Raw genomic sequence first — 67,434 nt, 5'->3', positions numbered from 1 at the left:
GTGCCCAGCACTTTCGGCCTTTGCAGGAGAACAGCGAGGCCTGGGGCTCTGATGGTGGTCAGTGCCTGGGGCTGCTGTGCTGGGGGCTGCTGCACAGCCTGGGGGTGCAGGCCTGTGCTTGGGGAGGGGCTGGCAACTTGGCAAACCTCTGAGCTTAATGTTCCAGCCCCATCAAGGTGATCCTCTGTGTCAAGCCACTTGCTAGGTGCCTGGTTCAGCATCATCAGCTGCATCCCTCATCTCTGTGGCTTTGCACACATGGTGGGTTTGCCAGATTGCTGCTGCCCACCCCACCAGCTAATGGGATGAGGCTCAGGTGGGTCTGGGGCAGCATGGAGACCCCCTGTGCTCACACTCCCACAGTACAGATCGGCGCTGTCAGTCCCATCCCTGCTGCAAACTGTAGGCAGAGGTAATTTGCAGATGACAAATATCCCTGACAGTAAATATTTTTCCCACCCTCATCTTTCTACAAGCAGATAAGGTGGCAGCACTGTAGCAATACAGTTGCTGGAGGGAGACAAACTCTTTGGCAGACTTAAAAGTCTATTGTGTCCCCGCAATTATTTATAGATAAAGAGAAGAAAGCCAATAAGCAGAGAATGGGGCTGCACAACTGCATTTGTTATGACGATGATGATGTTATCTCTCCCTCACACCCACACACGCACATCTCCAGTGCATGGAAACTCGCTGCTGGCAACAATCAAATCCCCAACCAGGACAGACTGGAGGCTCTACCCTCTTGTCACTGACTTGTGCCCAGCCTGTTTTCCCACAGTGAACCCACCATACAACTCCTGTGGCTTCTCTGGAATAGCTCTGCAGGGCCAAAGGGTGTCTCTGTGTCTGGCTGCAGGATGTGGAGACCAGGTGATCTTTGTCCCTGTAAACCAGCCCCTGGTGTGCTGGATGCCTTGAGGTGAGGGAGGTCTGGGGTTGCCTGCAGGGAGTGTGGGACTGGGTGGGTCCTTACCAGCCCATGCAGCAGGACTGCAGAATGTGGGTGCTCCCCACTGATGGCAGGGTGCAGGGGGACTCTGGCAGCTTTCCCAGCTCTGCATGGCCAGGACCTCCTCTCCCATCCCACAACACTACCAAGAAGAGAAATGTGGGTGTTTGGAGGGATCTGGGATTAAAAAACAAGGCAGGCAAGAGTGATGGAGGTCACTGCCAGTAAGTGCATTTCAGCAACCAGTGGAGCAGAGACACCCTGAGTGAGAAACATTGACTGCAGCATGGGAAGAGACTGGGAAACATCATGTTCTCCCTTTTCACTGCAGGACCCAGTGGAGGAGACCAGAGACCTGGCAGGGCTGGACCCACAGAAGGGAAGAACAAGGAAGTTGAAGGGTCAAGACCTGGAGTGCCACTGAGCCAGGCACTGGGGTCCCTGGGTGACCTGTCACATGTGTGACACTGGGGCCCTTGAGCAGCCCATGTCTCCCCACGTCCCAGGGTGCTCCATGGCATTGCTTGACTCCTGCTGGGGCAGCAGTCCTGCAGCTCCCCAGAGCACGCACAGCCACTGCTCCTCCCCAGGGCTGGGGGTGCAGGAGAGCTGTGGGCTCCTGCCAAGTGCTCAGCCCTGTCTCAGTGGGATCCCCACCCTGAGAAAGCCCCAGGGAGAGCTCTCCAGCTGGTGAGATATTGCCCAAGAGAATGACTTGGAACCCTTAACTGGACTGGAGAGTGGGATGATTTTTCATTGCTTCCTCATAATAGGAGGACAGGAGTAAGTGACTAGTACAGTCCGTTCACTCGGTAAAGATTTATACAATCACTTCATCCGGTAATTGGTATTCTGGGGAGAGAGAGCGAGCTGCAGCTCCAGCATCCGCCTCTATTTGTTTTATCTCTGTCTTTCTCTCTTTCTCTCCCCTTTTCAGAATGAGTAATTCTGTCCCTCACAATCCCATTTAAACAGAGCATTTGCAGAGTGAATAATTAGTTACATTCAATTAGGCCTCACGCGCTCTCCCTCCTCACTTTGGGGGACAGACACGCTAATGAGATGGTACATGTCTGACACGGGGAGTGGGCACTGAACATGCTGCGTGCCAGCAGGGAAGGGTCAGCCTTGGGGGAAGAGGGGAGGTGGCCCTAGAGAGCTCAGCCTGCCACCTGGGGAGACAGTCCTTTAGAAACCATCTGGGGCCAAAGGCTTCATGTTTGGAGCCAAAGACTTTGCATCTGTGGCCCACATAACACCTTCTCCTCCAGCAGCAGCGGGATCACATCTGTCCCCAGAACTGGGTGTTCTCTGCACTGGTGCCAAGGGAACGCTGCCCAGCCTGAGACCATCCCACCAGCACTGCTGGGAGTGCCAAGCCCTGAGAGGAGGGAAAGCTGCTGCCATGTTTTTATCTCCCTTATTAAACCTAACATTAGGTTTTAAGAGGAGCCTTAAATAATGTGCCACTGCCTGTACAGGCAAAGTTGCTCTATGCTCCAGCTGCTCCTGCTCTGGGATTTATGTCCTTTCTCATGCCGTGCTGCCCGTGCTCAGGCAGTAGTGGGTCACAGGCTGAGGCTGCTCCCAGGACCTAAAGCCTGCAGTGGGCTCAGTGCCACTGCAGCCCCACATAGTGCTTTGGAGCCCGTGGTCACTCTGCTGCTACACTGCAGCACCCACAGTGCTGCCCTGCAGTGCAAAGGACCCCAGTTGTGCATTTTACTGCCAGAGCTGCGTGCCCTGCCTGCATCCTCTGTCTCCTCTGGCGTGGGACACGGGCTGGGCATGGCTGTGCTGGGGCCAGCTCCTGCTGTGGGGGTCACTGAGGGCAGCCACCGGGGAAGCGCTTGCAGGGAAGCGGGGCCAGCCAGGGTGTGCTAGGGAGGGCCTGGGGCCAGGCACGGTGGGGGTCAGCACGGCTGGTGGCAGCTCTTCCCTTCCTCCTCTGGTGGGACTCTCTGCCTTGGGAGCGAGCACCCCTCCATTCCCAAAGCATCCTTCCCGGAACATCAGAGCTGGGAGCGCCGGTCCCGGGGGCTCGGGGCTGCTCACGCACAGGGGGTAGAGAGATAATCACGTTTAATCACACGGTTTCGTTAGCAGTGGGTGGAGGGAGACGGAGCGCGGCCGCTCCCGCACGGACGGGTGGGGGTGCGGGGGAGCCGCGGGAGGGACCCCGCGCTGGGCAACCCGGGGGCCAGAGCCCCCCGTGCCCACCCGGAGCCCACGCGGGACGGGGCGGGGGCGGGCGGTGCCGGTGCCGGTGCCGCCCAGCACAGCCCGCGCCGGTCCCGCAGCACCATCTCCCGGCAGCCGCACGCCGGTGTCTGCGCTCCGGCCCCGCCGCCAGCCCGGCCCTGTGCCAGGCACAGCCGGGACCCGCCGCTCCTGCCTTTGTTCTGCCCACGGAAACCGGCAGTGCTGGGCGGCACGGAGGGGCCGGGGTGCCCTGATCGGATGCCAGCACCCACCGGACCCTGCTCCATCACAGGCAGCGCTTCCACAGCACCCCAGACAGGGGACTGAGCTCTGCCGTGCTGGTCTCACATTAGCAGTCCCCTTTCCCAGCCCTGGCTACTCCAGCACTCAGGGAGCCCGGGCTTTGTGCTGGGGTCCTCCTGTCAGCAGTGACACTCTGCTGTGGCCAGGGGCCAGGCTGGGCTTCATTGCATCACCCGGGCAGGAAGCAGAATGGGGCTCTGTCCTGTGTCCCCATGTGGGCAGCCAAGCCTTGCTCCACCAGGGCAGTCCCGTGCAGGTGACCAGACCAGCAGTTGTAGTGGTATTCCCGTGGGGTGCTTGTGCCATGGTCCATTGCAGCATCACACCATTTGCAGCCAGGCCAGATGCCAGGTTTCCTCCCCAGCTGGAGAGGGGACAGAGGAGATGGTGCTGGTCCCCAGTCTGTGCTCCTGTCGGAGGCAGTGCTCTGCACCTTCACAGCATCTCCTGCTCCGAGATGCGGCTCTCCTTGCCATCCTCCTGGGCCACAGGCTGGCCCCTGAGCAGGGTCTCCTGCACAGGCAAGACATTCTCATCCTGCTCCGTGGGCTGCGGGGTATCTGGGTTCTCTCCGGGCTCCCCAGCCTCTATCTGCACAGGGGCAGGGGTCAGGGGCAGGCAGCTACATTTTCCCATTCTGCACCCATGTCTTTCCACAGGCTCCTGCTACACTCCCATGCAGGCCAGAGTACAGGTCCCTCCCAAATGCTCAGCACTTGCCAGCAGCACCCTCAGGTTGCCCCAGCCCTTGTCCTGCCCCAGCCAGGCAGCCAAGTTCAGCCCCCACCCTTCCTGCATTGCAAAGCCAAAGCCCCTGCTCTGCTGCTGGCACATCCCCAGCTGCGCCCAGGAGGGATCTCAACCCACTGCTGGAGGGGGCTCTAGGCAGACTCACCTCCTTCGGCACCCGTCGCCTGGAATCTGGATGGAAAAAGAGACAGAGAAGGCAATGTTCAGGGGGAAGTGCTCCTGCCCTGCAGGGAGCTTCCCAGGGTCAGAGCCAGGGCTGGTGCTGCAGCACCACAAGTCCTGCAGCTCACGTTATGCCTGCTGCCAGTGCCAGGCTGGGGGTCACAACAGGAGTAGAATGGATTCATGGGGCACCAGTGCTGTCCCCCAAGAGCTGGCCCAGCTCAGGCTGCAGCAGGGCCAACACACCTGCTCCCAAAGACAGAACAGGACTCAGTGAAACCTGCTTCCAAAGACAGAATAGGACTCAGTGAACCCTGTCCTGGTGTTGTCCTCAGAGGAGCTTCCCCACTCTCAGCAGAGAGAGGACTTCCACCATCCTCCCTGGCTCAGCCCCTCAAGCCCTTCATGGCCCCTCTGCCAAGGTTCTTCCTCCCTCGGCCAAGGCAGCAATTCACGTGCTTTAGCCCCTCACCTGTATGGACCAGGCAGTAGATGCAGACACCCACGAGGCACGTGACAACTGCAGCTGTGATGGGGATCAGCACTGACAGTGAGGAGCGCCTGCTCGACTCTGCAGGAGGACACAGGGTCAGTGAGGCACCCACGGGACACCCAGCACGACACAGAGTGCTCTGCTCCAGCCCTAGCCCCACAGGGATGCCTCATGGAGACAGAGAGGCAGGAAGGCATCATGCATGCACTCAGACCTTCCTCTCCCAAAAATACCACGCATGAGGCCAGCTCTTCAGAGTGCTGCAGGAGCTGAAGCCCTGGGGGGGGCTCTCTGCTTTACACCCCGTCAGCCCTGGAGACCAGGCACTTACCGCAGATCACATCCGAGGAGTTCGTCCCTTTCACCTTCACCACCAGCCCCTTTTCCTCACAACTGCAGGGAAGAACAAGACCGTGTAACCACAGCAGTAACCCAAGCTCAGGGAATAGTTGGGGCTGGCTAGGCACCCAAGCTGTCCCAAAACAGATCCTGCTCTGAGCCTGCCAAGCTCCAGCAGGGTGAGCTAGGGGACCCCCACTGACACAGCGTGATGGGGACAGCAGGTACACAGCAGGGTACCAACCCAGGGGCTTGGCCTGGAGCTGCTGAAACTGCTGAGGATGGGAACAAGTTTAGGGACAAGGCATAGGAAGGAGCAGACCTGCATGGTCAGGGAAGTCCCCAGGGCTTGCGCACTGTTAGCTGAGAGAAAAGCTCAGACAGGCTACAAGTGGCTCTGTGGGGAAGTAATTTCTGGGCACAGATAAAAGCATAGTGAAATCCAGTGGCTGGCAGCTGAAGCAAGACTAATTCAGCTTGGAAATACGGCTCATGTTTCTACCAGGAACTGCAATTAACCCTCAAGCAGCTTTCTAAAGACAGGGATGACCTGCCAGTTCATGGCATCCTCAAAGCCAAACTCCCCATGGAGAGGACTTGTGCTTTGGCTGATGACTACAGCCACACAAAGAACTGGGAGGGAGAACCTGAAGAGGGCATGGGGCATTCCCACAGATCCTGATCCATTGCTTGCAGCATAGATGACAGTATGGACACCCCTGAAGGGACAAGCAGTCTGTTCACATACTGAGGGATAGGCACAAGTGCCTGAATGCCTGCCTTGACCTCGGTCAATACTGTCCTGGACCGCACCGTGCTCCTAGCCCTGCTCCTCTCATCCCGGCCCTACACCAGCCAGATGCTGTGTCCCTCAGAAACCAGTCCAGCTGCCCAGTCCCCATGGTCACCAAGAAAACTGGCAGCAGAGAATGTGCTCACTGGGACTGATGGAAGGACATGGTCTGTACTCAAGACAATACCTTGTCCAGGGGTAACATGGCTCGGTTTTAGAAGAGACGTTGGAGAAAGTGCCTTCTGTGCAGGGTTCACAGGGGGACGACATCCGCTCCATGGCCTTGGCTGAAGAGGAGCAGAGATGGCAGGAAGGTCAGTAGGGGCTATGGGGGTGAGGGTCTGAGGGGGCAAGGGGCTGCAGAGGCCAGGTGTGCCACACTCCCTGTGGCAACAGCACAGCTCTCCCAAAGCCCTGCCATGCTGGGGGAGCCCCCATTCCCTGAGGGCAGTGCTGACAGGACATCAGTCCTGTTGAGTGGGAACAGCTTGTCAGATTTACCTGCCACAAAGCCAGAGCCAAGCTGGCATGGCTGGTTCTCCACACAGGTCTGGCAGCTGATGTCAGAGCAGTGCGTGCCAGCCCGGCACTGGCACACTGTGTTGTGTGTTGTATTGCCTTGCATCTTCACAACGAGGCCAGCATCTGGGCACAGGGAACACAGACAAGATCAGACACCAAGCAGGGGAGCCAGTCCCCCCAATCCCCCCAGGCTGGGGTCAGTGGTCACAGGGAGCACTTACTGCCTTCACAGATATCATGAGGAGCACAGTGCTTCTCCTTGGTCCAGCTTGACTGATACTGCCCTTTCTCACAGGGGGCACAGACAGAGTCTTTTGTTTCATTGCACTCAGAGACCAGCTTTTCCCCTGCAATAAAGGCTGGTAAGGAAGGGGCAAGGGGGCTTTCCCACTCTCCAGACAGCACCTCTGCCAGCAGGATAGGGAATGCTGGCAGCTGTGGATGCCAGGACTGCTGCAGCATTCTACATGGAATCCAGGGCTGAAGGAGCCAGCTTGTCTGACGACCACAAACACTGCAGGGGCCAGGTGGGGAGGGAGGGCTGCGGGGCCACTCCAGCATTCCAGGGACTGGGAGATGACCTGACAGTGACAGCAGGAGGTGGGAAACACCCTCACAATTTGCTAGTGCCAGTGGCAGCACTCTCCCCACAAAGCTGCCATTGCCATGGGGTCCTGTAGCTGCAAGAGCATAAATAGTCCCAAGAGAGATGTGGCACATTTGGTGAGGTCCAAGGAGTCTCCTAGAGCACCCACAAGGTCCCAGTTGCTCTGTCACTGAGACGACACATTGACAGCATTGCAGGCAATGAGATGGAGGGACTCCAGCACACCAAGCAAAGCTTGCCCTGCTGTGGCCAGGCAGTAGATCCTGGCACAGCCCAGTTGTGAGGTACCTAGGAAAAGGTTTTCATACCTGGCTGACACCGGCTGCAGCATCTGCCCTTGTACATATACTGCTTATCAAAGCATTTTAAGGCATCACCAGGCTCCCAGCACTGGAAGAAACAAGACCTGTGAATTTATATCCAATGCTCCCACATCACCGCGCTCCCACAGACACTTGTGCGCTAATCTGCACCCTGAGGTGAGGGCTTCCTCACGCTGCTCTTCCCACACCTCAACTAACCACAGACCACAGCAGCTGCTCGTGCTGTCTGATGCCATCAGTGCTGTCTTTGAAGTGGGGTGGCAGTGATTGCGGTAGAGTTGCTCCACATTTCCCCAGATTTCCTACCATAAGGTGATTGCACATACCCTGTGCCCCTGCCAACAGTACTGCAGTCCCTCACAGAGGGAGCACAGCGATCACCAAGCTTTCACACCCTGAGAACTGCCAGCCCCTTCAAGGCTGACACATCGTCCCTGAGGGAGAGGAAAGCCCCAGTCAAGTGCCTTGCCCATGCAAACTTTGCCAGAGCCTGCCTTTGCTCCTCCTGATAGGAGACTCCCTGCACAGGGAAGGGTGAAAAGGAGAGAGGGAATGAGCTCTCAGGCAAGACAGAGTGCAAAAGGACACTCAGAGCACCGTTCCTCTCACAGAACCAGCCCCTCGCTGCCCATCCCCAGCAGCCCGGCAAATCCGCCTGGCCATGCTGGGGAGCGGGACGGGGGCTCCGGCAGAGAGCGATGGAGAGAGGCCGGGCGGGCACCCAGCACCCAGCACGGCCAGGCGCTGCCCACCCCCGTGGGCAAATCGAGCAGCCCCGCTCGGGGACAGCGACGAGGCCCCGGGGCCCGTCACACCCGCCCACATGGAGCCGAGAAGCGAAAAAGGCGCCGGCAGCCGGTTCCAGCGCCCCGCCCGGCTGCGGGTCCCGGCCGAGGGTCCCGGCTCGCTGCTGCCCGTCCCTGGCAGTGGGGACCCCCCGGGCCAGCGCAGGGCGGGGCTGGGCTGCCGGGCCCGCGCCATCGGAGGAAAGCGAAAGCGCGTGGGTAGAAAATCCAGAGGGGATGGATCCTAGGGAGTTCAGACAGCTCTGGCTGGGTCCCAGGAGACTGGACCGACGGACCGGACGCGGCAGCGCCGCCGAGTCCCGCTCACGCCGCCCGCGCACAGCCCCGGGGCTCCCCGGAGGGGGCGAGTGCGCCGAGGGGACGGGCCGGAGCGGCCGGACCGTGCCCCCTTCCCGGAAAGCCCGGCGGGACACAGACACAGGGATGGAAGAATCCCCTCCGCCTCTGCCCCTGTTCCGCTGCCGGTCCATGCCTTCCCCCCATCCCGGCCCCACTCACGCCCAGCAGCGCTGCACACAGCAGTCCCAAAAGCCCCAGCCGGTCCATGGCGCTGCGCCCCGGCCGCCGCCGCCGCCCTCCTAAGAACGCCTCGGTCCGTTCCCGCCCAGGAAGGGGCGTTGGGCCGCCTGCCCCGGGGCTTCCCCGCCGGCCCCGGCTGGGGACAGCTCCCCGCCGGCCCCCCCGAGCCCCGCGCTGCCCGCCCGGCCTGCGGGCAGGCGCTGCCACAGCCGGGAACCCCCGGCCCGGAGTCACGGCCACGGGCAGGAGCAGGGGCAGGGTTCGGCCGCGGTCCGCGGGAAGGGGAGCGGAGCGCCTGTGCAGCCCCCCGGCAGGAGCTCCAAGTTTCACTTCTTCTTTCCAACAGCAGCTCAGAGAGTAGGTTTAGTTTTGGATTTTTTTTATTAAGCCTTTAAGAGCCCCTGAGCTGTCCCCCTGGAAGGGCCCCACGGTGTCGTGAGGGAGAGCCCCTCTGCCTGCACCACTGGAGAGCCCCCGCAGCTGCCAGGAGCCCCGGCCTCTGCGGAGTGTCCCCCAAACACGTCAGTCCTGAAAGGGGATGGGGCAACAGTGCTGTGACCTGGCTGTACCTCCGTCTCAGTTCCCCAGAGGGGTTCCCAGCAACCCTCAGGGTATTTCCATGATCCCTGCGCTCTCCAGACACGTTCCTGGACTCCCCTTGGATTGCGGTGGCTGGGCATCGCACGGTGGCTCCTCAGCGCCCCTCGGTGCCCCAGTCACTTATGGCACTGCCAACCCGTCCCCCACACTGCCCACACTGCCGCGATGCCTCACAGGACACACCGCAGCCGCCTCCCCGGCCACGGTCACCGCCTCGGCCCTAGCCGGAGCCTGGCAGCCACAAGCGGCCCTCGCCAGGTCACAGCTGCTCCCGGGGAGAAGAGCAGCGTACAGCCCGTGGGCAGCGAGAAATGGGAACCAAGTGCTCTGGATTCCCCGGCCCAATGTCACTTCCCAGAACTGACTCACTCGGGAGCACGAAGGGTCCCTGGGGAATCTCGAGGGGAAAGGGGGCGGCTGCGGCGAGAGGGGGATTTCTGGGCCCGGCTCCCATGAGCCTGGCCTGGGAAATCCCCGCCGCCCCGGGCGTTGCCTGAGCAGGGTCTCCTGTGGTCACGGGCTGTGAGCGTCCGGTGCTCCCGGTCCCAGGCGGCAGCTGGGCCCCGGTGCCCCCGGTAGGTCGGAGCTGCTCAGGCGGAGCCCCCACGAGAGTCCCCGGTCCCCGCACAGCGGGGCAGGGTAGAGGGGCAGCTGCTGCTCGGGGCGGTGCCGGGGCTGGGGGCACAGCACGGGGACACCGCGACCTTGAACGGGGCAGGGACACTCCGGTCCTGGCCCTGGGCCCGGGTCCGGTACGATCCCGACCCCGGTCCTGGTCCCAGTCTGATCCCGACTCCAGTCCTAGTCTCGGTCTGATCCCGATCGTGGCCCCAGTCTGAGTCCCTGTCTTGGTCTGATCTCCACCCGGTCCCGATACTGACACCGGTCCCGGTCCCGTCTCAAAGCGTAGTCCGGTCCCTGTCTGATCCCGAACTCTACTCCTGTCCCAACAGCAGTCTGACCCCGATCCTGGTCCCTGTCACAATCTGACCCCGGTCCTCGGCACAGTCTGACCCCAGTTCCGGTCCCTGTCACAATCTGATCCCGGTCTCTGTCACAACCTGATCCCGGTCCCGGTCTCTGTCACAATCTGATCCCGATCCCGGTCCCTATCACAACCTGATCCCGATCCCGGTCCCTGTCACAATCTGATCCCGATCCCGGTCACAATCGATCCCAGTTCCGCCGCCTCCCCCGCGCGAAGTCCGATAGCGCCACCCAGCGGCCGCCTGTCCTCCTCGGCACTACAACTCCCGGCCTGCCTTTCAGCGCCGTACCGCAGGGTACTGCCGGGAGCCGGGGCAAGCGGCCTTCGCCTCGGCAGGCATGGCGGCAGGCTGCCGCGCCGTAAAATGCAGTACGTCGCCATAGCGACCGCACTCCCCCCACCCCACCTTTGCGACGGCGCCGTGCGGTAGCGGCGGGTGGCGCCTTTGTCCTGGCGGCAGCGGCCTGACGGGGCACCGGGTCCGGGCCGGAACCGGCGGTGAGTCTGCGGGTCCGCGGCCCCGGTACGCGGAGCGCCCGAGCGACAGGCTCACGGCAGCGAGCCTCGCCAAGGGCCCGGTCCCTCCCGGCCCTCGGCTGAGGCGAGACCGCGCCGGGCCGGGCGTGCCTCGCGGCCTGCAGGCGGGCCGCGCCTCCGCCTCGCGTCCGGGCAGCGCGGGATCTCTGCCATTCGATGGGGCTCGGTGAGGCTGCTCCGCACCTCCAGAGCAGCCGGTGCGCGAGATGAGCGGCGCTGGCAGCGCCCAGGCCCGGGCGGAGGTAGGGGAAGCACGGGCGGGAGCGGCGGCAGCGGTGGAGCTCCCGCTGGGGGTCCGTCCCCGCTGCCCCGGGAGCTGCGGTGGGCCCGGGGCGAGCGGGAGCCCGGGGCAAGGGCGGCGCGGGCGCGGTCTGACGGTGCGAGGGAGGCGGAGGCGCTCTCCGGGTTACGCGTGGGTGGCACCGCGTCTGCCCAGGTGCAGGGGACGGGACGGGCCGGGCGGTGCCAGCGCTGCCCCAGGAGGGCCCTCCTGGCTGCGGGAGGGTGAGGGTCTGATCCGAGGGAAGCTCCTTGCTCCTCCGCACCTCTGCCTTCCGTGCCCGCTGTTTCTGCTTTGCCCCCGAACTTCTCGGAGACTTGTGTCGTGTTTCGCCCGTGGCAAATTAGTTTTAATATCCCACTCCAGCAGAGTCTTGCTTGCTGAAGCTGTAGCGCTATTAATAAACAACTCTGAGTTTGAATATAAAATTTTTAGAGATGTGGCTTTAATTGATTTGCATAGGATTTGTTGGCTCATGAGGTGCCGTGGGCTGTCCTGTCGTAGCACCCACAGTTACTGCGCGGGGAATTGGCACCTTTAAACTATCCCGGTGCCTCTCTGGTTGCATTCATGCAAGACTTAATGTGGGAGTTAGGTGCAGCCTGCCCAGAGGTGGGACAGAATTCATTTATTCTGGTCTTATGATCGCTAAATGGCCCTTAACTATGTAATCTGTCGAGTGGAAAGCGGTAATTATCTTAGATGAGAGTTCTGGGGTAACTCATCTGATTTACTGATTGTTTTGAAGGGGGAAAATAGATCTCTGTTTTTCTTAGAAAGTTCTTGCAGCCTCTTCCTCAGACACCCCTTGCCATCCCCACCCCTAAGGAACACAAAAGTGAATTTCTTACAGCTTTTTATGCTGAAAGTGAGATGTCCTGCCAGCAGTTACAGGCGTGTCTGACACCTTTTAGCTGTGTGTGCCGGTGCAGTGCATCCTGCTCTGAATGGGAACTTGGGCTAGATGGTGCCTTCCATGTTTTATTGCCACTTATTCATTTTGAGGGAATTTTGAAATTTTCTCTACCCTTGACTGATGAGAACTTGAGTTGCAGTAGTGGAATAGAAGTCCAGTGCTTCCATGTAAAAAAATGGGATTTGGTACTTCTCATGGGAAGGATAGAATTCTGTGTATGTGTGTGGACAAATTTATAGGGGGATTGGGGAAAATATTATAGAGGAGATTAATTTTGTTGGATTTTGGTTTGGGTGTTGGGATTTTTCCTCACCTCAGTTCTGGCAGTTAATTTTAAAATGCTTATTAGAAGGGAAGTGTTTTCTGCCTCCATCTCTGCAGGGTCTCCTAAAAAGGGAGGAGACTGATACAAATGTGAAATTGATTGATCTTTAAAGGATAAATAAATACATTTTATGTCTCAAATCTGGAGTAGATGTATTTTTCATGCCAGTTAAGTGTTGCAAAAGTATTCGTGCAGAGCCGTCTTATATATTTTGACATTTGATTCATTTATTTAGAGATTTTTAAATTGTATTTACTCTAGGGTCCTGTTAGGGAGTATCTTGGTTGTAGGCATTGCATGATTAAAAAGAGAAGTTTCTGTTGATAAATTTCATCATTCTTTTTCCAGGCTTCTTGCATGTTGCAAACAGAAAATTCCATCCTGCATTCCTGTAGGTGAATGTTTAGGAAGTAGAACAACTTTATTAAATAATTTTCAAACTTTGAAGTTCACCTCAAAAGTTTCAGTGTTATTAATTTCTTTAAGCTTTATCTAATGGTGAATTTTAAACCAGAAAGTCTGAATCCTAGGGATGGTGTTTTTTGTTAGCCTTGGCAGTGTTTGTTACTTTGTTTTGGGGCTTTTTTTGCTGGGGTGGTTTTTTTATTTGTTTGGGTGAGTTTGTGCAGTGAATGTTGCTGACTGCTCCAGCTGTGTGCAGGGGTGTGGGCTGAGGGAATGTGCTTTTGCTGCATGGGGGAGGTGAGGAAGGATGCAGCATTTACCTGGGGGGGTTGAATTCCCACTGTGGACCCGCCTGCTGTGGGAGCTGACATCTCCATGGTGGCACGGGTGTGCTGTCTAATAGAGATGCAGATGAGAACCTCTCTGGGATTGGCAAGTTCAGATTTCACACCTAGTGAAATGACCCAGGTGTGGTCACTTTGGAGTATTTCCTGATGCCTCATTCCAAGCCCTACTGAAATATTTGAGTGCTGTTATGCAGTGTTGCAATGAGTGTTTCCTTTCCACTTATTAAAATGTTGCATACATTTCAATAATTCTTATCAGTGGATTGAAGAACTAGATGTGACAACAATGGGTGTGTTGAAAAGCTTAAAGTTAAGGCGTTTTAGTGGAGAATTAGTTTTATTTATATCTTAGTTTGGAGTTAAACCATTAAAACCTATCTGCAAAATAATTAGGTTTGCTACCTTTCAGTATGACAGAAAAGCTCGACCAGAATGCTGCAGTGAGTGCTTTTGCCTGACCTCTGTGTCCCTCGTATTAAGATTTCTCTGGAGTGAAGTTTGCGTCAAGCAGACCCAGTTGGCTTCTAGTCTGCAAAGCTGTTAAGTTTAATCTTGTTCCAGTTTAATTTTAATGTCATGGATTGAAATTATATGCATGGCCATTTTTTTTTTTTTGCGAAGAGTTGGATTTGGAACGAAAGCAAAATGGCTCGAGGACGCAAGAGCAATAGCATCAAACAGAGCGACTTCACTAACAGCACCAATCCTCAGGATTTAGAAAGAAGACTTTTTGTCGGCAATTTGCCCACAGACCACATGACTCGTGAAGAAATGGAAGAGATATTTTCAAAATATGGCAAAATCAGGGGTTAGTATATTATCTTATGCCTTTTTGTGGCAGGGATTTCAGTGAGAAATATTGCTTCATGCTTGTCAAATGCTATTTGATGATGATGAGAGGAGTGACCAAGGTTGTTCCTAAACAGTGACCATTTAATAATTTCCTCTGGAAAAGTGATTGCTTCAGTACAGCTCAAACATAATGCAAATACATCAGCTGTGTTTTAACTTTTAGGGTCGCAGTGTGATGTCACAATACTCTTTTAGCCTCTTAATCAAATCTTGGTCACTTCATGAGCTCTATTTTGGTCACTGCCTTGTCAGAAGGAACTTGATCAGAGTCTTTGAGCTCTGCACTTTGATCCTGGTGGATTTGATTTTCCCAGGAAGCTTGCATAGTGGTTTGTGGGTAGAGTGCAGCTGGTGGGGTTAGCGATGGCCGGGTGTGGGTCAGCACTGTCCGTGGTTGTAACCGGTCTTGCCCTGCTGTTAACTCTTGCAGCCCTCAGCATGTACCATGGCTATGGGTTCGTGCAGTATGACCGTCTAGAAGATGTCCAGGCCGCTCTGGACGGTGAGAAGGGTCGCCTTTATAAAGGGTATAGATTAGGTAAGGAAAACTGCTCCTCGCTCTCCTGACCCCAGCATGCGTTCGGGAGAAAGAGTGCTGTTGTTTTAAAGCCCTCTGGAAAGGTCACAGTGTGGCACTTGTCTGGCCTTAGACTCAATCAACTCAGAATGTGTTTGCCTCCTGTTCCTGCTGTGGGGTTCACCTTGCTGCCTGGGTCTTACCCTGAATTTTTATGTGTTAGTATTTGGAAAGCTCTGTTGGCTTGTGTAAGAAAATGTGCAACAAGTAAGCCCTGGAAGGGGATCATTGAAACCTCCAGCACAGAGTTTAATAACATTTGTAAACCAAAACTGAGCTTCATCTTGACATGCTCAAAGGAATTTGCCACAGCACTTAGAGGCTGGTTGGCTAAGTAAACTTAGCTGGGATTTTTGCACAAGTGGAGCCAGCCTTTAAGCAGTGCTATAAATACTAGGTGCTTAAGAAAGGATATTTTCATAAAGATGAAGATAATTCTGCTAAATGTGCTCGGAGCAGACTTAAAAGGAAATGAATGGTTAGAAATCCACAAATAATCTCTTAAATGCAAGGAAAAAATTACTTTCAAAGTAAGGCTATGATAATTTGAAGAAAAACAGTTTGACTTAAAAAAGAATGACAGGAGAAATAAATAGTAACTTGTGGGAAGGTGTATGTACAGTAACAAATAGGAGCCTACTGATGGAAATGAAGGCAAATAGACAAGAAGGGTAGAAAGATATGAGAAGAAATTATGTCCAGCATTATTGAAGTGTAGAGGTTTAAACAGGAACAACTTTGGCTGTTTTAGAAGCTGAGGGTAACTGGCAATGATAAAATTTCTAACAGAGAAGACCAATTATTGTTTCTGCTGTCTGTTTTTGAAGAGGCTGGAGGTGTGTTTAATGTAATTTTCATTTCAGTAGCAAAACCAAAAAGGTAAAACTGCAGCTACCAAAGCTAGAGCTCTCATAAGAATTAACGTCAGTGAGGCTCAGTGAACTACTGACCTGCCTGGTCTGTTACTGGTGTTTTTCCACAAATCTTGGAAAACTAGGGAGTTTCCAGGGAGCTGGTAGAGTGCTGCAGGTGACCCAGTAAGGCAGGGTAAATGGGATGAGCCTGGCATCAGCACCTGGGAATAAAGGGATTCTTTCATCTGACACTGATGAGAAGGCAATTGATTAATGTCCATCAAAATAAATCTTGTCTTAGTTACTCTTAAGGTACTGCAGGCTCTAGGGCTAGAAGTAGCAGTGTTAATGTACAGATTGCTGTGAGGTGTTCGACTTGATAAGAAACAAGAACAGTTAAAAACGCCAGAGTTAAGTGGATTTCAAGTGAATCTAGAATGGAATAGATGTAACAGATGGAATTTCTCAGTGCTTTGAGTGGTGGTCTGGAAAAACTGAGTCCTGGCCATACAGGGCTTTTGTAAGTGACTTGAAGAGAAAAACATGTTTTTTAAAAAAAGATGAAATAAAGACGATTGAGTCACTGATGGTGAAAGGACCTGGACTTCCTATCCTGGATGCAGACAGACCTGAGCTTTAAGTGAAGCTGTCAGGGAAGGTCTGCACCCAGCCAGAGTACTTTGGTCATCCTTGGCTGTGCAAAACACAGGTGTGCAAGTAGGAATGTTTTGGTAACTGTGGGATTTTGCTACTGGAAGAGCGCTCAGTTTTGGTATGCCTGGTTCAAAAAGGATAATGCTGAATTGGAAAAACCTTGGAAAAAACTGACAGAGGTTTAGAATTCAAGAACGAGCCCAAGCAAAAACCTCAAGAGAAAGGAGTGATGTGATCTCTGTGTTACAGACAGACCTGGGGATCAGGGAGTTTTAGTGTAGTAGGCATAGGTGTGACAATGCCTTAAATGTGAATAAAAACTTTTATCTAACAGCAGAGTAATTGGCTTCTGGAGTAATTTATTGGATCTGTGGTGGTTTCTGTGCTCTGAAGACTTTTAAATTGGAATTGGATGTTTTGCTAAAAGATAAGCGCTAGTCCAGTGCCACTGCTGCACTTGAGATAGATGGATTCCTGTCATCTGTGTTTGTTCAGAAGGTTACACTGTGTGATCACAGTGGCCCTGTCATCTCAAAATCCTACAGGACAGAAGACTTTTTATTTGGGCTTTTTTTTCCCTGAAGTTTTGTCAGTGTTCAAATACTTAACTTGTAAATGCTGTTGGCATTAAATAAAATGTTACTAAATGTGTGTTTTGCACAAGAGAAGGATCCCTGTCAAAGTTTTTTTTTCTTCTAGTAAAGTATTTTTGTGGAGATTTAAATACTTTTATTTGAAAGCAATGTATGGTACTGAGTGTAAAAATCATAATAGGTTTCTTCAATGGCATCTTAAAACAGAAAATAAAAATAATCTTAAACCAAAGAAAGCAGCTAGTGTCTTGCTTAAAGATAACACTTGACTTTAAAGGGGAAAAATTATCAACTAAAAATAAATGCAAGGAAAACAGTTATTTCAGTTATGCAGCCTGAGTATTAAGTATCATTAATAACACAATAAGGTTTAAAGTTTTGGGAGAGTTTAAGTCCAGTGTAGCACTATACAAGTATTTCCACAAATGCACGGAAGTGTTTTCATATCTTTAGTAGTAAAACTATTTAGAGAATAAATGTCCATCAAATGCAGTTTGTAACAATAGACCCTGCAGCTGTGTTTGATCCTGGAGATGTGCTCTGAGGTCCTGTGAGTGGTGTTATGCTGCAGTTGTAGTTAATGTTCAGATTGCACTTGCTTCTCTGCCCCATCAGAGAGGCAACACGCTGTTTGATTGACATCAAGAACAAAAATTAGACTTGATCTCTTAATTACAATTTAATCTTGAAAATAATAAAGGATACTTTGGGATGTTACAGAGGATATTAAGACTGAGTCTGCCTAAAGACATCACGGCATGTTTATATTCTCATGCAAGAGCATTGAAAGTGGTTAATGCAAATAAACTCATCAGAAATGTTAATTGTTGCTAGATTCTGGGGGAGCAGATAGATTTGGGTTCTTTTCCTTAAAAGGTTCTTGGCAAAATGTCCAAAGTCACTTTGCTGTTTGCTCTTGCCCCCCTCCAGTGCATTATTTCATCTCCAGTCAGCTGTCATGGGAGGCTTTGAGAACAGTGTGGGTCCCTGCCAGTTCTGGGCAAGCTTCACTTTTGCGGGTTGAGGACAAGATTCTCTTTCTTCAGCTCTCTTACTTCTTTGTGTTTCCCTTCATGGTGTTTTTCATGGAGATGCTCAGAAGCCAACCAGTTTTTAAATTTCTGATCTGTTGCCTCAGTTTGCATCACATCAACAATGGTGTTTTGAGTGCACCATGTTGACTTCCTGAGAAGCCTGTGTTCCAGGCGCCCGGATCCGTTTCTCAGTGGTGGGGGCTGTGCACTTTAACACTGCAGCAGTCCCTTGGAAGGCAGTTGCACGTGCCCCTTTGAGAACCCTTGGATTATTTCCAGCAAGGGTATCGGCATGCTCCGTTGAACAGGACTGGCTGTGAACTTAAGACTGTGCTGGCCATCATTCCTTTCTCGGAGGTTTTCAGACTCTGCTTTTTCTCCTAGAGTCCATGAGTCGCTTTCTGCTTGCTCATAGACTGCAGAAGAAAGAGGTTTTCTTATGGAAGGAAGAGTCTGGCTGTAGGCCTGAACATGCAGGGTTAAAACTTCACCCAAGCTGTGCACCCTATTTTGAAGTGAGAGAAATCCATACAATTTTCATTATGTTGTACTATCTAAACTTAATAAAAAATTGTCAAAGTGACAATGTCTCTCTGCTGAATGGATTTCCTTGCACCATCTGGATGTTGTTGAGCTTAAGTTGCTTTCATTTGAATTGTGCTGATGATCTTTTTTTTGTTTCATAGCATTGAACAGATGGGTTGATTATTCTTTACAGATATTAATAAAGCAGTGGAAAGAAGAAATATGAATAAGGCTTCATCAAGGTCCAGTCCGACACGAAGGTAAAGTACCTGGAAGCAGTGAGTTGTACTAGGAATTCAGGCCTTCAGGGCATGAGCCCAGCGGCCTGTGCTAAATGTCTGTGTCTCTTCCCTACTGCTACCTCCCCAGTCAAAAAGTGATGCTCCAGCAGGAAAGTGTCTACTCCAGCTCTGAGAGCCCTTTTGGCTCTGGCACCTTGGGAGGCATGAGGGAAACCTTGTGGCTGCTGCTGTTACTGCAGCCCAGCATTCAGGTTTGCAGCACAGGCTGTAAGAGACTTGGGAGGAAGAATGCACTTGATGTTTGCTCCTGCCTCCAAGGATCACAGAAGCTGAGACATATCTAGAGAATGCCAAGAGGCTGCAGCATTTCCAGAGCTCTGCTGCAGAGGATCTTGGGGTCTTGCTTCTTCTGATGTTGAAAGCTTCCAATGCTGCAGTGAGACTGGAGAAGAGAGCTTGAGCAAAACAAAAGACGGAGCAAATATCTCTTGCACGGTCCTGTCTGTCCGTGTGGTTGTGTTATCAGTGCCTGGAGCCAGCTCCCTGTGCAGTCACTGATGTATTTCCAGCTTCTCCTGGCTTCCCACCCCTCAGTGGGCACAGCACATTCACCTCCTTCAACTCCCTTGTGGGGGCAACCACAGGCAAGAGGAAAAGATATGTATTGGCCTGTTGCAGGAAGATGACTTCAGTTTCCACAGCATCACTAGGAACCACACAAACACATACGAGCTCCAGTGTTGTTTGGTACAAGGTATCCACCCTGTGTGCCCTCTGCTGTAAAGTTTTCCATGAAACAGCCTGGTGCTTGTTGAACTTGAAGGTAATCAAGGTCCTGTGTCTAGTGTGCTTTACTAACTTGACCTGTTAAGTTACCAAAAAAGAGGAAAAAGTGCAACTAGCAAAACAGCTACACCAAAAAACAAAGCACAAAGAATAAGTAGTTGCAGTTCTTGGCACCATCTAGGATTTTCATGCACTGCACTTAACCCTGCACAGGGCAAAATGTGCTTGCAGAGACCAGCGTGTGGGCATCAGGCCCTAGAAGTGCTGGAATTCTGTGGCAGATGCAGCAAGTCTTGGGCCTGGGTTGTGCTTGGTGCTGGTGGGAGGACCCTGGGAGTCTGAGCAGCAGGCACTGCATGGCACGTCTTTGGCCTCAGTGCCACCAGTGCTGCAGCACTGCAGGGGTGAAGGGCAGGCATCTGCACCACGAGCATTGGTCCTTGGACTGCGCTGCAGAGGGACAAGCACAGGCACTGGTGCCATGGGCATTGCAACCTCTGCCATTCTGCATGGTGCAAGAGCAGGTGCCAGTGCCACAATCCTAAGGAGCACTGGATGTGCATGAGCTGTGGTTCTGTGGGCACCAGGTTGCGGACTGGACAGCACCTGAAGGCTTTGGTGCCGCTGTGACAGGCACCACATTTGGATTTGCACTGCATACACTGTGGCCATGCCATGTGGTTAGCACCAGGTCCCAAGCAGCACTCTGGGCACAGGTGGTGGTGGGGTCACAGTTATTAAGTCCTGGGCATGGTGGGGATCAATGGACTCTGGACCACGCTGTGGCCTGGGAGCAGCAGCTACCAGTGCTGCAGAGCCCCACACTGTGCCACACACAGCAGTGCTGGCCCCGCAGGGCCGAGCCCCGAGCAGATGCAGGAGAAGGTGCTGAAGCTGCAGGAACCAGACCATGGTGACTCAGGTGTGCAAGCAGAAGGTGGAAGCTGTACCTTTGTCCTGCCCTCTCCTTTGAGCAGGGCAACCATGTAGGCTCAAGAGCCAAGGTTGCCTGCGCTACGTCTACACTTTTGTCGCAGTTGTGCGTTGTTCATTCCAGATCTGTCTCTGCGGAGAATGAATGTGACCTGTTCTGGCCACCCCACTTCAGCTGGAATAAATGTCATATGCCAAACAATTCTTCTGCATCTGGTTGTTTTGCTAAATGGTCTCACAGCTATGGAAAGATCCAATATCCACTAGAGCAAGTCAGAAGTTTCCCCTGAGCTTCTGCCATCATTCATTGTAGGTTTTGGGGGAAGTGGGCTATGATGTGTCTCACAGGATGTGATTTCTATGCAGATCACAAACAAAAACTGGATTTATATACCAAAGAGACTGAAGGAGTTTACACCTGGCTGTCTGCAAATTCAGTATGTCACTTAAAGGAGGAGACTATGTGTGCTCTTGGTGGCATCTCTAATTTGTCCCAAAATCTGCTTTGTATCTGACATGCAAACAGAGAATGCCAGCACTCTTATGTGTTCCCAGTGTGACTGGGTGTCTGACACCAAAATCCATGCACAGATTCTGCTCTTCCATCTCATTCCTGCCACTCTTCCTGGCACCAAACTTGGGCTCATCTGACTCGTTCTCTCCAGGTGATCTCTCTGTGACTGCACTGCAGTGGATGCAGACTTAGGTTCTGCTTATATTTCTATATAAACTAGATTAGGGTGTTGGAAGACTGTAAAAGTCATGTCAAGTATGGCAAATAAAGAGATTCAAAAATCTGGGGTTTTTTTTCTGATGGTTGTCAGTATTTTGGGGAAAAAACAGTCCAAACACATGAAGCTCCGTAATTTCTCTGCAAGACTTTTTTTTAATGTTTTGTTTTGACTGCAGTGAAGTTATGGTCTTTGGAAAACAGTACAACCTGGAAAAAACCCTACTGCTTCGAGAAAAGATGAAGACTGGAACATTATTCTTCCTTGCCTCTGAAGACTGCAATACAAAGTCTGAATGAGATGGATCATTCAGATCCAACAGAGAAGCCTTTTGCGGCTGCTGAGGATGCAGTGCTGGTTGGGTTTATACTGTCTTAACCAAGGCGTTATAAGCATAAGGCTGGCTTTCTACAGAAACTATCCCTTAAATCCAGGACAAGGCCATAGCTGTCTTTGCTTTCTGTCAGCAGCACAAACCCAGCCACAACATGGAACCTGCAATATCTTTGCTCAGAACTGCTCCTTTTTTAATCATATGCCAATGTTACTTCAGGTGTTCTGCTTTCATTGATGAAATGGATGAATTTAATGGATCCCTTGAACACTCCTGGCTCTTGCATTTTTGTGGCTATTAACCTACATCACCTTAAAGTCTCTCAAAGAACTTGCCAGATATGATTGATAGATCATCTATGGCTGATGTTGGAGGTCAGAAGCCTTAAAATGGTGTTTTCTGAAGTGCCTGTTCACTTCATCCACAGGTGCTCTACACTTAGTGCTCCATTAAGGAGCTTTCTGGGTCTTGTTTGGCTGAGTACTAGAATTAAGAACCTTCTCCAGACTGCTTCAAAAATATAACTTTTGGTCAATTGTTGTTGTGGGATAAGAGGGAGGATTCAGCTGCTGTGAAAGGTCACTTTGGCACCTCAGGTAAGAAATATAGGGGTAACTGTACTTGTGTTGTTAGCAGGCTAATGGAATTTCCCTGGTGTTTTCCTCAGAGACCAATACACCTACGGGGATGGCCGAGATGCCAGGCGCGACCGCTCCCCTCTGCGGGGGAGCCCACGGAGAGACCCCAGAGATGGCAGGGATGGCAGGAACGGGCGAGATGCTAGAGACGCTCGAGACATTCGAGGCAGAGACATGCGTGATGCCAGAGACCACAGGGACCCACGGGACCTGCGAGACCCACGGGATCTCAGAGATCCAAGGGACCTGAGGGATCCACGGGATGTTCGAGATCTCCGCGACCCACGGGAGCCCCTGTATGATCGATACAGAGATCCACGGGATATGAGAAATGCACGAGATGTGAGGGACCCACGGGATATGAGAGACCCTCGGGACCCTTTGTACAGGTAAACTCTGCAGGATCCTCTTTGCCAAAATAATGTTTTTATGGCATTTCTGCCGCAATTGTTTGAGTGGTGTCAGGTGTTCAAGGAAATCACCCTTGGCTGGGGACAGTTGGGTGCTGCTCTGAGTCTTGTGTGGAGCAGATGGGTACCTCAGAAATTAAACTTGAGGGAGGTCTGGGTGATGCATTGGCCAAAGTCGCTGCCTGAGGTGGTGCTGGAGGAAACGTATTTCTGCTTCTGAATGTTGCAGGCGAGATGAATCTTACGACCGTTACCTGCGCCTCGAGGACTACTATCGGCGCAAGGACGACTCCTACTATGACCGCTACAAGGAGCCAGAGGGTGAGTACCTGTACCACATTTGTGGTGCTCTGTGCCCCTCTGAGCAGCTCTGAAGGGTGTCACTCGTTCTGTCCCTGTGGCTCATTTCAGACCGCCTGAAGCGCGAGGAGCGGCGCCGGGAGGAGCTGTACCGTCAGTACTACGAGGAAATCAAGAGACGTTTTGATGCAGAGAGACCCGTGGATTGTTCTGTGATAGTGGTGAATAAACAGACAAAGTAAGAGAATAGTTATAATTAGTTTTATTATTGCATGGTAGAAGGGAATGGATTTAAACTTAGTCCTGTCTTGAGGCTGTTTGTCTTATAGGTTGCTCTTGAGGAGTGTGGCTTTAGAGTCCCCAGAAAGCTACAGCTCCCATTTTTCTTCTGGGAATATGCCTTGATGAGATGAGGAAATGTATCCTGTGCTATAGACCTGTTGAAAGATGACTCCTGAATGCCTTAGATACAGTCATTTTACTGTGAAGTTCTTAAAAAGATGGTTGAAGGGGGGACAGTTTTAGTCACCATTACAGACTTTACTTCCAAAGACAATAAAATCACCCTCTTTCTTGAGGTGTGGGTGCACGCAGACTGAGTTTGTCAGACTCTTTGTGCAGTCAGTATTGCAGGTTTGGTTCTAAGTATAGTAGGCTTAAAAAAGAACCCTTGGCAGTTTAAGCTCAGCCTTGTGAGCTGTTTTGTGCTTGGATGGGGAAGTCTATAGGACAGGGTGTACAGGAGCAGTGGATCCAGAGATGCTGTGTTGGAGTGGGTTTAGAGCAGAAAGCAGCTAGTAGAGAAGAGCAGGCCAGTGAGGAATGAGGCACATGTTAGCAGTTGAGATACTGAAAAAAGCAGGAGTAAATGAGTTCTGAAGGTTGGATCCTCTGCTCTGTACCCCTTAGACCTCTGCTGGTGTTGATTTCTTCCCCTAATGAATTCAGTTGAAGCACATTCATGTGTAAACAAATTTGTAATAGTGTAAATCCCTTTGCAAACACTCTCTTTCTCAGCTAAGCTAAGGCTTGATTTGTAATTTATTTTGGTTGAACTGAAATGAGTGATTCAAATCAGAATAAAAGCTTTTATGTTGCTATAATGGGATTGCTTTAGTACAGTACTGGTAAACGTCATGAAGCTGGGCGAGTAATCAGAAGAGCAAATCTGAGATGGTGGAGAGGGTGCAGTGCCAAGGTTTCTGTTCCAGTGTGTGTGATGATTTGTTAAGCTGCTGCCTTTGCTTTGTGTAGGGAGTACGCGGAGTCCGTGGGGCGGAAGGTGCGGGACCTGGGCATGGTGGTGGACCTGATCTTCCTCAACACAGAGATGTCACTGACACAAGCCCTGGACGATGTGAGCAGAGGAGGGTCTCCTTTTGCCATTGTCATCACCCAGCAGCATCAAGTTCACCGTTCTTGCACTGTTAACATCATGTTTGGCACCCCACAAGGTACTGAGGTCTCAGTAGGCTGGGAACTGTGTGGTCACTCTGAACCTTTCTTTTAGGCAGAGCCATATAGGACAAAGTTCATCCTTCCTGTCACATAAGTAGTTATAAATTACTTGACACCATGTCATAAATGTGAATATCAGTATTTAAAAACTTCCATAATACTCTGCTCCTTGTCAAAAGGAATGTCTGATTCCTACCAAGCGGAATCTCATCTGTGCTCTTGGTTCCTAACACTGCCAGCCTTTGCATCTCAGGGCAAGTCATGGATCCCAGAGCTGCAATGCCCTGGGAGATCTCTGAGTAATACCAGCCCAACCTCACTTGTTGCTCTCAGAAAGAGCCTGTTGGGAATGTAGCAAACTAAAGGACAGATTTTTTAATCAAATGTGATTTACTAAGGACTTGGTAAAGGTAGAGATTTGATAATGAAACTGGGAAGAGTTATGAAAAGATAGAACTACAAAGCGTTATGAAAAGGTAGATCTACAAAGTGTTTGGGTATACAGGCTCCACCTTCTTAGCACCTTTACACTTGTCACATCACTTTCCATGGCAGGGTGTGACTTGGCTGTTGCATGAGAGTGGGTGTAGGTACTAAAAACACCTTGTCAGAATGTGACTGGGGAAAGCAGCTATTGCTCTAATCATAGGCCTGTTCATGTTATATGTCAGCACAGGTGACTGGTTTGCTTTCAAAGGTTATTTCTCCCTTACTGTGTTCCCAGGTAATGTTCTGTGAGTTTGTCTGGGAGAGGAAACCTCTGAGTGCACAGTCAGTGCTTGGTGTGTGCTCACTGACTGGAGTAGCCCGGTTTCTTTAAACATCAGATGCAGATGTGATAGGAGAGCTCCCTCATTTCCTACAGACACACAGCTCACACACACTGTCACTGGGCTTCTCACTGTCCTTGGTTTTAATTCTTAACTTCTTTGGTTTAACACCTGTTAAACCTTTGGCAGGAAGCCAAAGCTTCTTTTCTTCACTGGATCTGCCATTATCAGGTATCAGACCTGATGAAACCCCAGTCATTAGCTCATCCACAGCTCATTCCAGAGATTAAATATGCTCACTTAACTGCTTCTGGCCACCTTTGCCTGCATGTTTGTTTCAGGGAACTCTTTCACAACTCGTGCAAAGCCTGGCATTAAAATGAACCCAGGTTGCCTGTTAGGAGGAAAAGGCTTGCAGGATTTGATGTTCTGCAGGTATAAAAAGGACCCTGTCCAGAGCTTTAGGCAGTTTTGGCAAGGTAAAGGCTCTTTTGATCTCCCAGTTTGGATCTGTACTTGGGTGACTGTTCATGCGTATGCGTTGGGAGGTGGAAATAATGACTTCAAAAGCCACCATTGGAATTGCCCACTACTCATTTTATCACAAAGGAATTTGATTGCTTCTTGTTGCCTCAAGAGTGGTGAATGTGAGCAGCCATGTAACACTGAGTCAGTGCTGCTCCCTCCCCAGCTGCATGTGCAGATGAAATGTTATCACACTGGCAGCACAGAAACAAACATATTCCCATGGCTGTCCTCTGGGAAGCATACAGCCTTCAGAGGGCAAGTTTTGGATCTGTCCAAGGGTTTAGCAGTAAAATAACTGGGACCATCTTGTCTCAGAGAACCAAGGATTTATGTGAGAGATAGAGGGAGCTGCTTTCCTTTTAACTGGTGAGAGACAAGAAAGACATTTCTGGGCTGAGCCCTCAGCTGTGGAAAGAAAGGCTGGCCTTGCTGGCTGATAGCCGTGGGCCTTCTGTTGGCTTTGGAAATAAAACTATTCCCGTGTGCCTGGGAGGTTCCCAAGCCTGCAGTCACACTCTCTGAGCAGTGCGTGCTACTGACTGGGCTGTGCTGGCAGGTGGGAGGAGCAGCACCTCCATCAGGGTCACTTTGGGTCACTCAGCCTTTCTTCCTTTGTGCAGAGCACCGCAACATGCCCCAGGCTGATGCCATGGTGCTGGTGGCAAGGAATTACGAGCGCTACAAGACAGAGTCCCGGGAGAAGGAGCGGGATGAGATCGCCCGGCAGGCTGCCAAGATGGCAGATGAAGCTATTCTGCAGGAGAGGGAGCGCCCACCCCCCATGGAGGAGGGTGTCAGAGGAGGTCACCCTCCCGGGATCCAAACTCTCTTGAACCTGCTGGCAGACAATCGCTATGTGACTGCTGAAGAGATGGATAAAGTCATTAATTACCTGAGAGACCGGAAGGAACGGTTGCTGCGAGGCAGCACTGAATCTCTGCAGGGTAAGTCCCACAGCCCCAGACAGAGTTTATTGTGTGGCTTCTGGTCCTCAGGGCTGGGACAGGAAAAGAGTCTTTGGACTACAGAGAAGTTTGGGAGCATAATATCCTCATGCAGCACCTCATTTTACTGAGATGGACATGTCGTTGCATGCCGTGATACAATTCAGAGTTTTCATGTGGAAGACCTTTTATACTGGATTCTCTTAGGGCAACAGGAGGACTGCTATAACTGGTGGGGCTGCTACACTCAGCTCTGTAGAGTGGCTTGGGTTCCCAGAGCTATGCAGCTGTGATCTGAGGCTGGATGTTCACTGATGCCATATCTTTGGTAGCTGTTTCATTAGTTTTCCTTAGATGTCCCTTCAAGAGCATTTGCAGAACTCTAACCATCTTTCCTTTCTTTCCCAGCACCCATGTCAAGACAGCCTTTGGGGGCACCTTCAGGATCATCACTGGGTAGTCAGTCCAACCTTCCAAGTTCTCAGGCTCATCAAGGTTCACAGCCTCTGGTCTCTACTCCTTCTGTTCCAGTGTCCTCTTCTACTCCTCAACAGGAGCTCCAAGCAAAAATTCTCAGTCTCTTCAACAGCGGGGCTGCGGCGGCAGCAGCTGCTGTGGCAAACAGCGGTCCTGCGGCCCCCGCGGGCTCTTCAGGCACCACTCCCAACCAGAACTTTGCTAACCTGGCTGGTGGGCAGCCTCGGCCAGCACAGATGAATGCTGGAAATTTAAACCAGCCTCAGCAGAGATTGCAGACTCCAAACACGCAGCTTCCTACTCTCCCGGGCCCTTCGAGAAACGCAGGTCCGAGACCTGGAGCTCCTCCACAACCTCAGCCGCTCTATGGTCAGCATCAAGCCCGCCTCCCTGCACCTGGCAACGTGCCTGCCCAAAGGCCTGTGTCTTCTGGTATCAACTTTGACAACCCCAGTGTACAGAAAGCCTTGGACACCCTTATCCAGAGTGGTCCTGCGCTCTCCCACCTTGTGAGCCAAACCGTGGCCCAGGGGCGAGCGGGGTCCTCAGCCCAGCAACCGATGGGTGCCTACCAGCGACACTATTAGAGCTGAGCTGTTGGGCCCATTCCCCCCTTTCCCTTTGCCATTCCATACTTATAGCTGTTTAAGGAGTCTCCCATCCTTGACCCGGGACAGATGCCCTGGACATGCATGTCCTCTCCACTCTGACAAGAGCATACCCCCTGCAGCATTGCTGCCAACGGTTGCTGGTGCTGCCCTCCCTCTCCTTGGTCTGGTTAGCTATGTTTGGAGCAGAATGCTCAGTTTTCTCCACAGCACGATGTGCTGAACTGTGTTAGATCATTGGTTGTCTTTGTCCCATCCCAGAAGCTGCCGCAGTACCAGTCCTGCTGCATTTTCCTTACTCCCAGCACCTGGTGTACCTTCCCACTGAGGTGCAGTCTGGGCTCACTGCTTGCTCTTGGTGTAGTTTTGGATTGCTGGGGACTGAACAGAGCAGCAAACTGAGGGGCCTTGGACACTCACCACTGTGGAATGAGCACTGTTTTTCTTTGGATTTCTTACTTTGGTTTGTTTTGTTGGGTTTTTTTTACCCTTTTAATAGCATATAAGCCATTTGGAAAGTCCAGTGATAGTGCTGGCAGCCAAAATCATGAAGCACATGCCTGACCACTGCTCAGTAACCAGGACTGTGCAGTCCATCCGGTGTTTCTCACGTCAGCCCACTCACAGAGACTGGCAGCTGTGGGCTGAGCATACATCTGCAACACAAGGACTTCAGCCAAGGCAGAGATTTCAAATGGTCTGTCAGTTTTCCTACTGTGAGTAATCAGTGTTAAGATCAACCTGGTAAATTTGGTGTGTAGATTTCCTTTTCTTACAATGTTTGGCACGGTTGTTACTGTAGCTTAGCTGCAGCCATGCTGATGTGCTGCTGGCTCTCCCTGGGAATACCTGTCACCAGGTATTGGGGGCAGTGCTGCTCTATCAGACCTCTTCTTGCTGTTGATGGATGTTCGGTTCATCTGAGGAGGATAGGCAGTGCCAAGATGTGATATCATAATGTTAAACATTTTTTCAACACTTTGGTAGCTGCAGCAGACAGTGGAGTGGTAAATCAGGCAGTGATTCCTCACCTTGTTTTTACTGGGAACATACTTTGATACCAGAACACAAAACATCACTTAACTGTGTGGTCCTCCCCATGATGGCCTTCTTGGGGTCTGGGCTTCCTGCAGGGAACCGAGAGATACTAAGAAAGCAGTGGATTGAAGCAGAGGATTTTCTTTGTCCCAGGTGGTTTGTGTTGTAGCATTTCTTTTATCTCTGTGCTGTTAACAAGAGGACATTACTTTCTAATAAAAGACCAGAAAAACTACTTGTTGCATTTTTTGACATTTGAGTACTCAGAATACATTACTCCACGTGTTTGCTGTTACTCCTCTCCTCTAGATAAGCTGTGCTGGAAGCTCCACACGGGATGCTGAGCAGAATGTGTGTGAGCCTCACAGGTCCTGACTTGCACAGCACTGGGGTGGCCTCAGGCCAGGAGATGTGGTGTGGCACGGCTGATGTGAGGGCTCCAAAACCTCTTTGGTGACAAAGTGATGGGAGGGGCAGGTCTGGGTTGGTGCCACAAGCCAGCGTGAGGTCAGGGCTGCAAGTCCCTGTGCCTCCAGCACTGGTGTCCCATGGCTTCATGCTAGCATCACCCCACAGGCTGAGTCTGGACAGCAGTGTGTCTGTCTGCTGTCTCTCCTCCTGTCAGATCCCTTTCTCCACCTCTACAACCCTGCAGCCAAGTAGAGCACTTTTGCTGGGGTGACCAGAAATCTTTGTGAGGTGAATTGTGGGAACTGCATCCCTTTGGAGAGGCTGTTCCTCTCCCTGTGCTTCGCTTCCTCTGCAATCTCACTCTGTCAGGGCTTGCTCCATGTTATGGAAATGGTGCAAAAATAGCTGTGGAGACCTGGAAGCAAGTGAAAAGTCCCCATGCAAGTAGTGAAGGGTGTAATAAAATCATTTATTGCATTTTGTGCAGACAGGAGTCTAGAAAAATGAATACAGGTAAAGCAGTAAAGCAGTAACAGGGAGCATTCAACAGCTGAGGAGCCACTCCTCCATGAACACCTGCACAGAGAACACAGGGTTTGCACCGAGGTGGCCTAATGCACAACACTGAAATACACACAGAAATTAAATGCAAGCTAATAGGGTCTTTTTTTTTGGTTTGCAACCTGTTTTATTTACAAGGTTTTAAACTTAATTGCATTGCTCTGCACACAGATTCTCTAAAACACAAAGCATTCTAGGTCACTACATGTCTATTGAAATATTGCACTCGAATAAAAGTCACTTGAATGGACAGAGAACATCTAGCTACAGTGATTAAAAGAGTATTGAATGAACCGACTTTGTGATAACATTCATAACAAATATATTGCACATGTAGCACAGAAAGTGTTGTAACCAGCAGATCTCAGACCTTTTGGTCTTTCTGCCAGTTTTTAGTCCTGCTACACAGAGGAGGGTCTTGACTCTTCTAGTGCAACTCTTGCCCTTGTGCATTCTCTTGTCCTTCCTCTCATCCAGCCATGGACCAGCACGTGCCCAGGCTGGATGCTGCCCGTGCCTCCTGTCCCTGCTGCCCTGTGGCTTGCTGCCTGTGTTGCATGGTGGCCACAGCGACCTGAGCTGCCCTCCACAGTGACCTGAGCTGCCCAGTGCCATTCCCAGGGGCCAGGGCTGCTTGGCTCTCTTGCAGCAGGGACTGGAGCACGTGCCACCAGCGCTGTGTGCTGGCCGAACACTCCCTGCCAGCTGTGGCCACACTCCAGCCCACCCTCCCGTGGGTTGTGCTGCTCAGTGCTGCTCCATCAGCAGCCTGCCTGTAAAACAAACTGGGGGGTCAAGACCTTCCTGTCTGGAACAAAAACCGGACCGTGTCTGCGCATGTGCCAAGGAGGAACTTGCATGTCTACCAGAGGAGGACACTGTCTTCACCACGGTGGAGCGGCAGAAGGGTGCTCCATGGGGAAACTGAACACTCACAGAGGCCAAACGTGCAGGGCTGGGTTTGTAAACTAACATGCAGTGCTGTCTGCTAAAATTGGCCCTCTCCAGCCGACGGCGAGGGGACACGCTGTGGAAACCAGCTCCTGTCTTGCCACAGCCAAACTGCCTGGCAGGGGTGTGGGAGCAGCCCTGACTCTGTCCAGAGCTGTGCCCCTGCTCTTGCTGAAGGATGGGGAAGGGGAACGCCTTTTGTCAGCAGTAGTGATGGAAAGGAATGGCCTTCCTACTCCCTGGGGGAGCTGGGACCACGCCTTTGCTGTCAGAGTGGAAGTGATGCTGAGGGGAATGGGATCCACTGGTGATGCTGGGGGGATGAAGCAAACCTGTCAGAAGTGTGCCCTGGCTGCTCTCACCACTGCTCTGCAAACGTCATTCCTGGCTGCCCTGTACCTGCAGCCAACAGAGGAGCCTCTCACCTGATGCTGTGAGGGTGGGGCTGTCTGCAGACTCAACAGAGGCTGTGCATAACCTGTCCCTGCCCTCTGCCCTGTGCCATGTGCCAGGGCAGGAGGGGACCATGCTCGCTGCCTCAGGCCCAGCAGCACAGGGGGCAGCAGCCAAGCTGCAATTAGAGGGCAACTGCAGGGAGTGAGTGGCATCTTGTGAAGAGGCAGAGCAGCTGGCAACTGCTCGAGGCCCAACAACATGGTGCTAACACATGAGCTGTGTGGGTAGGCTGCTGTGCCTCCCCCGCTGTTGCTGAAGTGCCTCAAATAATTTTGGGAGGCTGGAAACAGCCCGTGAGCTTGTGTGTGGTGGTATAGGGCCAGCTCCAAGGGGCAGAGCAGCTAGATACTGGCAAATGCTGGTTCTCATGTGCTGCCCTTCCCAAAACTAAAGGAACTTTTCACTTACAGACCCCTACCTGCTCTTCTCACAGCTCCCGGGCTGCTGAGGCAGCAGCAGGACCAGGAAATGCTACCCTATGTGCATCCACACCATTTGTCAGCCCTGAGCTCCTGTGCTGAAGCCAGGTCTCAGCTCAGCCTAACAGGCCCCCTGTAAATGCTGAGTCCCCCATGCTCAGGGACTTCCTCAGCAGCTTCCACAGCAGCATCTGTGACACAGACCTGCAGCCACACAGGCAGCCGAGCTACCCTGGCAGAAAGTCTGGCTGTGACTGGGACTGCTCCTGGAGAGAAGGGAGGCACTTTGGGAGTGATGGAAATGTAGGAGCAAGGTATGAGCAGGCACAGATGTGCAGCTGGGGCTTGGTTTTGGTCTAGGAGTGTGTCCAAGTAGTATCTTATAGCAAAAAAATTCCAACATCAAAAAACCCACTGCTTTTTATCCAAGCATCCCCAAATAGCTTTGGCCTGGACCTGGAGTAGAGGAGCTCTGAAAGGGAGCAGGGGCTGGAGTGGCCAGTGCAGGTGGGGGTTTCCTGTTCTCAGGGAGGCAGGAGCCAAGGCTGGCAGGGAATCGGGTGGGCAGGGAGCTGGGACCAGTCAGAGCTGCCTCTGCCAGGCAGGAGGCAGTTGCTGCCTGGATGGACACCCAAGGGGATGCTGTAGCAGCACCCGCTCCCCCTGCACCTGCTGCAGTGCACAGCAGCACTGGGGAGCATCTGGGGGGGCTGAGGAGGCGAGTGCTTCAGCACAGGGGCTCAGCTCTGGCCAGGGACAAAGTGCTGCCCCAGGGCCCAGGCTGGCACAAAGCCGCCAGTGCTGCCGGGAGAGGGCAACTCTTAGCAGGCTGCACTTTGAGTGGAAGCTCAAATCTGCTGTGAAACAAGTTCAGAAAAGTCTGTGACTTCTTTTCCCTGAAAACTCTTAAGAAGCTAAATTGAGAAGAGAATAAACCTGCGACCTGGCCCTTTCCCAGGGGCTGCTGGTGGCCGGGGAAGGCTGCAGCCTCCACCACCACTCTGGAGCACTTGGTGCAACGGATGGGCTCCTGGTTTGTGCAGGAGCAGCCCGGCTCAGCTCCCCGTCCCTGCGGCCTGGTGCTAGCAGAGCCCTGCATCTCTCAGAATAGATATAGATCTCTATATATAGACTTCATCTGGTTCTATTAACATAAATATGATCACTTTAAAAATACACGTACTGTATTATGTACACTATGTACATGGGGCTGGGGCGGACGCCAGCAGCACCCTGCTGCCCTCGCACCGCTTCCTGCGTGGTTCCTGGAACCGTTCACATTTGTTAAAAGCGCCTCAGTTTCTCTTCTGTGAGAGATGCTGGGGGGGTGCGGGTGGGGGTGACGGGGGTGACCCTGCAGCTGCTGCCAAAGATAAGAGGTGTTTGATCTGCCCTAGAGGGCTCTGCTGCCCTTGTGGGGGCTGAGGCTGTGGTGTGGTTGGTGCCGGGGCTGCCCTGGCCAGCCGGGTGAGGGAGTGTCATGATGCCGGGGGGCGGTGGGACCCCTACAGCCCCCACCTCTCACTGTGACGTCTTGCTGGTCAGATCAGCAAACAGCTTTTGCATATGTTAAAAATACACACAGATCCAGAGTGTCCTACAGCCCCCGGCAGCATCTGCGACTGCCTGGGGCGTGCAGCCAGGGCTGGGTTAGCAGCGAAGCCCGGGAATGCAGCGGGGCACGGGGGGACCCAGACACATGTGCGGGTGCTGGGGCCAGCCGGACTGGCTGGTGCTGGGCCCTGAGAGCCCCCAGTTTAGTGCAGCGGGGGAGCAGGGTGGGGGTCCGGGACACCCCTGTGCCACGCCAGAGCAGGTACTCGAGGGTCCCCAGCACCCATGTGGCTCCAGCCGCCGGAGAGAAACCCCGGCTCACGCTGCACATGGCAGGGCCCCCGAGCGGCTCCCGACACCGCAGCTTCACATCGCGACTCCTGCGCAAGCACCTGGAGAGCGTCAGGGGAGAGAGAGCCTGGAGTCAGGCAGGGGGCACAGGGAACACCCCCAACCACCCTAGGTCAGGGCTCCTGCTCTCACTGCCTTGCTGTGCTCCAGCACCTGACCCCACAGAGCCGCCCCCCACCCTCTGCCTCCTCCAAACCATCGTGCTGCATCTCCACAAGCTCAGCCCGCGGTCTGTCGGACGGTGCCGAGGCAGCGGCGAGGCGGGGCTGTCCGGGCCGTGGCGGTGACGGGCAACGGGGTGCAGCGCCGTGGGAAGAGCTCCGGGCGCTGCTGGAGCTGGGGACAGGAGCCAGGGGAGCGGAGTGAGCTCTCTCTTCTGCCAGCCCCTCGCAGGGAGCACGGCGCAGGCGGCGGGACAGGGCACGGGCGCGTCCAGCCGAATCTGTGCAGGAGTAGCAGCACGGTGGGGCCAAGGTCCGTCTCGGCACAGCCGCCCTCCTGCCCGGCCAGGGGCTGCAGCGGCAGTGCTGGGGCTGGCGGCGGGGCTGGCCCTGCCAGGGCGGGCGGTGGCGGCAGCGCCGAGCTCTGGTGCTCAGTCCGCGGTTCACTGTATATATTTATATATAAACAAGGACAGCAGTGCTGTGGTGTTGCAATGAGGAACAGCTGCTCTGGTGCTGGATGCTCCCGGAAGATCTGGTGCTGCAGTTCGAATGGAGAGATCAGGGGCACGGCCAAAGCCAGGAGAAGGTTCTGCGCACCGGCTGCCATCCGGCCTTCCCTCCTCCCCTCCGGGAGCGCGGTGCAAAGGGGTGGCGGGGCTCTCGGTGTGCAGACAAACCTCTCTCGCGCCGTCTTTCAGGAGTAGATGGTGATGACCTCCCGGCCCCCACCACGCACCAGGAGCACTCTGTCCAAACGCTCCGTCAGCACCTCCAGGAACTCCATGTCTGCACAGCTGTCAAGGAAGACAAACTTCATACTGGAACGTGGGGACGGGCCTGTGCCATTCCTGCCATCTCCAGCCCCAGCTGAACCTGCAGCATTAACACCTCCACACCAGAGCCAGCCAGGAGCTGGTGGGGTCAGTCCCAAGCTAAGGGGCCAGGGAAGCCCACCCATGCTGGTGCTGTGTCATGGGCATGGTGACTGAGCCAGCAGATGGCTGAGCCCCACAGACCTCTGTCTGAGCCCATCATGTGCCATTGCACTCATGGATGTAGGTGCAATGTCATGCGGTCCCACCACCCACCAGTGCCAAAGGGGCAGGCTGGTGCCAATGACAGCTGCTGGACACAGCCAGCAACAGGAGGTGTGGGGGGGAATCCAAGCTCAGAGACCTGTGCCTCTTGGAACCTGCCTAAGAGACCCACCAGTTTTGGGGAAGACATGGACCCTGGTCCCCCTGCCACAGAGGGGTTTTGATGACTGGCCCCACAGGAAGGATACAGTTCTCATCCCCTTTCCGGTTACGGGGAGGCCCTGGCATGTTCAGCAGGACCAGCTTGGCGCTCTGGGACTTCTTCACAATCACCTCATTGAGCTTCACAGCCGTGTGCATCCTCCTCACATTGGACTGGTTCCTGTGGGTGACAGCACGTGTGGGCACGGGGCAGGCACAGTCAGCCCCCAGCCCGACACCAGGCCCACAGGGCACACTGGCCTCCTGCCCTAGAGCAGTCCAGGCTGGGCTGCAGCACAAGCGCAGGGCACAGCAAGCTTTGCCAGGCACTGCACTGCTGACTCTGAGCCTGCACCGGTGGCCGTGAGTCACAGGGCCATGCACGGTGCTCATGGGCAGTGACAACCACGGCTGCTCAGGGCCAGCCCACGTGGGAGTGAGCAGGAGCAGACGGTGTGAGTGTCACCGTGGGTGCCTGAGCCCAGGCTCGCAGGGAGCTGCTGGCAGCATAACAGGGCAGACAAGGAGCGTGTAGAGCGGGCAGTGCACGGTGCACGGGGCTGGCAGCCAGAGTGAACTGTCTGGCACTGCAGCTGTCACGGCTCACTGAGCCTCCCTCCTGCACAGGGGCAACCCCAATGGCTCCCATCATACTGCCCCACGAGCACAACCCGGCTCCCTCCACCCCAGCCCCGGCACTCAGCCAAACCCAGACTTACAGGTTCTCCCACTCCCTGCCAGGAGCATGATGAGGTCGGAGAGAGAGAGAGAGAGAGAGAGAAGGAGAGAGAGAGAGAGATGTGGTGAACACCAGGTGTGGACCCCCACTCCCTGCAGCACACCCAGTATGGGCATCTTGCCAGCACGGTTCTACACAGGAATCCCCTCCCCACTTGCCCCCAGCCCCTCTGCAAGGGCACACTCAGAGCACCCAGACTGCCTGACCACTCCTCAGGGCAAGGATCAAGCTGGTGCTGCCGAGGCCCTGCCTGCACCCGTGTGGCTGGGGCAGGCAGGGAGAGCCGGGATCACAAGGCATGGGTGGGACAAGGTGGCAGCATGGGGGGCCGTACGGCTTCATGTTGAAGAAGTCCTTGATGCCCTCAGGGCTGACAGGGCTCTTGCTCTTGTTCTTCTCAGCAACTGACTTCTCCTTGGTCCAGGTGAGATGCACCTTCTCAGGGGCTGCCTCCACCTCATCACCAGGGGACTGAGAGCTGCTGGAGAAGGTGGTGGCGTTCTTGTCATGGATTAGTTGGACCTGCAGGGGGAAGAGGAGAATGGTGGGCAGGGCCTGGGGCCAGCTACCTGCCTGACTGTGCCTTGGTACAACCCCTCACCTCCTCCTCTGGCTTCTCCTCGCCGTCAGCAGCCTGCTCCTCGGGGACGTTCAGGCGCAGGCGTGTGTTGGCCGGGTTCTTGCGCCGGATGGAGCCACGGGACTCATCCGTGATGCTCTGGATCTGTTTGGGAAGGGTCAGCCAAGGGAGTGAGACACAAGAGGGCTTGGCTGAGTAGAGCCCAGCCTGAAGCCCAGTTCTCCATCAGGATGAGCACACAGAGCTGCAGGGAGCTCGTTTCACATCAGAGCCACCACAGGGGTCAGAGCCCAGAGCCCACCCCGCCTGCAGCCTCACCTCCCGCTCCCGCTCATTCTTGGTGAGGTGCATTTGTTTGAGGATCTGGGAACGCTGTTCCATCACCAGCGTCTTCTCATAGGTGTAGGCAGAGATGTCACTCTCGTGCTGTGGGGGGAACAGGAGAAATGTGAGGCAGGGTAGTCTGTACCAACTGCTCCCAGCATGGCCCAGCATGTCCCCGTGGTGCTGTGTCCCCCCATGGTGTTGTGTGCCCCGTGTCAGGCTCTGTCTGGCTCTCCCATGCACAGCATCCCTGACTGCAGCACATGCCCTGTCCCAGTACTCACCATCTCCACCACCTCCACCTCTGCAGTGATGCGCAGGTGGTACAGGAACGTGGTCAGGTCCTTCTTCATCTGGATGCTGTTGTCATCCATCTGTGCCACCGTGAAGATGCGCATCTTGCACTTACGCCACACCTGCAGGGGATGGGGGAGGCTTGGGCACAGCTCGACAGGGACAGCTGCAGCCCAAGCCCCAGCCCAGCACTGCAGGGCCCAGCACTGCAGGGCCCAGCCTACCTTGTGCTGCCGCAGGAGGAAGGGCAGCAGCATCAGCATCCCCCCATCATGGACAATCCACCAGACATCAATGTGGCCCTCCGAGAACCGCTCCTGGTTGCCCGGAAACATGGCAACATTCTTGGCCACCAGCAAGGCCAGGTGCCCAGCTGTGGTCTCTCGCACCAGCTCTGGGAGGGGAAGGGCCACGTCAGCCAGGGCAGCTTGCAGCCCCCCAAGCCCGGCAGCGCTCTCCCTCCACGGTGCCTACCAATGAAGTTCCTCCAGGTCTGGTGGTCCTCCTTCTGGCGCCAGCTGCGGGGCCAGCCCACCAGCACCGTGTTGTGCTGCAGCCCCCCCAGCCCGCTGGACTGGATGAGGTGGGACATGCCATCCCGCAGGTTAGAGGAGATCACCACCTGACAAAAGCCCTTCACCTTCTCCGCTTCCATCAGGCGCCGGATGGACTGCAAGGGAGAAGGAAGTCAGAGATCCCAGGGCATTGGAGACAGCCATGGATCATGGGCACAGCAGCTGCCAGGCCCAGCTCAGGCCAGATGAGGTACAGGGTGTGAGGTGTGGGGTAAAGGGTGGAGACTGTGGGGTAAAGGGTACAGAATGGGGGGTACAGAGTGTGGGGGACAGAGCTGTGAGGTGCAGGCTGTGGGGTGCAGGTCTTTGCAGGGTGCCTGGGTCTCTGTGCCCCACAGCAGGCTGGTGGCTCTGGGCCAGAGGGGTGATACCCAGTGGTGCACAGAGCTGGCACACAGCTCTGCACCGTGCAGAGTGGAGGGTGTCCTTGTGCCAGGGCTCTGACAGGTGGCAGAGCAGCAATTAGAGTTATTTACTCAGATAAATTATAACATGTCTGCATGGGAGAGAAACTGTTTGCTTCCGAGGGCTTAATCTCATTAATGTGCCACCCCGTGGGTGCAGGGGGCGGGGAATGCTCTCACCCTGGCAGAGAAAGGCTCGTCTCCCACCCTGCCTGGCACCAGGGCCACAGAGAGTGTGGTGAGGGCTCAGGCTGTGGAGTCTGCTCAGCCCAGCAGCACAGCAGCACCTGGCTGGGCGCTGTGCTGTGCTGTGATGCACCATGCTGTGCCAAGTCCTGCAGCAACTGGCCAAGACGGGACCAGTGCTTGGCCAGTGCCAGCATCTCTGGTGTCTTGGAGGAGAAGAGGGGTCCAGAGATCCCTGCGGTGCTGTGAGCACCAGTGAAGCATGGAGTCCTCAGGCTCTGCCTGATGCCACTCCAAAGCTCTCTGGATCATCCATCCCAGGGCCACCAGCCCTGGCCATGGGGCAGAAATAACCCTGGGTACCCAGGACCACAAGCACCTACTGCTGGCACAGCCTGTCCCAGTACGGGCAGCTCTCACCTCCTCAGCCCTCTGTGCCTGAGGGTGGTTGTCCAGGAAGGTCCCTTCCAACACAGAGGCCACGATAGTGAGGCCCTTCCCAGCCTTGAGCTGCGATGTGAAGGACAGGAGCTGCGGGTGCACCACATTCTGCTCCTGATCCCCACGGACCAGCACCAGCAGCTGCGGCCTGGAAGGAGGGTCCTGCAGTCAGTGCCCACAGCCAGCTTGTTCCCTGCCCCAGAAGCCTCCAATCCCCATCTCCCTGCCCAGCCTTACCTCCAGTTTTTGGTGTGCGGGGGCCCCTCCTCCAATCGCAGCAGGGCGTAGCGGGCTGCACTCAGGGACAGGCCCCGGATCCCATCACCCCACTCCTTCTCCGCCCTGCAGGAACCAGCAGCACATAAGGGATGCCCATGGCTCTGGCCACAGAGCACCACACTGGCACCCTGGAGCATCCTGGGACAAGCATCCAGGAGAACTGAGCAGCCACATTGAGAAACCATGGGGGGCTGGCCAGGACCTGCGGCACCACGGCCTCCCTTACCCGCGGTACTCGATGTATTTGTAGATGAGGCCAGCAATCAGCATGGCCACCAGCGCGTAGTACCAGGAGCAGATGAACATCAGTGCCAGGCAGAGGCTCATGCCCAGGAAGGACAGGGTCCTGCAGAGAGCACAGAGGTGTCAGTGTGCCCTGGGGTCCCCACACCGGGGTGTCCCTGTCCCGCCCCATCCTGCCCAGCTCACCAGTGGTAGTAGCGGAAGCGGGGCCGCCAGTTGGGCGTTCGCAGCAGCGTTTGCACTGCACACGCCAGGTTGACAAACATGTAGCACATGAGGAAGAACCTGCAGGAGAGAGTAGGGGGCTGAGTGGGTGCACTGTGTGACACTGAAGTCTCCACACCTCCTGGCCACGGGGCGGCCAGTGCTGGAGCAGACCCCGCTGACGGACAGAGAAGCAGTGCCGTGGAGAAACCAACCCTCAGTGCTGGCCAAATGGGGTCCCTGCAGGGCCCCCCTCTTCCCAGGGGCCAGGGCAGCAGGGGTGTTCCCCCCACCACAAGAAGCAGAGACCCACACACGCCACCCGCTGCTTGTGAAGGGGCGGGTCGACAGCACGCTGCCTACATGGAGAGGATGGGAGCCACCTCGTCCAGGGAGGCGATCAGGATCCCGATCTCGCAGATGCAGGCTGTGAGCAGCAGGGCCCATGTCGGCTCCCCGTTGGCTTTGCCATGGCCAAAGACCTGGAGGAGTGGGGAGAGGGGTGCATCAGGCTCTGCAGTGCTCTGTAGCCCTGAGCAAAGGTACTCAGTGCAGCCTGATGAGACTGGACCCTCCCGTACACCCAGCCCTGGCAGGAGCAGGGACCGGGAACACTGGGTGCCATGAGCTGGCACATGTCCCGTGGGAACCTGCCAGGGCAGCAGTCCCAGGGCTGGCTCCTGCTGACAGTACAGTCCCGTTCCCGGCAGATCCCGAGGCTCTCCCCACACCCAGCGCAGCAGCCCCTGTACCCCAGCAGGGACGAGCCCCAGCTCACAGCCTGGCCACAGCCAGCACAGAGCCGGGCACCCTGCGCTTGGGACGGACAGGCAGCCGGGGGAGAGCGGCCCCTCCTGCGGCTGCGGGGGGACCGGGAGGGGGCCGGGGGCGCGTGTCCGGACGCATTAGATGGTGCGGGCGGAGCGAGCGAGAGCTCGGGCTGGGGCTGGCAAGGAGAAGGAGGGAGGATAAAATTAGCCCGCTCTTCCCTGGGGGGAGCTGTCGGGTTGGATTTGGAGAGATGAGGTTGTGGGAACGCGTCTTCAGAGAGCAGATAAAATATGAAGCGGCACGGCAGCGGGGGGGAGGGAATTCTGACCTTTCCCGACACTCTCCTCCCACCCATACCGCAGCCAGAGCCACCACGGCCGCCCACCGCCGTGCCGGTGCCGGCGGGATGAGGGCAGGGAAGTGGGGCTGCTCCGGGGGGAGGCAGGGTGGGGTTCCCACCGATCTCTCGTGCTGGTGGGATCTGCAGCCACAGTGGGCTCTCAGGCTGGGGAAGCACCGGACTCGGGGTCACCTACCCTGAGGAAGGGTACGATCCCATCCCTGGAGATGGCCTGCAGGAGGCGGGGGGCTCCGGTGAGACTCTGCAACCCAGCCCCACAGGTGGAGAAGAACGAGCCAATGACAATGACCCACGGGGACGGCCACGCCAGGGTGCCAACCACCAGGTTCCCATTGACGGCCTCACCAAACCTGCGGGGCATCAGCATCACCTGCAGTTCCGCCCCATGACCCAGCCCCGAAAGCACCAGCACCACAACTCAGCCCCCAACAATGACACCACTTTGGGGGGATGTGACACAACTGGGAAAGGGTCCACCCCCTCAAGGAGCGAGCAATGGAGCAGGGTAAGAGGTTGACAGGGGTCTGTCCTCATCCCTGTACCCGTAAGCGTGGCCAAGGACAAGGGCAGGTGTGGGACAGGACTCCTTGTCCCTGTGCCAGGGGGGCAATGATGATGCATGCAGTTGGATCCTGTTTGTGTTGGTGCTGCCGACCCAGAAGTGTCACCTGCCACGTGCGGTGAGCAGGGCTGCCCCAGATAAGCAGGAGCACAGGCAGCCTTGCCTGTTGACAAACAAGTGGCTGCCTGCCCGGAGCGGGAGGAATGCAGCAAAACATGGATGGTTGGGGTGCACACAAGCCCCCAGTGCCAGTTACAGTCTCCAGCCCCCCTGCATGGTGACACCCACAAGCCCCGCAATGCCCCCCATATCTGCCCAGTGTGTCCTGGTTGCAGCCTCCCCCACCCCTCTGCCTGCTCCTGGGGCTGCCCCTGCCTCAGCCTGTCTTGGAGAGCTGCCAGACTGTCTCCATGCCCCCCATGGCCTTGGGACACTCACTTGTCACGCAGGACGACCCCCTCGATGCACGCTCCGAAGAGAACAACAGAGCTGATATCTGCCAGGTAGTCAAGGAGAGCCAGGGGGATGCAGAGTCCTGCCTATGAGTGCTGGGACCCTGTCACAGCCCAGTGAAGCACCTGAGCCGATCTGCACTGCAGAGCCCGCCCACCCTCAGCCCCACAGCCCAGACTCAGGCAAGCCCTGAAGGATACAGACTGCAGAGGTGGTGGCAATAGCCAGGATGGTGCCTGTGGGGATGGACTTCTGGGCATCCCGCAGGTCTCCAGAGCGGTTGGAGCCAGCCATGATGCCTGGGGAAAGAGGGGATGGTGTCAGGGGGAGCAGAGCTACAGCCCATACCCGCCCTGCATACCCTCATGCCAGGCACCGAGAGAGCCCCGGGCACTGCCGAGCTCGGCTCGGCGTGCACCAGGATGGGAAGCAGACATGATGGGCAGAGGAGAAAGCGCTGCTGCGGCTGGGGGTACGAAGCCTGCTCTTCTCATTCCCCCCAGCATGCCCCCCTACCCCAAACCGCAGTCTGAGTCCACTCAAGGATTAGGCTCAGAAGCTCTCAAGTGCCTTGTCTCATTAGCCCTTAATTAGCTCAAGCAGGGACGGTGGCTGCCGCAGGGGCAGGGACAGGGCCCAGCCCCGACGCTGCTCTGGGAGGGCAGGAGGTCACGCAGGGACACGGCTGCACAGGCGGGTTCAACACAGCCCGAGGGATGACCCGAGGGATGACCCGAGGGATGACCCGTGCTCTGGCCGCAGCAGCAGCCGGGGCCGGACCCCACAGCCCGCGGCACCGGGGCGCACGGTCCTGCAGAAAGCGGGACCTGCTGGTCAATGGGCAGCGGGAGGAGGGCAGCGGAGGCTGAGGGGATCCCGCAGCGCCGGCCCCGTCAGCGCTCGCCATGCCCGGGCCAGCCCGGGGGCTCCCACCGGCCCTGGCCCCGGCGGAGCTGCAGGAGAGCCCCGGAGGCTGCGCCCGCTCGGCTCCGCGGCGGGACTGGGGCGGGGGGGCTCCTCTGCCCCCGGAGAGCTAAAAATACCGAAGCGGCGGGACGTCAGCGCGCACCGGGCGGCACCGACAGATCTGGAGCGCGGGCGGCTGCGTGGGAGGCGATGGCGACCAGCCGCCCCCGCGACGCCGCTGTCACCGCCGCGCCCACGGCGGGGTTGGCACACGTGGGGCTCCCGGCCGCACGTGCCCGCTGTGCCCGCGGCACGGAGCGGGGCCGGCGGCGACTCCCACCTGTCACCGAGGGGAAGTAGATGCCGACGAGCAGGGTGAAGTAGGACGTCATGTCGCTGAAGACGTAGGGCTGGTCCATGTCCACTGGGGTGTCGGGGGAGCTCACTGAGGGCAGCCCCCGCTTCTCCACGATCACGCCCTTGGTCAGGTATGAGCTCCAGAGGTTCTCTGTGAAGAGGGAGGAAGCCGATCTGTGACGCTGGCATGAGATGCCCACGAGACACCCAGCACAGCATCCCCACCCCACAGGGATGGAGCTAGGGGGTTTCTGGTTCTCCCACCCCTTCTGGCCTCACTGAGCAGCTGGCTCAGCAGGGCTGTGTGCACCCAGAGGGTGAGGATGGCAGCACAGGTGGGCAACCAGAGCAGGTTCATACTGCTGCTGGCAGCGTCCCCACAAGATACTGGAGCAGCTGACATGGGATTGCAGTAGCAAATAATTAAGAGGGTAATATAATTAATGCTGATCAACACAGGTTTAAGGGAAGTGGATCGTGTCAAAGTATCTTGATAACGTTTTTGATGGGATTATGAGCGCAGGGCTGATGTAACAGGCTTAGTGTCCCTCCGTGTGCTGCTTTGGCCGCAGATCGCGGGGAGAAACTGGAGCAGTGGAGAGCAGCCAGCAGCGGGCAGGGTGGGCAGAGGCAACTGCCCATGGCATGTCACTGCTGGGGGCTGCAGAGGGGAGCAAAGGGACCTGCAGAGACCAGCCCTCAGCCCCCTCACTGAGTCCACTTCATGGCTGCTCACAGGTGACAGATAGCGCTGGCAACCCCTGTTGGTCTCGCTTGTCTCATCCTCCCAGAACTGTGGAGGGAGACCCCTCTCTAAAGGAAAACCCCTCACCTGGGGCACAGCAAGCCCCATTCATCTCTGCCAGGGCCAAAATGTGCCACTCGTCTCAAGATGCTGCTGGCCTGGTCACTGTTGCCACCAGCCATGCCAGAGTGGGGTCCTGGCTCTGTCCTGATGCCCCCAGTGCAGGAGTGTTTGCTGCCTGTTGTTCTGAGAGAGACCAGCTGGGTGGGCGGGGGTCTGCACCCCCTCCCCAGCAGCACCATTGCCAACAGGAGCGGGTTCCACCCAGCAGCCAGGAACTCCTTATCTGACCCAAGTGACCTCAGTGGGACACCCTCAGGAGGCTCCCAACACCCTGTGACTGCACTCCACTCACCACGGTCACAGCTCCAGCCCTGAGCACCACGCACTTAGCCAAGTCTGAGCTCCCATGCCTGTGTCCACACAGACACCAGGGCAGCATGGCTGGGGCAGCCCTGTAGCCATCAGGAAGGACTGATCCTGCTCATGGCTCTGCTGCTTTCCTGAGTCCCAACAGTCACTCCAGCATGGGGGTCTGCAGACTCCCTCTGAATGTGGCACAGAGCATCAGCCTCTGCCACCCACTGCTGAGCGTGAGCACCTGTCAGATCTACCAGCATTTCCACAAAAACAGGTCATAAGTGGCTCCTCCCACAAATTCACGGATCTTTCTGTGGTCCTGGCCATTCTCCCAGCAGGGCTGTAGCCACAGCAGCTAAGTGGCCCCAAGGGGTGATTGCTTCTCTCAAAACCTCAAATCAATACTAGCCTTTCCAAAGGCCAAGAGGAACCAGAGGGAGGATTTATTCCTCCCCAGCCTTTGAGCATCATTCTGAGCCACCCCGCTGGCTGACACAGACTGCATGCAGGTGGCTGCAGCTCCCTGCTCTGTCACCCAGTGCAGGAGTCTGTCCCACTGCCCAGCTCAGCATGAGCACAGCTCACTGTGCCTCAGGAGCAGAGCAGCCCCCAGCAGGGATCACCCACATGCTCTCTCACCTGGACCCAACACTGTTTGCCCCCACAACACCTGGCATGTGGCCTCCCACAGCACATCTCCACCAGCCCTGCCCAGCAGGCACAGCCCCTGCACCACCACAGCTCCCTTGTACTTCCTTCTCCATGCTTCCATTCCCATGCTTTCATGCCCATGTTCCCATGCCTCTATCTGCATGTGCTCACCTTGGATGAGGCCGCTGGCAGCGCCAGGGATGCCCTCAATCTCTGTGACATTGTTCATGGTGAAGTATTCATCACAGGTCGCGTTGAGGAAGCGGGAGGTGCAGAAAAGCTCCCAGAGCTTGGAGCCAACCGTCTCATTCCCCTCCACCACCATCTTGGTGCAGAGGTCAAAGCCGTGGCGTGAAAGGGTCCTGTTGCCCAGGAGGCAGATCCTGGGGGGACACGGGCACTCAGCACTCAGCATTTGCATGCTCCAGCCCTGCTGCACCCCTGCAGGACCCCATACTCACGGGAAGCTTGGTGGGTCAAAGGCTGATTTGATGACACCAGCATAGATGGCAAGGATGGAGAGGATGACACAGCCCAAGAAGACCAGGGCAAATTTGTTGACATACTTGACACCCACGAACACGACGGTGGCCATGCAGGTGAGCACACAGGTGCCGTACACACGCATGTTGTTGAGCATGGCGGCCGCCTCCCCACTGGCATCCTCTGCCTTGAAGATGGCCATGGCCGGGAAGATGTAGGCCTGGGAAAGAGTCATGGCATCACCACCTGGCTAACAGCCTGCAGAGGGGACCCCAGGGAAGGGTCCCTGCCCTGCCAGGAGCTGAGCCCATGGCACTGCACAAGGCAAGGACCAGGTACCTACCAGCAGGATTTCAATGGTGCCCAGGATGTACATGGCACCGGCAAAGGTGGTACCCAGGTAGAAGCAGAGCCCCACAGCCCCACCAAACTCAGGTCCCAGGGAGCGTGAGATCATGTAGTAGGAGCCACCGGCTGTCAGAGAGAGCAAAAGTGGTTCCCAGCCAGACCCCAGTGACACCCTCAGCCCTGCCAGGTATCCCAGAGGGCAGACCAGAACCAGGATAAAATAGGCCCTGCTCAAGCACTGACTAAGATGCAGAGCAGCAGGAGTGACCACACAGGCAGAGTCATTCCCGAAGAGTCCAGCAGCCAGGTGCAAGGGCCAGTGGCACAGGTGTTCCCTGGACACCAGACAGGAGCTGGAGCCCTAGGGACCTGGGCCATACTCTGCTCCATCCTCCCAGAGGAGCCCTTAGAGCTGGGCTGCCAGGATCGATGGTCCCACTGCGGCAGCAGGATGATAAATAGCTTTAATTACGCCCCGTGTAGGGCTGTCAGCGCTGTGCCCAGCCTGGCGCAGCTTACGGCTCCCCAGGGCTCTGCAGGGCTGGCATGTTCTGGGGGAGGCAGCCAGGGCACCCACCAGCCACAGCCCACGGTGCCTCCCGTGGGGCAGAGCCCACACACAGCAGCGTGCGGTGCTCCGGTGGGAGAGCCCATGCCATCACCCAGCCCGTGGCACCCAGCACGCCCTGCTCCCATCCTCCTGCCGTGCGCCTCCCGGCTCCCCGCGGCCTCGCCAGTCTGGCGGAGGGAGGAGCCGCGGCTGGCGGCTCTCGCTGCCATCTGCACCTCGCGGCTTTGGGGACGGGTGGCGGCTCCAGCACCGCGCTCCCCCGGGCCCTGGGGATCCCGCGCGGGCTGGTGGCAGAAGGCTGGGGAGCGGCTGGCAGCCCCGGGGGATGCTCTCTGGGAAAAGCCCCTGCAGGAACCCCACCCGGCAGGGAGCAGCTGCCCGCACACGTGGCACAACGCAGGGCTTGGCTCTACCTGGCACCACGCCGTTGGTGGCGATCGCACTCATGGAAATGGCCGTCAGCATCGTCTGCAGGAAGAAACACAGTGTGGGCACCCGGCAGTGCTGGGCAGAGGGACAGGGGGGTGGAAGGGAGAGCTGAGGCCATGCTGGGACATGGGGCTCCCTGGGGCTGACATGTGCCACAGGGCAGGGATGCCCAGGGGGAATGAATGGATAGATGTATGTGTGGGTGGGCAGGCAGGGCTGTTGGCTGGCAGCACAGCTGAGAGAGCTGAGCCCTTGGAGGGGCTGGCAGGGCTGGGGGCGCTCAGGCTGCCAAGGACACTGGACAAGGCCTTCCCAGCCTCTGCCCTGGAGTGACTGTCCTGGTGGGGTGGCTCTCTGCATGCTACCAGAGAAGGGGATCCCTGGCACATCCCCCTACATGGCAGCTATGATCTGGGTCACCATTTGAGCACCATTCTACTGCTGATTCCTCTGGGAAGTTGAAGGCTTCTCCTTGCTCTTCCTTGCTCTAAGTGGGGCAGGAGCTAGGGCAGGGGCAGAAGCATGGAGGGCTGGCAGCTAGTGCACCCCACCATAGTCCAGCCAGCCAGACTGGTGACCCCCAGGCAACAGGCAAAGCCAGTGGAGGCTTATCTGGCTCCAAAACTCACACAGGAGCAGCAGAGGAAGACCATGCAGAATGACTCCATGATGCCAGCGATCCCCACTACCCAGGTGAGACGCAGGAAGAGAATGACTCCAAAGATGTTCTGGAGGCAGGGCAGGTAGACACCCATGAAGGTGCCCATCCGTGGGGCCTGTTGAGGGAACAGCAGTTATCAGGGCTCAGGGGCTTGGTTGGCAGAAGAGCAAGAGGTCCCATTCCTCCCACAAAGCAGCCAGGAACCCAGGGTAGAACTGCCCCTGGTTGAGGCCAAGGGGTCCCCGGTTCCCAGGGCAGTGGCTTGTCACTACACAGGCAGGGGCTGGAGAGGGAGGGAAGGTAATCTCCCTCCTAAGTCCTCACCTGCACCGGCTTCTTCTTGCCTCCATCATTGTTCTCAGCTTCCTCGTGCTCCCGGCTGCCCTGTGGCAGGTTGGTGTAATTGGCCAGTCCACTCAACAGGGACGAGACCATAGGGCTTGTGTCCATCTCCTCCTGTGGAGAGTAGATCGCCAGCCATGAGGACAGTTCCTTGGGACCCCAGCCAACCCCAGGAGACTTCACCAGATGCTACCCCACTGCCTGCCTCTCCAGGAATGGCTTTGGCAGTGTGGCAACCCTGGCCTGGGGCTCTGGCATGTCCCACAGCCCAGGCTGCAGGTTGGGACAGTGCTTAGCTCAGCTCCCTCCCCCTGTCCCACTGCCTGCATGCCTTACCTCGAAGAGGGCCATGTTCTTGCCATCGTACTCTTTGCCCTTCTCCAGGTCCGTGCTGTTAATGAAGGGGCTGCTCTCCTTGGGATTGCCATCGCCTGCGGAGACACCACTGAGTCAGTCAGTCACTGCCCCACCACACCTGGAGAACATCCACCCCACAGGGTCACCTGTGAGGGGTCACAGCTGCCTGAGCTCCTGCAGGAGAGCTGCCAGGGCTGTGTGCACCGTGCTCACACCCAGTCCCAGCACAGGCAATGGCAGGCCAGAATCCCAGCCACCAGCATCACCTCCCACACCGCACACGGGCAGGGGCTGCCATCCCCAGGAGCCACACACTGCCCTGCCTGGCCATGCTGACACGTGGACCCGCTGGAGCGCATCCACGCAGTGAGACAAGCAGAGTGGATCCGGGGGGAGCCCTCCAGCGGGATGCACAGCAGCAATAACTCACGGCACGGGTGAGCCGTGAGCGCTCTGGGACTGCCCTCAGCCCTGCGTCTGCAGGGGCAGGATCTGGACGGCTGCTCAGCATCAGTGCAGAGGGGATGGTCCCGGCACAGTGCCTGCGAGTGGGGCGACCGGCCAGGTGTCTGGTCCTTCTCCCCGACATGCACCACAGGAATGGGGGCGACTGGGCAGGAAGGCACCCGGGGGTGATATCACTGAGGGCAGATGGTGCCTGGGGTAGTGGAGCCACCCACAGCAGAGCCAGGCACATAGAACTACCACGATAGGGGCCACAGCCACTCTCTGCATTAATGACCTAGTGCAGAAAACCTGGAGTTGGCTTAATAGCGATGAAAACAGCTGAGCTGCAGAGCAGCAGAAATAAATCAAGCTGGAAATGGAGCAGCAGTAAGGATGGTGCTGCCGGAGCAGCACAGCTCCAAGAGAAGGCCCTGAGCAGAGAAGGACCAGGGCATGGGCGCCAGGAGTCAAAGGATACAGTCCTGGGCAGAGCAGCTGAGGAGACACCCATGGCACAGGGAAACCTGGCAGTCCCCAGACTAGTTCCCAGCCCTCAGTGGGGGGAGAGAGACTCCCTGCCACACACCCATCCCATCATCACAGCCCTGCAGCCAGAGCAGTCATACTGCTATTGGTCACCGCACTGCTGGGCAGGCTGCCCACCTGGGGAGGGTCACAGAGCAGCTCCACACTTTGGGACCAGGGAGAGAACTGCCCCCTCCACCATCCTTCTGCATGGAGCCTAGGAGTGCCCTGGGGCAGAGGGATGGGCCCATAACAGTGTAGTCACCCACTCATGGTGGTAGCCACAAGACAGACCCTGTGACCATTTGGAGCATCCTGGTCCTCTGAAGACCGCCATTCTCCTGCCAGTTGACTCATATTTGGGATCCTGGAAGCCCGCGTGCAGTGGTGATTCACCATCTGCAATTCCCTGGCAGACAGGGTACTCCTGGCTGACCAGGAGGTGAAGCCTCAAGTGCTACAGGTGACAGTGACCTGCAGGCTGGCCCCCAACTCCCACCATCCCTGGGGCTCCTCCAGCATGGGGCAGCAGGGCAGCAGTGTCCCTAAGGGCACAGCCAAACACCAAGGCAGAGCCCACGGGCCCCTGCTGTGCAGGAATGGCCATTACAGTGGCACTGGGACACCCTGGCCACAGGCTGCACTCCAGAGTCCCCTTAGACATACACCCAGCACCGCAGGTTGCACCACTGCCATGTGCCTGCCCTTTATCTCCCACAATGGGTCTCATCACAAACCTCATACTCTCCTTGCTCTGTGTTTGGTCTAAAGCCCCACTGAGCCATGCTGTCATTAGGTACAGCAATGGAGTGGGCTGGCAGCCACCCACTCACCACAGCTCTTGCCCATCTGCACTCTGGGGACCACACTGATGGGAAATGTCCATCATGCTGACAAGACACCCTCCAGGCTGATGCTGTGGCCATCCGCAGTGTGCTGTACCGAGGGTACAGGAGCAGGGCTGGCTGGAGCTCACCTCCCCCTTGAGGCTGGGTGGCACCGGGGGACACGGGCAGCTTGGTAGGGAGATGTGCTCGAAACGTGGCAAGGCTCTGGGACCCCTCCGGGAGAACGGAGCCCGCGGGGGCCTCGCCTCACCGCCTGGTACCCAGCCGACGACATCACCGTGCAGGTTTCCATGGCAACGGCGAGCCACGGCCGCCTCGGCTCCCGCTCTTATGTAACGGCGCAGGCAGCCGGACGCTGGCCCCACATGGCACCCGCGCCCCGGCCCACCGGAGCCCGATGGATGCTGCGGCCGGACCCCCGGCCCCAGCCCACCCCGACCCCACGGGACTGGCCCTGCTCGGCTCCACCCGACAGGCGCCAGCAGCACCCTGGGGTGCCCATGCTCCATCCCACAGCGCCACAACAGCACCCATAGCTTGCAGTCCCTCCACCCCCACCTCTGGCCAGCGCTCCTCAGGCCGGGGCCACGGCCCGTGCTGACATCACCCAGGCTGCTGGAGCTGGCCCGTGGCGCAGGAGCCCCTCGCCTGGTGATGGTGCTGCGAGGACCAGCACTGGGAGAGGCCCCGGGCTGGTGAGCATGAGGATGCAGCACGGCTCGGGGAGACTCTCAGCCTCCCACGTCGCTCCAGCCCCACAGACTGGAAGGAGTTAAGCACCAGGGCGCAGGGTCCCAGGTGACAAAGCGCTCCCGCTTCTGCTCCTGCTCCTGACGGAGACCATTTTGCCGCAGCGGGGCTGGTGCAGCCTCTCCCCGGTAGCTGCCTCAGACCCGTGGTGTGAAGTAAGGGGCAGGCAGGGCAGGCAGGAGCAGGTAGGGCCGGCAGGAGCAGGCAGGGCCGGCAGGAGCAGGCAGAGCAGACAGGACCAACGCACCCGTCCCTCACCTGCCACTGCCACGGCCAGCCCTGCCCGGCGGCACGAATGGGGTGCTGCCTCCCGGCCCTGGGACACGTGGGACACTGCCAGTCCTACCAGCGCCTACAGGGCTGCCCCTGCTTTGCTTCCCCAGCGCAGCCAGGACGGAGCAGCGCCGGGCCGGAGCGCTGGACAGGGCTAGCAGCCCCAAGGCCAGCAGCCGAGCCGGGAGAGACAGTGTGAGCAGAGCAGAGCCGAGCCGTGCCAGGCTTCGATCCCAGCGCTCAGCCGCCCCCCTCCCCAGGGATCACTCAACAGGAATCGGCCTTTTAATTTGCTGCGGCGGCTGGAAGGGCTGGCGGCGGGATCGCTGGCAGGAACCCGCAGCCCCGCCGTGCGCACCGCGCAGCCCCGCTCTCGGCAGGGCTTCCACCAACCTGCCTGCCCGGGGCAGCCCAGAGCAATCGCGGCAGCGCCAGAGGATCGTCACAGCACCCTCGGAGCCCCCCAAGGCAGCGCCCAAGCACAAGTACCAGCCACAATTTGATCTTCTAATGGCTTTTCACTTAGCCCTAAATTGGGTTGGGAAGCGTCATGCCCCTTATCCCAAATCCTCCCTAATCGCTTTACACGGCGCAGGGCACGGAATACTGGCTGGGGTAGCCCCAACAACCACCCCCCACGGGCTAATTAACCAGAGCCGCTGCCAAGCTTGCTGCCCGACCACGGCCGGCCCGTCCCCTCCGCAGCATCCAGAGCACCGTGAGCCCCAGCCAGGCACATCGGCCACTGGGGCTGCGGCACTGCCCGGGAAGTGCAGTGGGTGAGGGGATAGCCCCGACCTCACAGCCCTCCGAACCTCCGTCTGTGCTCCTGCACAGGGCTGGTGACAGCTCCGGGATCCCCTGTGCCACCGCCACGCCGGTCCCCTCAGCCCCAGGGGCAGCAGCGGTGCAATGGCCGCTCATGGCACTAGGGATGCCCTGGGGCTCCCCTGGAGGTACATAGGACACCTTGACTTTTATCACAGGACACCTGGACTCCCGGGGCTCTGCCTGCAGCAAGGGGCACCCCAGGGTCACCCCAGCAGGCCAGCGAGCACATGGGCAAGCACGTGGCCCTGGCTGATGTCCCCAGCTGCTGCTGTTTTGCAGGAGCTGCTGGCCAGGGAGGCCACGCTGCTGTTCTGTCACCTCTGGCTATGAAGGGGACTTGGCTGTACACACACTGCCTGGCCCTGGGCTGTCGGCCTGCGGCGCCTAAAGCAGATGGAGAGGGCCAAGGTATTCTTACGGCAGCAGCATCTCTGCACCCACCCTGCTTCCTTCTACCCTGCACAGGAGTGTCTGACAGCTGCCCTGGGGAGGGCGACCCTTGGAGAGGCCACACAGCCCTTGCAGCCCCACTGAGACAGAGACCACTGATGATCAGAGCAGTGCTGGCTCGTGTTGGCAGTGTCACAGCAGTGCCAGCTCCAGCTGCAGCGTGGCAGGGGAGCTGGGGTGGGGGTCAGGGCTGGGGTGGTGGAGTAGGATGCTTCCCCCATCCCAGGGCTGTGCTTTCCCCCTCCAGCCAGCAAGCGCACCCAGTGGCCTTTTGGGCTGGATTCCTTCACTGCCTGACCCAAATTGGACCAACTGCTACTTCAGACCTATCCTCTTCCTTCCTAAACCCAGGATTATCCTCCCTTTGATCAGCCGGCCCTGCAGCGCAGGATTTCCAGCACAGGCGTTTTGGCTGGCTGCATTTAAACAGCTTCCCAGACTCTCCGACAGTCCAAGCCCTGCCTTGGAAATGGCCGTGGACACAAGTCCCAGCAAAGCTCCTGGTCCTGGATCTGGGCTCCCCAGGCATCCCAGTGCCCTCGGGCTGGGTGTAAGCACTGCACCCTGCAGTGGGGCTGTGGCTGACATCCCAACACCCCAACCAGAGCAGTGCAAGGTGCCAGCCCGGACACTGCAGGCAGCAGCCCTACCGGCTCCCCACTCCCACCATCTCCCCAGAGGGTCTGTGCTGGCCCAGCCCTTGCTGGGTGACTGGGGCTGGAGCCCTTCCAGCCCTTGTTATGCAGCTGCACATGCTGCCCAGAGCACGACCTGAGTAGGGACACTGCTGACCTTTCTGACAAATAAGGCCCAAGAGGCACCCAGGGCTTCAGTGGTCGTATTGGGCTTGGCAAGTTGCTGGACAGCCAACACTGGGGCAGCCAGGACATATGGAGGGGGACCACTGGCATGCAACAACTATGCAGTGTTTTCCTGACGGGTTTTCCATGGTTCCTGCAGACAGATCTCATGATGGGAGTTCAGCTGACCCTTGGTATGGGGGGGACAACCCACCCCCCCATCACACCTCCCCTTGTCATAGGTATGGGGAGCTCTGCTGAGCCCCTTCCTACAGACAATCCTTGCTCCCCCAAGTAACCCAGGCCCCTGCTTCCTCCAGCCCTTCACCCACTGTCCCACAGGGCACCATCTCGCCAGGCTCAACTCCAGGGACAGTCTGCCTGGTCCATCTGTAGTGGCACAGTGTCCAGCCCTCCTGCCAGACCCCAGCACGGCAGAATCACCTGCTGCCATGCCGCTGGCACTGCCGTAATGGAAATCAGTGAGTGGGAGAGATCCTGGTGCTGCAGAGGGCAAGGGGAGGGCAAGTGCTCAGGGAAGGGCACAGCCAGGGATCAGTGCGACAACCCCAGCTCAGCAAGGTGCCCCCAAAAGTCTCCTGCCAGCCCTGACCTTGAGCGCAGCCGCAAATAAACAAGCAAATAAACAGACTGGGGTCGGCAGAGCAGAGGAATACACAGAGCCTGTCTGTAGCTGCGGCCAGAGCCCCTCTGTGGGCAGCCGGGACCTCCAGAACCACTGCCATAGCCAGCCATGTGCTCCCGGCTGGGGCTTTGGCAGACCCCACGAGGGGGTCTGGAGAGGAGACTTGGCGAGGTTTGGGAGGGTCAGAGGGGCAGTGCAAGTCCTCCCGGGCACAGACTGCATCCCATGGGCTGCAGCCCATCCCTGTGCCCGGCAGGAACAAGAACGGGGCCTGTGTTGCCTGGCTGCCTGGTGCTGTACGTGGCCCCAGGAGGAACAGGGACCCTCACACAGCTCGGTAGTGCCGGGTGACGGGAGGGGCTGAGGCCAAAGCGCCAGCAGTGACGGATCTGCTGCGGGGCCGAGCGGCCCCTCACCCGCGACAGACAGCGGCCCTGCGCCGGGGCTGCGCCAGGGCTGCAGCGGGACGGGGCACAGCGCGGCACGGACTGGACCAGACCGGACTGGTTCGGCTCGGCACGACAGGGCTCGCTTGGGCTCAGTGGGCTCGTTGCGGCTCGCCTGGGCTCGGCCCCGGGCGAACGGCTCCTGCGGCCACGGAGCAGGGCCCGGGCGGCCACTTCAGCACCGAGGACAGCGGCAGCGGCCCCGGGGGGCGGGGGGGTGACAGGGAGCGGGGGGCGGGAGCGGTGAAGGGAGAGGGGGGCGGCTGCTCGGGATGGGGAGGCGGCTGCCGGAGATGGGGGGGCGGCAGAGGAGAGGAATGGGGGGGAGGGCAGCGGGGGTGAGTGAGGCGATATGGAGAGATGGGGGGCGGCAGCCGGAGATGGGGGGCGGCAGCAGGGAGGGCTGGAGGGGCTGCAGCGGAGATGCGGGAGGCAGGGGTGGAGGGCTTGGGGGGCTGGTAGTTGGGCGCGGGGACCCTTGCGGTGGTCCCGGGCGAGTGGGAGCGGGACTGGTGCGGCGACCGGCGGGGGCTGTCCGGGAAGCGGCAGGGCCAGCCCCACAGGGTCGCTCAGAGCTCAGCAAGCAGTCCCCGCCCGGGAGGAAGCTCCTCGGTGAGCCCCGCACGGCTCGGCCGCACCGCCGCTTCCCGAAGCTGCCGCAGCGGCGGGAGTGCGGCCGGGGCTGCGCGGAGGCGCGGGGAGCAGGAGCATCCCCGCACCGCCCGCCGCAGCCCCGCGGGGCCGCGGGCTGAGAGCCGCCGTCGCGGCCGGTGTCGGTGCCGGTGCCTCCCGCTTGCCCCGGGGCAGGGCACCCCCAGCCCCCGCTGCCCCCGGCTCCGCGCCGCTGCTGCCCCGCGCTGGCGCCCGCCCCCGGCCCGGCGGGGGCGGCAGTCCCGGGCCGCCCCGCTGTCCCGCTCGTCGGTGCCGATGCCGATGCCTCACCTTGGCTGGCGCCGCCGTCGCCGTCCTCGCAGTCGGTCAGGTTGTTCAGCATGGCGCCGGTGCCACGGCCGCTCGCTGCCGCCGGAGCTGGAGCTCTCGCTCCGCAGCAGCCGCGTCCCCGCGCCGCCCCCCGCGCCGGTGGGAGGGGGCTGCAGTGCGGAGGCGCCCGGGCTCACGGCTCACGGCTGCTGCCGGCGGAGCCCAGCCCGGCCGCCCGCTTCATCACGTATGCGGGAGGCATTGCCCCCGCCGCGGCGGGGAGGGGGGGGCGCGGCGGCGCGGGGGGGCACAAAGACGAGCGAGCAGAGCGGGGCCGCCTCCCGGCTGCACCAGGCGTGGGGGGGAACTAGGGCAGCGCTGCGGGCCCGGCTGGCGCGGGCGGGACGGGACGGGACGGGACAGCCCTGCAACCGCACCGACCCTGCACTCGTCCCGGCCCCGAACCCCGCCTCCAGCCCCCGCGCTCCGCACCGGCCCTCTCACCGGCCCCGCAACCGCCGCCAGCCCCCGCATCCCGCACCAGCTCCCGCACCGGACCCCGGCATAGCCTCGGGACCTGGAACACACTCGGGGCGTACAGTGGGGCAGAACCTGTGTCTGCAGGACCAACGCATCAGAGATGGTTGAGGCTCGGGATCAAAGCAGCCGCTGTCTGCGTGGCCCCTGCCCCGCGACGGGCGGCTCCCGGGTGGGCAGCACCACGTTATGAAGGGGACCCTTCTGCGGGCATCAGGGCCCTGCCCGTAGATGGAGACCCCTGCCTCAGTAGCGGGACTACCCAGGACACCGGGGGGGATATCCAGACCACCCCCAGTGTGGCTGGGGGGACAGTAGAGATGATAGACCCTGCTCTGCCCAACTGACCTGCAGCCCAGAGAACGCTGCCTGCAGAGGGGAACAGGCTTCATGTGACATCTCCTGGTGACAGGGGGCCGAGATCACACTCATAACAACCTTCTCAAACCTGGAAAAGGGTTGCAATGGGGATGAAACCCCCAGGCCCTCTGGCATCTACGGATGCCCCAGATCTTTCAGCTGTCATCCCCAGGGCCAGGGGCACAGGTCACTCTTGAGCTGGGGTTGTAGAGTGACTCTCCAGGGCTGCTTGACGCCCCTTGTTTTCTCATGCACTCAATCCAGGAGGATCCCCCAGTCAGAGCTGGCTGCAGCTCCCGGCATCTCCTCCGGCACAGGCTGAGATCATGACAGCCCGCTGGCCTCCGTTACTTCTTGACGGCTGTAATTAATTGTTTACTTTCTCCTGGTGCGGAGCCAGCTGCTCTGCAGCGCGGATGCTCCCCGACCTGACCTCACGGCCAGGAGAGAGGCTCAGACCCCTCACCCCAGCCTGGCAGGCAGCATTAATCCCTGCCCTATGGCTGCAGCCAGGACCCAGGGAGCTGCAGCAGCACAGCCCCAGCTCCATGGCAAGGGGCACAGGAGGGCTGCAGGGAGGATGGGTAGTTCAGGGCGGGCAATTCAGGCTGGGCAGCCCCCCGCCCAGGACTCTGTGTGGAAGTCACCACATGGGGCTGCCCCTGTCCAGCCTCAGCAGCACCAAGCCCTCACACGTGCATCCCTCAGCCCTGAGCACGAGCCAGCACCGGAGCAAGGGGCTGGCCCATTCCCAAGGGTTGGGACTGGAAGAAAGAGGCTGCGGACAGGATGTAGTGGACAAAACCACCATCCTATGTAGGACTGGGGGGTTAGGGGGCACCCCCAACCCCCCCAAGGAGGCTGTGACTCTCCAGAAGGGCAATGGGCCAGGGTCCAGCCAGCCATGGTGAGGGCCAAGCACCAGAGGGTGGTTTTTTGCAGGAGGCCACAGTGCGTGGGCTCGGCACAAGAGGGATTTTCCTACTAAAACAGATGCGGGGGAGGGAGCACGTGAAAGACCACTAATCCCCTAATCCCTGGATTATGGCTCCATTTCAGGGGTTTGACGGCAGCACAGGGGGCTACGCTATCAAGACTGCATTAGCTTAGCTGTGCGCAGGGTCCCACCAGCATGTGGGGACAAACTGAGAGTGTCTCTGAGGCAGAGGAGACTGAGGGGCTCGATCCCCCAGCAGAGTACTGACCTTAAACCTGGCCCAAATGCCCATGACTGGGGTATCTGGTGCAGTGTGTTGGAAGGTCCAGCACGGTTTGGGCATCATCCATGCCTTTGCATTGCTTGCAGTCGTGCTGCAGGCAGCACAAGGGCATGGGGAAAGAGGAAGACAGAGATTTTTCCCTGGCCATGGAGTGGGGGATCAACTGCAAGTGGCCCCTGAGTCCGAGCAGCAGGCAGGATCCTGGCACCAGGCCAGGCAGAGCATCAGTGCCCCACTTAACTGCAAGAGGCTGCCCAGGAATGACGACGGAGAGTGGCCAAGCCAAGAAGCATCTCTGCAAAGTGTCCTGTACCCCTGCAGAGACTCCTCAGAATGTCCCAAACCCCTCTGCAGAGAGCCAGGGTGGGGGGAACTATTCTCACACACATTCCCAGGGCTGGAATCCTGGCCACGGATCACACAGCACTTGCCTGTCCTATTACCAGCAGCGGTCAAACCTCCCAGGAGCGAGACACGTGCTGGAGTCACTGGGAAACCTCCGGAGGGCAGGGAGCAGGCAGCCTGGCAGTGTGCCGCCCGGGCAGTGAGGGCAGCTGTGCTGTGGAGATGCTGCTCAGCACATTGCACTGCCTGCTGTGATCCCTGGGCACTATCAACAGCCTGCCCATCCACATCCTGCCAGGATGGGACATCTGCACTGAGGGCTTGAGGAGAAGCAGCTCCCAGGGAAAATAAGAGATTGGGGGCAGGAGAGACCCCAAGACAATGGAGGTGCAGCAGGGCAGAAGGGCAGTGATGCCAGCCAAATGTCGCAGTGGGGGTTTGTATCACAGTGTGCCCTCATCACACTGTCCTGACAGCCCCACAAGCCAAAGGGCAACACGTCCTGCAGCACCTTGGCAGGGTGGAGTGCTCTTGTTCATCTCCATCCAGACAGGTCAGGGCTCTGCCACCAGCATGGGGTAAAAGCAGAACCCAGAGCTGACACAGGCACCAGCTAGGACTTGACACCAGCTGCAGCAGCAGGACAGGACATGGAGGGAGATACAGTGTCCTGTGGGGCTGGAAGGGGAGCCATGGGAGCCACTGTACCTGCCTGAGGCCGAGAGCAGAAGGGCAGCAGTGGGGCAGGGCTGGCAGATGCCATGGGGCAAGGCTGTGAGCTCCTGCGTCATACGAGCCTAGTACAGTGTGCAGCTGGTGCAGCGTCCCCAGCTGCCCTTGCCCAGATGTCTTGTCAGCAGCAGGGCCACAGCAGTGGGCAGCTGGGCAGCCTGGCACAGGGATCAGCAGCAGAAGCAGCCTCCTTCCACCAGGCCCCGCTCCTGGCAACACAGCTGAGGAACCCCCAAGCAGCCCTGTGCCAGTTGCAGTACCCTGGGGATTCCAGGCAGTCACTGCCGAGCCAGGGCCAGAAGGGCCAGTGATGGCCGAGGAGCAGCTGCATGGCCACTTGCCAACCACTGCCAGAAGGGTTTGGGTGCAGGATGAGGCACTGGAGTATCCCATGTTCCATACAGCACGCCTCACTCAGCCCCACAGCCTCTGCAAGGACCTCCACTCTGACACCCCACTGACGCACCTGTAGTGTGTTCAGTGGCATGGAAACTCCTTAGGAAAGCTACTGCAGGCAGCAGATGGGGCTTCAGCTGCTCCAGCCCCCTGGCAGCATCCCACCCCCCCAATATCATTGGCCTCTACCTGCCGCAGAACCTTGGCTCTTCTAGTGATAGCCCAAGGGCAGGTTTGTCTGCCACAAACCTGACCTGAGTGTCTGCGAGGGGGCTGGAGGAGATTGGGGGCCTGGGGCCCTTATTCCTCACATGTGCACGGTGCCCCAAGTGGGGGCCCTGCCCCCTCCCTTGTGTCCTGGTCCCTCTCGGCAGGGGCCCTGCATGGGGGTGCAGCCAGGGCTGCTGGGGTCCCTGCTCTACCCAATCTCCCCTCAGGGCCTCATCTTCCACCTGAGGCCAGCCTCACACAGCTGCCCCACAGAGCCTTGTCCAAGGCTCGTGGGCCACAGCCCCATGACCCCAGGGCCCCCAGGGGGGTCGAGAGCTGCTGACCCCCCTCAGCATCGAGAGTCACGGCAAGGGTGACACCGGGACCGGTTTCCATAGCAACGAGTGAGGCTCCTTAACTGCTTGGTTGCCATGGCTACTGCCGCCGAGCCCGACCGCTCGGAACACGGAGCGGCTCCGCGATGGAGATGCGGAGCCCACTGGGGCCAGGGCGGCTGCCCCACGGGCAGCGCACCGGGCACGGGGGAGCAGCCCCACGTGCAGCCCCGGGCGGAGACCACCCCCACGGTGGTTGCCAAGTGGGGCACGTCGATCCCCGGTCCCGCGGGCCCGGCCCGCCCTGCGCTGGCGGTGGGAGCGGCCCCGCGGGGCAGCGGCACCGGCGAGCCCCGGGGGCGGGGCCGGCAGGGACACACCCCCACCGGAGCCGTCCCGTCCCGTTATCGCCCCCTGGCGGCCCCGTGCAGCCCGCGCCGCCCCCGCCGCCGCCCGCACGGACCCCGCACGGACCCGGCACGGACCCCGCACGGACCCCGCGCAGCCCTGTCCGCCCCCGCCGCCGCCCGCACGGATTCCATTTCCCGGGCCAAGCCCTGGATCCGGCCGTACTCCTGCAGTGACCTGGCACCGAGGCCCCCGCGGCGGCGCCTTGTCCGTACCCTACACCGCCCGGCACCGGGCGGTCCCTTGCCGCCGCCGCCCCTGCCCGGGGGCTGAGATCCCTTCTCAGCATCACCCGCCTGGGGCCGCTCCTGGGCAGGACCCTCCCAAAGGGCGGCCCCGGGAGCCACAAGACGCCCCGAGCACGGCGCCAGCTCACGGACGAGCAGGGGCCCTCCAGCTGGCCCGGAGGTTCCCGCACCGCCCCGGCACTGGCAGCACGACCGGTGCAGCCTTCGCTCGCGCACCGCCCCGAGGTCCCCGGTCTCCGTCACTGTGTCCTCCACGGGTGACACTGACATGGGGCCAGGCAACACCGAGCATTTGTCCAGGGCCGAGTCCCTGCCGGGAACACTGCTGTCCAGAGCTCCCACCTGACATCTGCAGCCCCTGCCAGTCCTGGAACTGCCAGTCCCATCCATCCCCCTGGGAGGCAGCATCTACGGTCCCAGCGCTGTGGAGAAATGTGGGGTGTGAGGAATCCCTGAACACTGCCAACCCCTAAGTAGCCACCCTGCCACGGCCGTGACCACCCCACAAGTCAGGGCACCTCCAGCAGGATCAGCCACTGGCCGTCCTCTGGGAGGGCACAAGATCACAGCTCAGCCAGAAGGATGCGTCCCTTGCTCCCACCACGGCCGCTCGAAATACCCACCCCAGCTCCCCACAGCCCCCCACCAGCAGACTGGCTGCCGAACCAAGGAGCTGTTCCTGGAAGGCCCCAGGATTCAGCCACAGTTCTGGCTCATCATGGTCCGCTCCGCCCCAACACAGCTCACAGGCCAGGCCCAGTTGGCCCAGCCGCCATAGAGTGACAAGTGGCCCTGTATCCCCTTGTCTCTGGCTGCAGCCCTACATCACCCACGACAGCGTGATCCTAGACAGGGCCCCAAAGGCCAGAGCCCACTGATAGAGGCACAGCCCAGCCCGGGTGTCCTGGTGTCCGTCCGGCTGCTCGCGCCTCCCACCCGCGCCCTTCGCCGAGGGTGCAAGGTCACAGCTCCGGCAGCACAGCTCCGGTGCTGCCGTCGGCCGGTTTTCTGGGATCGATACGGCTCTGGTGACAGCAAAGCCCCACCGCCACGTCCCCAGGGCACCTCGAGGTGATGGCTGCCGGCTCCAGTGCCTGTGCCTATGGCAGCCCGGTGGGCACTGCTGCATCCGAAGGCTGGCCACAGCTTGCCCTCCCCACATCCTCGCCTGTCTGGGCAGCAGCCACCCTCGACCACGGCTCCCTGGGGAGCAGAATGTGACCCCGCAACCACGGCCGACCCACAGCTGTAACCACGCTCCATCCCGCTGCCGATCCGGCAGCAGCAGGGCCAGGCTCCAACAGCCCCCGATATGGGGACAGAACAGGGGAGCTCCTGAGGAGCAGAAGTGACCGTGGGGAAGAGTCTGGGACGAGGGGTCCTGTCCGGGCGGCTGAGCCCCACTCCCTGCTCTGCACCTCCCATCTCCCGGATCCCGCAGCTCCGCACCATCTCTACTCCGGGGGTCTGCACTGCCTCCGAGGGGCCAGACCGACCGCAGCTCCGCACCCCCCACGGTGCCCGACGTCCCGGCCCTTCTCGCGAACCCTTCTCGCGGACCCTCCCCGCGGACCCCGTCCTGCCCCGCGGATCCTCGTCGCGCACCGTGTCCCGCCTCCGGAGCCTCCCCGGGCCCCCCTTGTCCCCGGCGCTCACCCCCGCCGCCGGTGACGGTGAACCGCCCGCTCATGGCCCCGTCGTCGCCACAAGTGGCTCCGGCCCCGGCGGTCGCTGAGCGCGGCCCCGCCGGGCGCTGACCGGGGTCCTAGTGCCCGCGGCACCGCCCGCCGCGCCGCCCCCGCGGCCGCAGGGCTGGCTCCAGTCCGAGCGGATCGGATCGGCTCGGCCCCGCTCCGGTCGGCTCGGTTCGGCCCCGTTCGGCCCGGCTCGATTCGACGGGACGGGACCGCTCCGCCACGCCCGGTCGGCCCCACAGCCGCCGCCAAACTGGGGGTGCTGCGACCGTGCCCCAACGGGACGGGAGGGGGCCGCGCTCTGCCCCCGCCCTGTCCGGAGCCGCGGCCGCTAATTACAGCTAATTACAGCCCCGAGGCTGCGGCTGCCCCACCCTGCCGCGGACCCGGGCACCCTCGGGCACGATCCTGGCCCTGGCTCTGCCGCCGCGCTCTGCGGCCGCGCAGGGACAGAGCGGAGCCGGGACAATCTACGGGGCCAGCTCGCGGCGGGGTCTCAGCTGCAGTGGGCAGTCCGGTCACACGCTGTGTGCCGGCCACATGCGGTGACAACCGCCCGCTCCTCATCTCGGTGCAAAGGTGCAGCGCAGGGGAGGGCAGTGGGTGGAGGATTATGTGGGGCCAGGGCTTGGGAGGTCAGGGCAGTTTGGGTGGGGGGTGCCGCACCTGGCGTAGGGCTGGAGGTGGACAATGTCGAGACCGAGGGACATCCTCCTGTTGTACCCAGTGTCCCTGAGGGATCCAGAGTCCTTAGCAAAGGAGATGAGAGCTCCCCAGCAATGCGCCCTTGCCCACTGGTGCTGGGGGAGGATGATGCCCCCAGCACACGGAGGTTCTCCAAGCCATGGCCCCAGTAGCTGATAGAGCACTCGAGGCTATGTCCAAAGAATTGTCTTTATTACAAATCGACAGGCAGTTGGCAGAGGGGGTGGTTGGCAGGGTGGGCAGTGGGCAGGAGTAGGCAAAACCCTGTGTCCCGCCCTGGTGTGTCCCCAGGTGCCAGCTCCCAGTGGGGCTCCACCTGACCTGGCATCACTGGCTCAGGACAAAGACAAATTTGTCTCGAATCCATGTGCAGTTTGCACCAGACAAATAAATGCCTATGTGCAGTGGAGCTGGCACTGGCAGGGGTGGCACAATGCCAGCTGTGGCAAGAGTCCTTCTCCCCAGCTGGGGCTCCCCAGGTTGGGCAGCTCCCAGGGGGTGACCCCAGGACCCCCTGCCCCTTTCTTCCAGGAAGATAGTGACCTCATCTGGGGCTACCCACAGCCACAAGGTTCCTAGGGGTCAGCCTAGGAGACAGGAGCCCGCAGGTTGGGAGCGGCGGGCAGGGAGCAGCACTGGCAGAGCCGGTGACTGGTCAGGCTTTCAGTGCTGGGGACACTGCAGGATGTCATACTTGACGTAGCCCACCCGGTCCACCTGGTAGCGCGGTGTCATCCTCCAGTAGAAGCTGCCCCGGCAGAAGTGGTACTTGCCTGGGCAAGAAGGGGGACAGAGGGAATGGAGGGTCAGCAGGAGCCATACAAAGACCCATCCTGGTGGCTGCTCAAGCAGCATACGCACATAACACCCTGCCAGCTCCACCACAAGGACCCACCGGGGCTGGTGGCAGCATGCTCTGTCCCAGAGCCATTCCCCACACACCCGAGCATCCTGAGCTAGGAACCGGAGCAATGCCATGAGGTATTGGTAGCCCGGGCCTGAACACAGCACCCACCCACCAGATTCCACTCACCTTGGTAGAGGAACACATTGCGTGCATCGAGGGGGACGCCGGTGAACACGTCGTCGGTGGCACGGGGGTAGCCCTTGTCCACCCTCTGAACCTTCACGTCCAGCCTGTGGGAGAGCAGAGCTGTGCTCAGGGCTGCCGGGAACCCCCCTCCCAGTCCCTTGCTAGGGGCTCAGGCAGGCGCTGCTGCTCTGCAGTCCTGCTCACCTCCAGTAGCTCTCCCCGCTGAAGAGCAGCACTTTGCCACGGCCCCGTTGCAGGGCCCCCGAGAGGCGGCCGGCTTCCTTCCCTATACCCAACTTCTCGATCCCCCGGGGGCCCAGCACACTCTTCCCAGAAAACACCCAGAACTGCCGACCTGCAGTGGGAGATAGTGGGGGTGTCAGGCAGTCCTGAGAGCTCCCAGGCTTCGCCAGGCTCCTCCCACTGCCCGTGGGACTGGGCCGAGGGCAGTGGGGGTAGAGCTCACCAGCAAAGAAGAAGACCCTCTTGGTGAGCAAATCCTGGAAAACAGCATCGATGGTGTCTGGGAGGCCGGGCCAGGTATCAGCAACAGAGAAGGCACCCTGGATGCCTGATTTCCAGAAGGACGAGTAGGTCCAGTATTTCCTGGTGGGGAAGATGAGCTGTCCTTATCACCTCAGCCTGCCATAGCCCATGTCCCCCACATCCCTGTGGTCCTCCACATCCCACCTCACCAGGGCAGGAGGTGCCAGATGCTGCCACTCACCCATCCTTGAAGAAGTACAACTCCCCATTGATCTCTGTGATAGCATCAAAATTCTTCTCCATGCACGCATTCCGGCTGGGGTCCACAGGAATGGGTCCAGCTGTGGGCTCTGGTGTCGTCTCCTCCTCCTCCTCAGTGGTGGAGGTGCTGCCAGCCTCTGTGGGCATGGGCTGGGGCTCCTCTGTGGGCTCAGGCTCAGGCTCCTCGGTGGGCACAGGCTGGGGCTCCTCTGTGGGCTCAGGCTCCTCCGTGGGCACAGGCTGGGGCTCCTCAGTGGGAGCAGGTGCAGGTGGAGTGGGTTTAGGGCCAGAGCCACGACCTGAGTGAATACAGGGGAGAGCATGAAGCTGGAACCAGCTTAGTGCTGCAGGACACCCAATGCACCCAGCTGCAGTGTAGCTGCTCACCATAGAGGTACTGGATGCCCTGGACATCATCGGGGTGCAGCTGGAAGTCCTGGATATAACTGTACATGGGGTACATCAGGGCCTCACGCACACTGGAGTGATCCAGCCCCAGTGAGTGTCCAAACTCATGGGCAGCCACCAGGAAGATGCTGTAACCTGGGAGAAAGCAGTCACTTAGATGCCTGATGGGCCACAACAGGGCAGGACACACCGTCCAGAGACTGTGGTCCCTGCAAGAAGTAGGACAAGGTCGCATGGGAGGCACAAAGGGGACCATGGCAGAGGGGGTCAGTACCTCTGTCAGGGCAGAAGCCCCACTTCTTGTCGGTGTCATAGTTGCTGGTGGTGGCACACCAGAGCTTGCCGTCCTGCCGGCCCTGGCTGGTGCAAGCGCTGTAGGACTGCCCCAGGAAGGTGAAGGGAAAGACGCACGGGTCGCCCTGGGAGTTGCCACCAATCACCGCCGTGTCTGCAGAAAAGTGTCAGTGAGGCTGTCCCTGTCCTGGCTGCACTGGCCAGAACCCAGGACAACGCTGAGATCCCTCATGTGCCCCCTCCCCTGCATGCCCCCCTCCCTGCTGGCACCTCGGTTGGGGCAGAAGCCGTATTTCTTGTCCTGGTCAAAGCTGGAGGTGGTGGCACACCAGCGGTAGCCATCGGAACGCCCATCTGTGGTACAGGTATCATAGGATGTGCCATCAAAAACGAAGGGGAAGACGCAGGGAGCTCCATCGCTGTTGCCACCATTGGTGTAGAGGACTGTGGGGTAAGGGAGAGTGAGGAGGGCCCCAGGCACCACGGGGGTGGGCAGGGGTGATGGTCTTATGGTCACCACTACTCACGCTCGCTGGGGCAGAAGCCATATTTCTTGTCCTGGTCGTAGTTGGAGGTGGTGGCACACCAGGGCAGCCCATCCTTGCGCCCCTCCGTGGTGCACCGGGAGTAGGAGCGGCCCTCGAAGATGAAGGGGAAGTGGCATTCAGCTCCATTGGCATTCCCGTGGCGGGTCTTCACCACTGCTCAGAGAGAGGTGGCTCAATGCTGCAGCTGGGGTTGGCACCATCAGACCTCCCCAGCCCTCCACACCCTGCCCTTACCTAAGCCAGTTCCCAGTGTCCAGAACTCATCATCGTCAAAATGAGCATCACCCTGTATGCCCTGGCCTGGGGGAAAGGCGTGGGCCAAGAGTCCGTCCTTGCCGTCAAAGGGGTACCCGTCCCCATGCTCTGCAGAGAAAAACACCCTCAGCTGGACCTGCCAAAGGAGCCCTCACAACCCCAGCACACACAGACACCCCCGCCCTGCACACCTCCTGCACTTGTGGGGGCAGGGGGACTGCAGGCAGAGCCCAAGGAGACGTGGGGTGAGGATCCCACAGGCAGGGTGTGTCACCAGGCTCTTCCTCCCTCCTGCCTGCCCAAAGGACATCACCTTGGCTGCCAAACATAATCATGATGTCTGCCTCGCCGCTGTATATCTGGGTGAAGGTGAGAGGGGTCACATCGCTCCACACTTGGAACGCCCGTCTGAAGGCATCATCGATCACGGCACGGTCCAGGTCGGGGGAGTAGTTTATCACCCTGCCAGGGAGGCAGAGGGTCAGTGCTGCAAGGTCTCCTCCTCATGCAGGAGTAACCCTGTTCTGGGAAGGAGCAGACCCCCACCCCCAGAGGTGATAGCAGTCACCACCACCTCACTCAGCGCTCAGGTCCTCTTCTGGGCATTGGGGAGCAGATGCTGCTGCCGTCCCCACTTGGCTCTGGCAGCACTGGGACCCAGCTGTACAGGTAGCACAAACCTGGACAAGGGCTGAGCAGAGGCTGCCAGCCTCCTGGTCTCTCAGGCTCTCCATTCTCCTGGGACCATCACCCTGGGGACACAAGGGTTCATCTCCAGAGCAGACTCACCGGTAAGTCAGGTCCATGTGGTCCCACTTGAGGTCCCCGTCAAAGGTAAGGAAGCTTCCCACGTCAGGGACACCGCAGCGGGGGGCTCGCATGGCCTCCAGGGTGGCAGCATCCAGCTCTCCCGTCTCCTCCAGACCCAGCTGTTTCTGCATCTTGAGCAGTGCCTTGCCCAGGGACACCTGCCTGCCACCAATCTTAGCCTCTTCCTCCGTGGTGTAGCCGAACCTCTGCAGGTAGCGCTGTGGAGGAAAGGCAGCCAGAAGGGTGAGTGAGGCAGGAGGAGGCTCCAGCAGCCCCGGGCATCCATCCCAGCCTGGGTGTCTCCCTGAGCTCCAGGAGACTGACAGCTCTCAAGCCGCGCCTGCAGCCCCTCACTGCCAGCCTGGGTTCCCCGTGGGGACCTTGGTTCCAGGAGGGCACCACGAGGCCATGCTCCCCTCACCTCTGCCAGCTGTATATCCGGCAGAGTGCTGATCAGGTCCCCCGGGAAGGTGACAACCGCATGCGGCTTGCCCTGGAGAGGGGCAGCACAGCAGGACACGGCCAGCAGCCCGACGACAAGCGGGGCCAGGAGGAGTGCCATGGTTCGGCAGTGGCAGGAGGGATGTGGCTGTGCTGGTCCCCGCTGTCTGCTCTGGGTGCCGCCGGGCTACCCGCTCCTATTTATGGGGTGGGAGGGCAATGAGTCACCCTCAGACCCCTCAGCGCCGACTCACGCTCCCTTCTGCCTTCCCACGCTGACGAAACGCACACTCTATCCCTGCCTTAACTGTTTCATCACCTTGTTTACTAAACACACTGCGTTCGACAGCCACACGAGGACAGGAAGAAGGAGAGTGCCTGGGCAGCTGCACCGGGCCCCAGCACAGCACTGAATGGCCACCCTGGGGCTGCCCTGCACAGGCACTGCCCTGCTGGCCCCAAGACCACAGTAGCTGTGAGGACAGCCAGGTGCTCAGACCCTGTAGCCATGTCATCACATCACCTGACACTGAGCTTGGCTGGCCAAGGGCTGATGGTGCTGGACCCAGACCCGCAAGGGAGTAGGTGGGCATGGGGGCAGATGACAGTGGGACCCCAACCTGAGCCCCAGCACCTGGAACCCACCTGCTTGGGATTTGGGAGCTTGCACCCTCACCAGGACTCTGCATCCTTCCCCACCACAGCTACATCACCCCCGTGGGTCAGAGTGTTTCCAGCACTGGAGATGCCCATGGCTCCTCACCCCATGACCTCTAAGCCCAGCAGTTGAATGGCAGAGCTTCCTGGGACCAGAGGCAGTGCCTGCCCAGGAGCAGCTCTGGGCAAGGGAATACTCCACCTGGGGCCCTGGGATATTAGGGGTGCTCTATCCTTGCTGCCCTGCTCTGCAGGGTGCTGCTGACTCAGGTTCCCACCCAGCACAGCACAGACCTTGCCATGGGATGGTGTTTTCCTGCTTCTCCCAAAGTGCCGACGCTTGTGGGAACGAGAGCAGCGAAGGGGAAAGCAAACAGGGATGAGGAGCGGGGGGAAAACAGATGGCAGAGAAGAAGGCGCAGCGTCAGCGGCGGGGGAGGGAGGACTGGTGCAGCCCTGCGAGGCTGCCTGAGACACAGGTCCCAGAGTGATCCCCTGCCCCAGCCCTCACAAACACCATGAGCCCAAGGGGTCCTCAGCTGGCTTCATCAGGAGGATCTTCCTGTTCACCCCATTGCTGTTAGTGCATGTCCTCCCAGCTTCCACCGGTGACAAGCTGTGGCTCAGCAGCCGCCCCCTCCCAGTATCCCCCTAGATCTGGCTGAGCCAAGCCAGTAGCTCCTGGCACAGCCAAAGAACAAGCAGGTTATGCGGGCACCCAACACAGCTGGGGACAGTGAGAGGTCAGGGCTGTGCTCCCTGTGCCCTTGAAGAGGAACCCCCATGCCCAAGGGAGGGCTCATCCCTGGGGCAGCATCACCTGCCAGGTGCCCTGTGCAGGTGTCCCTCAGGGCCACAGCTGGCTGGG

At 58.3% G+C, this 67,434-nt stretch overlaps 4 protein-coding genes across 7 annotated transcripts; 1 reads left to right on the top strand and 3 right to left on the bottom strand.

Moving 5' to 3' along the window:
* Positions 1–3,269: 3,269 nt before the first annotated feature.
* Positions 3,270–8,827, bottom strand: CD40 (CD40 molecule). 2 transcript variants are annotated; one of them, XM_033074994.1, is made up of 9 exons: positions 8,751–8,827; positions 7,432–7,513; positions 6,738–6,863; positions 6,496–6,639; positions 6,182–6,281; positions 5,194–5,255; positions 4,842–4,940; positions 4,353–4,378; positions 3,270–4,048 (listed from the first exon to the last, which is right to left on the bottom strand). In XM_033074994.1, exons 1-9 carry the CDS (start codon positions 8,796–8,798, stop codon positions 3,893–3,895), a joined length of 843 nt encoding a protein of 280 aa, XP_032930885.1. In that variant the 5' UTR covers positions 8,799–8,827; the 3' UTR covers positions 3,270–3,892. The 2 variants fall into 2 exon arrangements, with proteins under 2 accessions (XP_032930885.1, XP_032930886.1); XM_033074995.1 differs by having other exon boundaries at positions 3,270–3,970.
* Positions 8,828–10,679: 1,852 nt separating this feature from the next.
* On the top strand, positions 10,680–28,690 carry NCOA5 (nuclear receptor coactivator 5). Its single transcript, XM_033074884.1, has 10 exons — positions 10,680–10,857; positions 13,791–13,977; positions 14,452–14,559; positions 18,452–18,518; positions 21,952–22,311; positions 22,562–22,653; positions 22,744–22,870; positions 23,887–24,086; positions 26,009–26,332; positions 26,741–28,690. The coding sequence occupies exons 2-10, from the start codon at positions 13,815–13,817 to the stop codon at positions 27,394–27,396; spliced, it is 2,097 nt and encodes a 698-aa protein (XP_032930775.1). The 5' UTR covers positions 10,680–10,857; positions 13,791–13,814; the 3' UTR covers positions 27,397–28,690.
* Positions 28,691–29,314: 624 nt separating this feature from the next.
* Positions 29,315–60,723, bottom strand: SLC12A5 (solute carrier family 12 member 5). 3 transcript variants are annotated; one of them, XM_033074710.1, is made up of 27 exons: positions 54,205–54,341; positions 47,226–47,320; positions 46,872–47,003; positions 46,516–46,662; positions 45,871–45,925; positions 44,882–45,012; positions 44,517–44,758; positions 44,227–44,438; positions 42,223–42,390; positions 41,177–41,275; positions 40,962–41,019; positions 40,137–40,311; positions 39,193–39,311; positions 38,812–38,910; positions 38,609–38,728; positions 38,341–38,445; positions 38,083–38,251; positions 36,972–37,167; positions 36,722–36,891; positions 36,488–36,619; positions 36,198–36,305; positions 35,901–36,023; positions 35,634–35,821; positions 35,280–35,294; positions 34,608–34,741; positions 34,000–34,108; positions 29,315–33,860 (listed from the first exon to the last, which is right to left on the bottom strand). In XM_033074710.1, exons 1-26 carry the CDS (start codon positions 54,254–54,256, stop codon positions 34,017–34,019), a joined length of 3,336 nt encoding a protein of 1,111 aa, XP_032930601.1. In that variant the 5' UTR covers positions 54,257–54,341; the 3' UTR covers positions 29,315–33,860; positions 34,000–34,016. The 3 variants fall into 3 exon arrangements, with proteins under 3 accessions (XP_032930601.1, XP_032930602.1, XP_032930600.1); XM_033074711.1 differs by lacking the exon at positions 54,205–54,341 and adding an exon at positions 60,631–60,723 and having other exon boundaries at positions 29,315–34,108; XM_033074709.1 differs by having other exon boundaries at positions 29,315–34,108.
* Positions 60,724–61,544: 821 nt separating this feature from the next.
* Positions 61,545–66,334, bottom strand: MMP9 (matrix metallopeptidase 9). The gene is made up of 13 exons (XM_033075373.2): positions 65,890–66,334; positions 65,448–65,686; positions 64,972–65,120; positions 64,638–64,766; positions 64,383–64,556; positions 64,126–64,299; positions 63,836–64,009; positions 63,541–63,696; positions 63,134–63,452; positions 62,873–63,012; positions 62,611–62,761; positions 62,407–62,510; positions 61,545–62,146 (listed from the first exon to the last, which is right to left on the bottom strand). Exons 1-13 carry the CDS (start codon positions 66,028–66,030, stop codon positions 62,037–62,039), a joined length of 2,160 nt encoding a protein of 719 aa, XP_032931264.1. The 5' UTR covers positions 66,031–66,334; the 3' UTR covers positions 61,545–62,036.
* Between the last annotated feature and the right edge of the window lie 1,100 nt (positions 66,335–67,434).

The sequence above is a fragment of the Catharus ustulatus genome, chromosome 17 (genome assembly GCF_009819885.2).
Source record: "Catharus ustulatus isolate bCatUst1 chromosome 17, bCatUst1.pri.v2, whole genome shotgun sequence".
Classification (NCBI taxonomy): domain Eukaryota; kingdom Metazoa; phylum Chordata; class Aves; order Passeriformes; family Turdidae; genus Catharus; species Catharus ustulatus.
The sequence above is the reverse complement of the archived record's forward strand: the minus strand, read 5'-3'. Positions and strand labels throughout refer to the sequence as shown.

Coding starts and splice junctions, on each gene's coding strand:
- MMP9 (XM_033075373.2), bottom strand. CDS start 66,030: ATGGCACTCCTCCTGGCCCCGCTTGTCGTCGGGCTGCTGGCCGTGTCC. Junction 65,687..65,889: donor CGGATATACAGCTGGCAGAG/GTGAGGGGAGCA, acceptor TTTCCTCCACAG/CGCTACCTGCAGAGGTTCGG. Junction 65,121..65,447: donor CACATGGACCTGACTTACCG/GTGAGTCTGCTC, acceptor CCTCCCTGGCAG/GGTGATAAACTACTCCCCCG.
- SLC12A5 (XM_033074709.1), bottom strand. CDS start 54,256: ATGCTGAACAACCTGACCGACTGCGAGGACGGCGACGGCGGCGCCAGC. Junction 40,312..40,961: donor GGGGTCGTCCTGCGTGACAA/GTGAGTGTCCCA, acceptor GATGCCCCGCAG/GTTTGGTGAGGCCGTCAATG. Junction 38,911..39,192: donor GTGGCTCCCATCCTCTCCAT/GTAGGCAGCGTG, acceptor TCTCTCCTGCAG/GTTCTTCCTCATGTGCTACA.
- NCOA5 (XM_033074884.1), top strand. CDS start 13,815: ATGGCTCGAGGACGCAAGAGCAATAGCATCAAACAGAGCGACTTCACT. Junction 13,978..14,451: donor AAAATATGGCAAAATCAGGG/GTTAGTATATTA, acceptor TAACTCTTGCAG/CCCTCAGCATGTACCATGGC. Junction 22,654..22,743: donor CCGCTACAAGGAGCCAGAGG/GTGAGTACCTGT, acceptor GGCTCATTTCAG/ACCGCCTGAAGCGCGAGGAG.
- CD40 (XM_033074994.1), bottom strand. CDS start 8,798: ATGGACCGGCTGGGGCTTTTGGGACTGCTGTGTGCAGCGCTGCTGGGC. Junction 6,864..7,431: donor CTGCAGCCGGTGTCAGCCAG/GTATGAAAACCT, acceptor CCTTTATTGCAG/GGGAAAAGCTGGTCTCTGAG. Junction 4,049..4,352: donor GGCGACGGGTGCCGAAGGAG/GTGAGTCTGCCT, acceptor GCCCCTGTGCAG/ATAGAGGCTGGGGAGCCCGG.